The sequence below is a fragment of the Malus domestica genome, chromosome 02, assembly GCF_042453785.1.
Source record: "Malus domestica chromosome 02, GDT2T_hap1".
Lineage (NCBI taxonomy): Eukaryota > Viridiplantae > Streptophyta > Magnoliopsida > Rosales > Rosaceae > Malus > Malus domestica.
In genome coordinates, this window is record NC_091662.1 from 18,491,392 (window position 1) to 18,561,539 (window position 70,148).

At 38.5% G+C, this 70,148-nt stretch overlaps 6 protein-coding genes and 1 long non-coding RNA gene across 21 annotated transcripts; 3 read left to right on the forward strand and 4 right to left on the reverse strand.

Moving 5' to 3' along the window:
• The first annotated feature begins 4,470 nt into the window (after positions 1-4,470).
• On the forward strand, positions 4,471-9,067 carry LOC114821048 (uncharacterized). Of its 3 annotated transcripts, none has more exons than XM_029092815.2 (9): positions 4,471-4,618; positions 4,978-5,055; positions 5,715-5,779; positions 6,872-7,152; positions 7,384-7,622; positions 7,750-7,965; positions 8,080-8,178; positions 8,260-8,340; positions 8,442-9,067. In XM_029092815.2, the coding sequence occupies exons 4-6, from the start codon at positions 6,879-6,881 to the stop codon at positions 7,819-7,821; spliced, it is 585 nt and encodes a 194-aa protein (XP_028948648.1). In that variant the 5' UTR covers positions 4,471-4,618; positions 4,978-5,055; positions 5,715-5,779; positions 6,872-6,878; the 3' UTR covers positions 7,822-7,965; positions 8,080-8,178; positions 8,260-8,340; positions 8,442-9,067. The 3 variants fall into 3 exon arrangements, with proteins under 3 accessions (XP_028948648.1, XP_070672708.1, XP_070672710.1); XM_070816607.1 differs by having other exon boundaries at positions 4,499-4,618; positions 6,879-7,152; XM_070816609.1 differs by lacking the exons at positions 4,471-4,618; positions 4,978-5,055 and having other exon boundaries at positions 5,680-5,779.
• Positions 9,068-23,694: 14,627 nt separating this feature from the next.
• LOC103430372 (transcription factor TCP9) lies at positions 23,695-25,512 on the forward strand. The gene has a single exon (XM_008368508.4). It carries the CDS (start codon positions 23,949-23,951, stop codon positions 24,852-24,854), a length of 906 nt encoding a protein of 301 aa, XP_008366730.2. The 5' UTR covers positions 23,695-23,948; the 3' UTR covers positions 24,855-25,512.
• Positions 25,513-28,187: 2,675 nt separating this feature from the next.
• On the reverse strand, positions 28,188-28,799 carry LOC139191359 (uncharacterized). The gene is made up of 2 exons (XM_070812122.1): positions 28,602-28,799; positions 28,188-28,520 (listed from the first exon to the last, which is right to left on the reverse strand). The coding sequence occupies exons 1-2, from the start codon at positions 28,797-28,799 to the stop codon at positions 28,188-28,190; spliced, it is 531 nt and encodes a 176-aa protein (XP_070668223.1).
• Positions 28,800-29,345: 546 nt separating this feature from the next.
• On the reverse strand, positions 29,346-31,223 carry LOC103423428 (protein FATTY ACID EXPORT 1, chloroplastic-like). 3 transcript variants are annotated; one of them, XM_008361509.4, is made up of 3 exons: positions 31,058-31,198; positions 30,677-30,734; positions 29,346-30,112 (listed from the first exon to the last, which is right to left on the reverse strand). In XM_008361509.4, the coding sequence occupies exon 3, from the start codon at positions 30,100-30,102 to the stop codon at positions 29,467-29,469; it is 636 nt and encodes a 211-aa protein (XP_008359731.2). In that variant the 5' UTR covers positions 30,103-30,112; positions 30,677-30,734; positions 31,058-31,198; the 3' UTR covers positions 29,346-29,466. The 3 variants fall into 3 exon arrangements, with proteins under 3 accessions (XP_008359731.2, XP_028948686.1, XP_028948676.1); XM_029092853.2 differs by having other exon boundaries at positions 30,677-30,751; positions 31,058-31,196; XM_029092843.2 differs by lacking the exon at positions 30,677-30,734 and having other exon boundaries at positions 31,058-31,223.
• Positions 31,224-31,890: 667 nt separating this feature from the next.
• Positions 31,891-34,987, reverse strand: LOC103423429 (syntaxin-81-like). 11 transcript variants are annotated; one of them, XM_029092833.2, is made up of 9 exons: positions 34,854-34,981; positions 34,488-34,661; positions 34,234-34,358; positions 34,060-34,143; positions 33,865-33,969; positions 33,160-33,303; positions 32,612-32,854; positions 32,371-32,502; positions 31,891-32,228 (listed from the first exon to the last, which is right to left on the reverse strand). In XM_029092833.2, the coding sequence occupies exons 3-9, from the start codon at positions 34,309-34,311 to the stop codon at positions 32,085-32,087; spliced, it is 930 nt and encodes a 309-aa protein (XP_028948666.1). In that variant the 5' UTR covers positions 34,312-34,358; positions 34,488-34,661; positions 34,854-34,981; the 3' UTR covers positions 31,891-32,084. The 11 variants fall into 11 exon arrangements, with proteins under 11 accessions (XP_028948666.1, XP_070672758.1, XP_008359733.1 ...); XM_070816657.1 differs by having other exon boundaries at positions 34,060-34,130; positions 34,234-34,361; XM_008361511.4 differs by having other exon boundaries at positions 34,234-34,361.
• Positions 34,988-38,446: 3,459 nt separating this feature from the next.
• Positions 38,447-46,494, reverse strand: LOC103450248 (RING-box protein 1a-like). Its single transcript, XM_029099205.2, has 6 exons — positions 46,340-46,494; positions 39,468-39,635; positions 39,306-39,356; positions 39,158-39,217; positions 38,899-38,970; positions 38,447-38,792 (listed from the first exon to the last, which is right to left on the reverse strand). Exons 2-6 carry the CDS (start codon positions 39,595-39,597, stop codon positions 38,755-38,757), a joined length of 351 nt encoding a protein of 116 aa, XP_028955038.1. The 5' UTR covers positions 39,598-39,635; positions 46,340-46,494; the 3' UTR covers positions 38,447-38,754.
• Positions 46,495-47,162: 668 nt separating this feature from the next.
• Positions 47,163-48,892, forward strand: LOC139190461 (uncharacterized). The gene is made up of 3 exons (XR_011574694.1): positions 47,163-47,475; positions 48,217-48,299; positions 48,567-48,892. It is a non-coding gene; the product is annotated as an uncharacterized lncRNA (long non-coding RNA).
• Positions 48,893-70,148: the final 21,256 nt, after the last annotated feature.

The window sequence follows — 70,148 nt, forward strand, 5'->3', positions numbered from 1 at the left end:
TTATAATCCACTCTCTCTTCTTTCACCTCTATGAAAGATGTCAGCAATATGATAAATAAGATCAGTGTCAATTTTTGCGCAAGTAGGGAAGGGTCACGAAATGTGATTCCTCGTGGCAGTCAATCGCGTAAACGCTGCCCAAGATCCAAACAAGATTAGTGTAAACTTTTGTTTACGACAAGTAGGGTTAGGCATACGGATGGTGTAACTGTGAGCAATCTCCTTGATGAATAGAAACAAGTTTGATGAATGCATCTAATTACACTACTTTCAAGTACACTAACAATATTGTACTAATGAATCCTAGTTATTCAGTCTAAAATATTTCAATTGAAGTAGTTTGTCATACTAATTAATATTTAAGATAAAATTTATAAATAATTTTCTTCTAAAAATAAAGTATATAACACAAAATCTTCAAAAACAAAATAAAGTATTTATTTTGTAGTCATAAGCCCAAAAAAAAAAAAAAAAAAACTTGTGCGACGTAGGTACATGCGTCGCACAAAGATATTTTGCGCAACGCAGGTGTATCTACGTCGCGCAAAGCTATTTTGCGCGAAGCATGTACCTACGTCGCGCAAGTTTTTTTTTTTGGCTTATGAGTACAAAATAAATACTTTATTTTGTTTTTGAAGATTTTGTGTTTTATAATTTATGTTGAATGTATTCTGGTATATGAAATCTACTTGCAAATATTTGTTTTAAGTAAGATGTGTTAAGCTCGACTCTTGTTGATGACCAATTAGAACTTTTTCACGTCATCGAAATATTACTCTTTCAAGTAGCATCATCTCAAATCTCTTAGCCTCTCCTCTATTTCCTCCTTCAAGAGGTTCTTATTCCATGCCTTTGTTTGACCGGCCTTCACAAACCTCCTAACATTCTACTCCAAGCACTAAACAGTATTACTAATAACGAAAACTTGAATCGGATACACTACTAATTAAGGCAATCTCCAACTATGGAGGGCTACATAGGCCTCAAAAATATAATTTTTTAAGGAATAATAACAAACTAATTTTATAAATTTTCACACACAAAGTATATTCAACATAAAGTATATAACACAAAATCTTTAAATTTTCCGTCTTCAATCTTATTGGCTAAATCTTACTCTCTCTATATTTTTATCACGTACTTTTTAGTATGCCCAAGTACCTTTTCACCATGTCAATAACTAACAAGCTCAAAAAGAAATGCCTAACTGCTTGGGGGTGGCACTTTTTAGGCCTTCTAGGGGCTGATTCGAGCCCCGAATTGAAGGGAAATCTATGAGATTCATGTGGGATTTCTAATGACTAGCATGCATATACAATTCAAAATTTATATACGAAAGCAACGGAAGCATGTTATCAAATAATATCAAAGCTATAGTCATGCAAATCCCCTTCAAGGTTCATAGGTTTATATATGATGCATCAAAACATTTAAGTAAAGAACAAAGTGTAGGAATAGATCTATACCTCTTGATCTAGATTTTAGACCAAGGATGGACCACCTCCAAGCCTTTTGTTCCTTGAACTCCTTGAGCCTAGCCTCCCTCCTTGCCTCCTCCACTTTGTTAGTATGAGTGCTCCTTTGGTTCTCCTTTAGTCTCCAAAGTAGAAGACCTCTAAAGATCCACATCCACTAGTGTAGTGAGATGGATGGAGGAATGACCAAAAGGGTGAAAAGATGATTAGCTAAAATTACCCTTAAGGTGGCCGGCCTTTGGTGTTGAAGAGAGAGTAATTTTCTTTTTCTCTTTAGTTGTTTTGAACACACAAAAACCCTCTTTCAAATTATCTCTATAAAGTTCCTTATATAGACAAAAAGAAACCTAGTCAACAACTTGACTTTCACTCTCTCCCTTTCCCTTTAAGTGGCCGGCCTTTAGTGTTTGGTTTGGGCTTTGGGCTTTTATTATTTCAATCATCCTATGCTTGAATAAAAGCCCAATGGGCCCAATTAAACCCGAACGTTTCTTTAAGCCCAAAACGATCTTATATCGCTTTTATGATTTCATTAGACTTTCTAATTAATCACAACACTTAATTAATCCAATTAATTATTCCCATCATCCATTAGTGGTATCACTACAAGAGTGTATCGGTGTACAATCATTTTAGGTTCTAATTAGCAAGGCAGTGAGGTGATTGGCACCAATCCAATTGATTATATTTAATCCAATCACTTAGTGAATTAAAACTTACTTTTAATTCACCTTCTTCTTTGACTACTACATTTAATCATCTAGAAGAACTCACAAGTCATGAGTGACATCTAACCATATATCATGGCTACCCAAGCTAATGTAGAATTTGTTCGGAGAACCTATTCAGTTGGAATTACAATGTAATTCGATCCTTCTCTAAAACAATACTCTCAATCACATCATTAGGTATGGATATATTATGTCAAACCCCTAATGTGATTACTCCTTCTTATATGATTCAATTGAGTCGTATAGGAACGCTTTCCTTTATTACGCTCGATACTTCGGCCGAAGATTCCAGAATCATATCTTAGAGTATTCTTCCTCTCTTAACGAAGATTAGAGATTCCTTGTTGCGCATTCACTTGCCTTCATGACTAAGTGGCGTAACCCCAACTATGCCGTGGACACCCGCGAATGGGGTGACTTTGACATAATCAAAGATCAAGTACTTAACCACAAGACAACGACGATGCCTCAGGTCAAAGGACTACTTACATTATTCCAACCATAAGAGTTACTTGCTTGACATGTGAGTAGACCTCCATGCAAGTACTCTCGTTCGATTGTGTTCAGTGAACTCATTCCCTTAATGAGCACCTACATACTTGTCTTAGTGTCATTACACGAATGGGATGAGACTTTCCATCCTTCCAATTGAAGCGGACATAGTATGTACCGGTCTATGCATTGTCAGTTTCCCTCCGACAATCCTATGACCAGGAACCTTTTGGACATGATGATTATGTGAAGAAGGTCTATGTAGTCTAACATCATTAGATTACTTCTTCAATCGATCCATTGTCCATGGATTCACTATTTAGGACATATATCGTTCATTGAGATAGTCCTAATTAGTATCTTTGCCATTTGATGTATAAGAGTCATCTATACATCCATTCATTTGTCCTGAAAGGTTTCTTCCAAAGATTGACTTTCAGGACATATTTCCAACACGAATACGCCCATTTGTAAAAGCTCTTTGGTTGGAGATTATTTTGTTCAATTTCAAGGTTAATATTGACCAAATTCCCTTTGATCGGAGATGGTCTAATTAACATCCCAAACCTTGATATATGAATGTTTGTTTTTTGCAATTTTTGGCGTACATGATCTCGAAGCATATACAAACAACTTTGACGGTTAGATCGTTCAAACTAGTTTCGTACAATGCGTATCACATCAAAACATTAGATTCACTAACACTTGGAGTTTATTTATATTGTCATTAAGTATAACATAAGATATTGTGGTATCCACTTGTGTCAATATTTTAAATTGATGATCAAATTAGTTTATTGTATTCATATAGGATTAAGGAGTGTAGCTGTAAAAAATCATCAAAATCGGAGTTAAATTAACCATTAAATCGTACTTTTTCGTTTATAATCGTCGAAAATTTTTGTCCCGTTACTTGATCTCTGTATGTTTTTTTTTTGCGATTTTTGGCGTACATGATCTCGAAGCATATACAAACAACTTTGACGGTTAGATCGTTCAAACTAGTTTCGTACAATTCGTATCACATCAAAACATTAGATTCACTAACATTTGAAGTTTATTTATATTGTCATTAAGTATAACATAAGATAATGTGGTATCCACTTGTGTCAATATTTTAAATTGACGATTGAATTAGTTTATTGTATTCATATAGGATTAAGGAGTGTAGCTATAAAAAAATCATCAAAATCGGAGTTAAAATAACCGTTAAATCATGATTTTTCGTTTATAACCGTCGAAAAAGTTTTGTCCCGTTACTTGATCTCTGAATGTTTGTTTTTTGCGATTTTTGGCGTATGCGATCTCGAAGTACATACAAACAAGTTTGACGGTTCGATCGTTGATACTAGTTTCGTAGAATGCGTATCCTATCAAGTTCAATAATATATATATTTATTAAGTAACTTTAAATTTATTTATTTTGTTATAACACTTAAAAAATTGAATGATATATATATTTATTAAGTAACTTTAAATTTATTATTGTAGTTCGCATTAGGTTATTTTCAGAAATATATATTATTGTGTTTTACGTAAAAAAAATGAATTTCAAACGAGTGAAATCACATTTTCTATAATAAATGTTTTTTTAAAATATAACTTGCGCGACGCCTCCTACGTCACGCAAACATACTTTGCGCGACGCTTCAACAAATGCGTCACGCAAAGTATGTTTGCGCGACGTCATAATCTATACCTTCGTCGCGCAAAGTGTTAAAATTTTGGCGGTACAATTGTAAATATTAGGCGCTTTTTTTTTAAATTTTCCCAAATTATTTTTTTTATTGGACAAAACGTCGATCTCTTCCCTCTCGCCCATCTGCAAACAAATCTCTCTCTTCCCTCTCGATCACATCTTCTGGTTTCACATCGCACGGTTTCACATCTTCCGGTTTCACATCGCACGGCAGATAAAAGGTAAAGCCTTCCCCTCTGATCCCCGAATCTAGGGTTCTTCTAACCAGTCCAAAATTCACTCTCACTCCACAAAACCAAAAGCCTTCGAGCCCCCCACTTCCTCTTTAAACATAAAAATTGAAGCTTTATTTGCTTAATCTCAGTTTAGTTGGTAATTATTTGCTACATTTCGCTAATTGTATCTCGTTCTCTCTAATTTCTGTTGCTCAGCTCTTTTTCTTGTTTCAATATCAAATGCGCGTTCTGGTTCTTTGATTTTGGAGTGTATATGTTGATTATATGGATTTAGGTTTTTGTTTATATTTTTCACGATTTGGAATAATTTTATTTATATTGATGTATTTTGGTTGACTTTGTAGCTGCAATTGTTGTGCCCTGCTTGTTTGGTTGGCTGGAAAATGGTGTTTCTGGGTCTTTAGGTCCTGTTCTGGATGAAGGCAAGTTCCTAGTTATTATCTCCCCTGAGTACTCTACTAATCTTAATAATTCTACACGGAAATGCATGTCCCTTCATTACCTTATGTTGCTGTTGAAGACTGTTTATCTATTAGTTAGGCTATGAATAACCAAGTTGCATGCAGTAATCACCCTGTTTGTGTGATTAAGCTTTCCCTTAGTTCATTTTCCTGTTGAGAGCTTTACGGATCTTGCAATGTAACATTTCCCTCAAATTGCATGTTGATTTCTAATTTTCCATGGAATTTTGGGTTTTCTTTTTTATGTTTAATTTTCTGTAATTTTATTTGGCTCTGTTTGCGGTTGAGGGTAGTTGGAAGAAAATCATGTATTCTGCAATCCATTGCAAAATCTCAAGCACAGTTTCTGTTTTTTTAAACAATTATTCTCTGTAGTGTTTCGTGTGTGAGGACACATGCTTATTCTCAGTGGTATTCTAATTTGTTTAGTCGGCTATAGAATAAGTTCTTTTTTAATCAATTATCCTGAAATTAACTCTCCAACAAGTGATGTATGAAATGAATTGGTGTATTATTTTATATGGAATGACATGAAGACTGAATTGGAGTTATGTAATTTGTGATTTTTGTTGTTCGTCTTGCTGAGATTTTTGTTAATTTTGTACCACTCTGTGTCGCAGCGGTATCACCATTGCCACCCAACAGACCCAATTGGCTGTAGTTCAATTACTGTTCTTGGAGGGAGGTAAAGCTATTATCATTTTGTACAAAGTGTTGGTTTTTTTTATTTGGCTGATATATTTTGTGTTTTTTTATCTGTTGGTTTAGCCTATGTCGAATTCCGCTATGTCTTAACGTTCACGTATGCCTTATATGTGGTGATTTTTTCAGTGTGACTGTCTATAACATTACATGGTGTTCACACGCCATCGTTTTGTTATTGGTATTGTGTATTCGTTGTTGGATTTCATTCCGCTTTGATAGTGTTTAATAGATAACACTAAAATTCTGCCAATTATGTTGGTTCACCATAAGTTCTATGCTTTACAATAAACTGAACACTTGCAGTAAAAATGTTGATTATCTTACATAATTGCAGTGGATTCATGGGTATGCATCGTGTGTGTTCAATACAGAGAGTTTGTTTCTTTTTTGTTTTTGTTTGAGGCACAAAAAAGGCAATCTGTTTTGCCTTTTTTTTTCTTTTTTCTTTTCTCTTTCACTTTTTATTGGTTCAAATAATAAAGTTACGATTGAAAATACCTTATTTTGATTATTCTTCATCAAACTTAACCATGTCAACCCCTCTATTGCTTTTACAATATAAGGTACGTTAGTAGAAGGAGTTTTGCCCTCTTTTCTCATTTTTAAACACGTAAAAAGATAATGTCTGTGTGTTTTTTCTTTTTTTCATTAGCTTTGCACTGAATGGTGTTTTTTCTTTTTTTTTCCTTTGTTTTGCACTGAAAGGAAAAGAGTGGCTCAGTGATTTGGTTAGCGTTTGAACGCTTATAGGGATCAAATATAGAGTCAAGGGATTTCAATGCAGTGTTTTGGTGAAGAGTTATTATGATTAACTTCCTTTCTACAATTTTTGTCTTCTATTATTTTCTATTATGTAATTAAAATATCATGTCATGCTGAAAAAATGATGTCACTGTTGATGACCCGTAGCATCGCGCGGGCATTACTGCTAGTGTGTTTTTGTACATTTGGTTTTCCTGTGTCTTTACTTCATGGCACAAGAATATATTCACTTTTATTAGTCCAAGTGGTGATTCGGTTCAAATGCAAGAAAGGATTAGTTTCTAATGTTATATTTTTATGGTTCAAAAAGTGTATAGATGTCGCAGTTGATCACTCGTCGTCGGAGTGTGACCAATGCGTCTTCCGCATTATCAGCATCTACTGCTCCACCCGTGAGTGCTCCATTGATTCAAGAGCCTACACCCCTTGCTGAGGCTACTTCTACGGCGTCTCAGGTACCCGTCTCATCGACATCATCAGTGTCGGTTCAACCGCTCAGTGCACGACGGCCTCACCGGCGCCGCCGCGAGCCGGAGCCTTCTGATCACACTTCCTCGGCATCCAGAGTCGAGGGTGAGGCCTCTCGGCCAGGTACATTTTTTTCTAATTCTCACTACGTTGTATTTTTTTTTTCATTTTATAACTATTATTTTTATGATGGTAAAAATATGCTGGATTGTGAAAATGTGTTGCAAGTTGTGAATTACTGTTATTTTATTGTTTTAAGGTTTTGGGAAATGCTATACTATTATGGGAGGTTGTGTCGAAATTTTTGTACAAATTTAAGCTTAGGGTTTTCACCATTTAAGTATTTTTGGCCAGCTAAAAAAAACACCAGGGGGCCTAGTCGAATGCTGAAGCACAAACAGATCGTACGTCAGACCGGCTCCAAGATCAAGATTGTGTATGACCCGCGACATCGTGGAGCGTCTACCTCACAGCAGCATAGCTTCATCGTTAGTAGCTGTGGTGTTGTTATTCGAGACAATTGTCCTTTTCAGTGGCAGTCTTGGGCAGAAATTCCCGAGGACAAGAAGGAACTGGTGCGACACGAGTTGTCGGTTAGTATATTAATTTTTAGCCTTTATCATTTTTTTAATTTTGTTTACATATATTAAAAACCAAAATATATTATCTTTAATATTATTAAATTTCTTACTATTATTTTATTATTTTTCATATTCGTAGTTCATTTATGATCTTGATGACGCATCCCCCGAGGTCATGGCCTACTTAGAGGGGATCTTAGCAAGCCGGTAAAAAAGTTGGAAGAATAATTTTCACAATCATTTTTAGAAATGGGATAATCTAGAGATTGCTCGCTTACATGTTCCAAGCGAATTGAATGACCGGCCAAAGGATTGGGAGTGGCTCTGCAAGCATTTTACGGACCCAAACTTTGTGGTATGTGCATAATATTTTAATAATAATTTATTATTGTTTTAGTTATTTTTTAAAGCTTTTTTTATTAATTTATTTCAAATAGTCGTACTAACATGTATATTGTGTGTTTAACAGAAGAAATATGTTGTTGGCCAGATAGCTCGGGAGTCAAAGACACTTCTCCACCATTCTGGTTCGAAGCCCTTTTCGTATAGGCTTGAGGAACGACGTCAGGTAATACTATATTAACTTTGAAATTTTATACAATTTATTTATTATTATTAATAAAATTTTCTTAATGTTTTTTTTCTTCAGGAGGGTTCTAAGTTCCCAGAGATCGACATGTTCAAGGATGTTTACGTTCGACCTGGTAATGAAATCGTTGAGCAGTTTTATGTAAGTATATGTAATTATTATTATTCTTATATGTATGAATCGTTCAAATATTATTTATATTTTGTTATTAAACATTATATGTTTTTTCTTTATTATTACAGGATACTATGGTGGAAAAGAGCACTGTTGTTCTCCAAGAAGCAGCATCGCAGCTTCCCTCGGAGACTTCGATCGAAGACGTCATGGTACCAGAGGATGTAGGTTTTCAGATCATGACTGAAGTCCTGGATTAGAACCTTGGTCGTCGTCATGGTCAGGTTGTTCGGGGTATGGGGAAATCATGGGTTCATGAGACGGGTACCTCTTCTTCCAGATTGAACACATCATTGATGGATGAAGTGACAACCTTAAGGGGTAAGCTTGCGATCCAGGAAGAGCAGATGAGGGCCCAGGGCAAGCAGATGAAGGCCCAAGGCGAGCAGATGAAGGAGCAGATGAGAGCCCAGGACGAGCAGATGAAAGCGCAACTGAGGGTCCAGAGCGAGGAGGTGAGGACCTATGCTGAGACGGTGAGAGACCTTGTACGAGCCATACAGACGGCAGGCCTACAAGTCTCGCTACCAGCTCATCTTGATCCACCTTCGACCTCAGAGCCACCTCACCCTCCCGATACTCAGAAACTTGATGTTTTAAACCTAGTTCACTTGTAGTTTTTTCTTTTTTGTTTGGACATCTTGTATGTATACATTTTTATATATTTTATAATTAAATACTTTTACTTGGTTAATTAATTATTATTTACAATTTAATTACAATATTTATCAAAAAATTAGTTTTGACCAAAACATTAAAAAAAAAAAAAAAAGGTTTGCGCAACGTAGGTCGCGTCACGCAAGGCCATTTTGCTCGACGTAGGTCTTGATTCACGCAAGGCCACTTTGCACGACGCAGGTCCTACGTTGTGCAAAGTGGCTTTGCGCGACGCAGGACCTACGTCGTGCAAAGTGGCCTTGCGCGACGCAGGTTATACCTTCGCCGAGCAAACTCTAGCGTCACTGACTTGGCGCGACGAATGTACGTCAAGCAAACCCTTGGGCAACGATTGTGGACTTTGCACGACGAAGGTACCTAAGCATGTTGAGGTTGATAGACACTTTATCAAATAAAAGCTGGAAAAGAAGATTGTGTCAATACCGTTCATGAACTCAGAGGAACAACTTGCGGATATCCTTACTCATGTCGTGTGTAGTAAGAGGTTCGATGACTTATCAAGTTGGGCATGTGTAACATCTATACTCCAACTTGAGGGGGAGTATTGGTGTGTGTCTATATTTTAGGAGAAAGGGAATGTAAATATTTTGTAATTATTAGAGTCATGTTTTAGGAAGGATATTGTGTCCTTTACTTTTGTTTCCTTTTGCAACAAGGATTGTATGTACTTTTATTCAAGATTATGGAATACATAAAAGTTAAGCCGTAAAATTCTATTATGAAGAGGGCAATTTTCACTTACCTTCAATTAAGAGGAATTTGTAAAACGTGGTGATGGATGAAGTGGTGGTGGCGGCTGTGTGGGTTTTGGATGAGCAACAGAGATATGGGTTTTTGGATTCGAACTGCAGCAAGAAGGAAAATGTGTAGGGATGTGTTGATTCGGACTGGAGCAAGAACGAAGTGGTGGAGGAGGAAAGCTGCGAGTGCACCACGCGTAAAATGGGCCTTTTAGTCTTTTAACTATACAACCATAAAATAAACGAAGAAAAGAACGTTTGAAGAGGGGCAATTCTGCCAATTCACTGTGCTTAGGAACAATGAACCTCCTTTACTGGGTTTTAGTATATATAGAATTTGTATCAGTATACTAAACAAAATTAAACTTGTGTACTTCTGCATAATTCCTAACTAAAAATTAAAAATGAAATGATTATGGTGAGCTTGTTGATAATTTTAATTTTCTTTTTAAATGCATCTTGTGTTTAACGATACTTTTATAATAAAGTAAAAAAGACAATTCATAGTAAAAATTTCAAATGCCATTTCCCGTTACTATGTTGTGGGAATAAAAAGTTCCCGCTACTTATAGAACATGTTTACCACTATTATAGCATTCCAATCTTGTAGTATAATGCTTTGTATAAATTTGATAATATGTGACATTGCATTATCGAACCAGAACATCACGTGACAGTATATCATCTAGTAAACTAATAAGATAAATAAATGAACTCCCATCTAAAAAGTAAATAGGGACCACTTGCTCAAAATGGGTCTCCCTCAACCATTCGAGAAATTTTTTGATTCAGAGGCCGGACCAGTTGACCATACGGCTCCCACACACAAAAACATCTCCACTCCATGAGCTCCTTGATTTTTCCGCACAACCCCGACCCCATTGTACCCCACCCTCCCTCGCACGAAACGAAAGGCCCACCATCAACGGTGTCCGCACCCAAAACCTTCACCAGCCATATGCCATTGTGGTCCACCCAAAAGTGGTGTGGGCCGTCACCAAAGATTAGAAAAGAAATAGTTGGACCCACCAACTCTATCTAGAGAGACCGAACCCGAGCGGTACTTCGCTGGTCCTTGTCCATAAGTGCTTGTGCAGTAGGCCCACCGTGTTAGAAAACTAGACGCGTATGCGGTAAGGTCCCAACTTTAATCCTTCGTATCCCGGGAGAGGATTCTCTCCGAATCTTCATGCATTTATTTTAATCGTTTATCATATATTATATGGTTAATTTTTATTAAATACTATTTGTATTTAATTTTAAATAAACGATTTAAAATAATTTATGATCGTACGATAACTGATGAACGATAAAATGAACTGATCTCTGAAACCCTCACAAAAAGAATCTAAATAGAATCATATTCCTCATATCCCACCCATATATTCCTCATATCCCACCCATAAAAAGGCAAAGCGCCCCCGGGGACCCAAACCAATGGACAAAATTTTTGTTTCCAAATTTGGTTACGAGCCCTCCACCACAATGGTATAGATGAGTATTGCACTTACACTACCATGTGGGTTTGAACCTCATTGATTCCCAAATCTAACAAATCTATCATTTGACAAAAAAAAAAATGATCTCTCAACAGTTAGTTTTGTCAATTACTTAGTCAAATTGAGGATTATTTTTGTCCATTTATGTTTGGGCCACACACCTAAGATGTAAGAATGAGGTTGTAGCACATTAACTTGCCACTTGAAATTGGTAACCCATTAATAAACCGCAGTTGTCACTACTAATTTCAACTCTCTTATCTTATGTATCCATTATTATTTTCACATTTTTGTCTAGTATGGGGCAATTGGAGAACGAGAGATGATTAATATGTGTACTTGATAAATTAGAGGCCTATACACTCCTATTTGTAGGTACAATTCCCCTAATATATGGTCCAAAACAGTTATCAAAACTCCATTTTAAATGGTCTTGTGGTATTTTTCTTCACTTGTAAGAGAGAGGTCTAAGGTTCAATTGTCACCAAAAGACGACTTTGAATCACATTATTACTAGCTCATTATGAGGCTTAGCCTACTCCCTTTGAGGCCATTAGGGGAAGGAAACATTGGCTAAATTAAGATTATTTGAGCAACATACATTGAGCATTTAACAATTAAAGAGCGAAAGCTTGTACATTTGCTCTCCTTTTCTTCGTTGGATCTTTGGCTTCTTGAATTTGGATGATGGAATAGGAATCTCCAAGTTCACAAGAGAGGGAATCTCTAATTTCTCCACACCAAGGAGAGATGTGAAGAGAAGATGAGTGGCCTTGGATGAAGATTGATGCTAGTGAATCTCCTCATAGGGGGGCGACTTTGTAGAGAGAAAATTAGGAGAAATGTTTCCTAATTCCTCCTAACAAAACCTAAGTGAGGCTTAGGTTATAACTCCTTTTTTATAGTCCCTCGAACTTGAATGACTTGGAAAAACCTAACCCTCTCTCTATAGCCAGCCTTGTAGTTTCATTGGGCCTTTGGGGGTCCTTTAAGTTTTAAGATGTCATACAATTTATGTGATATTTGGTCCCAGAGTTTATTATCTATTTATTTTTTGTTTTAAGAAAAGTGTTTAGAGGAGCGTTTTGGTTATTTTATATTTCATTTTGGTGTTTTGACGTGAGTTTAGAGTAGATGAATAGACATTGATTTCATAAGAGTATAGGCATAAATGGCGTCTAAAACAGAGTTAGAACAAATAAGTTAGAAGCGTTTTAACTTGGAGGGCATTTTGGTCCTTTTCCAAATGCTATGAATAGCAAGGAGGCCCATAATCTCATAAAAATCCAACTTTCTGAAATTGGAAAGTTTCAACCCAGACGAGACCCGGTTAAAGTGTCGGGTCAACCCCAACTGTTCATGACCCAATAGTTTGACTGTACGTAAATTCTCCATCCGATCACCATTATGGGTGATATTGGTGTCCGCTGAAAGCTATCAACGATCCTTTTGTTCTTCTTACTTAGTTGTAGACAATAAAATTTAGCTCGAAAGTCCCTAATACTCTAAAACCTAGATTTCAAGATGGTCATTTCTGGCAACAATCTTGGTGGAGCACCACCTGAGTTTTGTATCCCTTCCTCGATTCCAAGAGTAAAATCGGACTAAAATCACTGACATCGGACCTCCAACGATGACACATTTGGGCACCATGACTTGAAAAAACACACGCCGGATCTGAAATTATGTTCACATTTAGTTTTTCTAATTTATGTTAACATGAAATGCATCGCTCTAAATTGAGAGAGCTGGGTCCATGCATTACTGAATTATTGCCCTCCTGTCCCAAGCAACAACTTTATTGGCATCGCTTGTTAAATGGCGGAGAAAATTCTCATTCAGCCATCTAACGGCATATTCTTTTCAATGTTTTGACTTGTCCAATTTGATATTATTTTAATTTTAGATAGATGAGTAAGGTTGATGATGTCACGATGCATGTAAGAGGTGATGAAGTAATTAGAGTGGATGCAAAAGTTGACAAGAAAGAAAAGCTTGAAAAATACTTCTTAGTTTTTTTTAAAGGACAAAACTTGTGTTTTCATTTCCCTAGTCCCTTTCAATTATATTGGACATATAATGTTATTGTTTTCAAGATCATCGATTTGTACTATACATTAAAATGATCATTGATATCTATTTTCATCAAATTTTTCTAAAAATGATGTCAAGAAAAGCAAACGGTTATTGTGTTAAAGTTTGTACGGTTAATTAGATTGAAATACAATCACAGTTGCAAGCACTAGGTATTCTTTAGCATTATGATGCGAATCAAATATATAGAGGATGAAACATAATACTCTGGTGTATTTAGCTATGCCAATAGTTGCACACAAGGGACTTTGAATCTATACCAATCCCGGTCAATTACTATTCTAACCCTTTAAACTTGAGAAAGACGAACTTAGGCATCATCATAGAGTTTGAGTAGGAAACCCTCATCAGAACCGTCCCAATTTGGTTGTTCTTAATGCATATTACTTCCAAAGAATATACTCCCAATCTCCCTCATGAATTTTCACTTAACTTTTTATCCTAAACTTTTCAATTGGAAAATCAAGAACTTAAACTAATTTTTTTTGCCAAACTCCCTTATCTTTAGTTTTCTATAGATTCAATCCAAATTAACGTTGAGAGATTATATTCACGTACTCCAAATTACTTCTACTTTTTTTATTTTTTAATATTTTCTACACACCACTAACACTTGATAGAAAAATATTAAAAAATTAAAATAGTGTGGGAGAAGTAACTTGGGGTGTATGAATATAATTTCCTATTAACATTAACTTTTATCACGTGCATATCATGTGACTCTCCTTTGAGAACAAAAAGGTCACTTCACTAGACCTTCAGTTAACGACCCATCCCGAATTTCACAAATTTCGGAACGAGGGTAAATTGGTAATTTCACGTGTGGGAGATATTTTTCATGTTCGTCTTTTTTGGGCTTTCCAGTGGGGCCCACCCCTTTGTTTTGGTCTCCTGGCCTTCTATCCTTATTCCCTCTCCCCGTCACTCTTTGTCTCTCATCTTCACTATCTCTCTCTTTCTTTCTCTCACTCTCAACTCCCTGTAACTCTCCATTTCTTCAAACTCACACACGACACCACCTCCATCATCACTAGCCTTGCCAGTCTGGCGAACCCCATCACCCTCAGGAACTCCCCGTCATGACCCCAGACCACCAAGGCTCATTCTCCTCTCTCCCTCTCACGATACAATGGCACTGTCACTGTTCAAAATGTTCTCCGGCAAACTCTCACCTATACCGACATAGGTAAGCTTCGAAAACACTCTAAACCTTCTCATTTTGTCCTTGTAGTTTGTTTTTTATTGTGCTTGTGTGTTGTGGACGTCGAAGCATCGCAGAAATAGCTCGAGGAGACTTCCCCCTATTCCAACGAGAACCCGAGCCTTCCAGACCATTTTTTGATCAACTTCGGCCACGACTGGCCATGGGATAGGTATAATATTCTTCCTTGTTCCTTAGGCTTCAATTTGGTATATTGAATGACTAGTTTTAGTTAAGATTTGGGGATGAATTGAGCTTTCCAAACTCCAGCTTTCTTCTTCGTGGAAAATGGTCGACCCGACCTGCAACCAAAACACTGTTTTGACCCGACCCGGATCCGAATGGAATATTCTTTGAAATATTTTGTTAGGAATCCTAGAATATTCCATTAGGGAAATTACCTGGAATATTTGACTTTTACGAAATTTTTCTGGGACCTCTTCTAGACTAATTTCGACGTCTTGATTCCAAAACCGCACTCCATTTTCCAAAATTCAATCGTTTTAGTAGAGTTTTACTAATTGGTTCTTTTATGTGCTTAGATGCGTTTGTTAGTGACGACCCCGTCTTCTCTAGTTTGAGCGGCTCTTCGGTGATGGAGTATTTGTGAGTGGACCCCTTCTAAAATGCATAATTTTATTGCTAGAAATGCATACATGAAAATCATGATTTTACAACGACGTTTTATTAAACGTTTATGAGTTATCAGATTTACGCTTTATAAAATCTCCTGCTTTATCGGATTTACATTTACTGAAATATGTATGAATATGGTTTTATGATATGATATTTGAGCTATTGAGCTTTGATGAGATATATTTTGGAAAGATTATGTTCATGATTTTCTGTGCTTACTTAGTAGATATTCATATATATGTGCCTTCAGGTGGGCGATGTAGTGCCTTGAGGCGGAAGATATATGTGCCTTCGGGCGAACAATGTAGTGCCTTCGGGCAGAAGATATATGTGCCTTCGGGCAGACGATGTAGTGCCTTCGGGCAGAAGATATATGTGCCTTCAAGCGGGCAATGTAGTGCCTTCGGGTGGAAGATATATAAATGCCTTCAGGTAGGCAATGTAGTGCCTTTGGGCTATTGTGATACCATTACTAAGCACACTATATACGATATATGTTTTAATCCAAGGTTTTATGGCATGGTATGGTTTCAGAAAAACCTATTGTTTATTATTCTATATGAGTTTCTAAAACTGGGGGTTAATACGTTTGAAGAGTAGTTGATTTTAGTATTACTTATATATAAATTTGGTCCACTCATGCTATGTCTTGCGCCCCCTTCATGACTTAGAATTGAGTCGTACAATCTCAGTGTCAGGGCACTCCCGCATTGGTATCTTCAAGTCCTCTCAGTATAGGACCCATTCCTTTGTTCGTACCTTTTCATAATATTCCTTCTACAATATTCTTGATTAGTTGTATGCTATGAACATGTTCCCACATTTGCATATTCATTATAGTTAAGTTTACGTGTTTTGTCTTACATTCGTTCTTTCTTCATATTTTTACATGCATGTTAATATGGCTTCGTCACCCTCAGATGTTGGCCAGCACGTGATTACCCTGGTGTTTAGAGGATATCAGGGTTGGGTGTGTCATTCAGACACAAAAGCTATAGAATCACATATATTTGCATAGGCTAACATTATAGAAATCTAGGGTTTTCAATTATTTTAAAGAACAAAGCGACATAACTATCCTCACATGTTGTGCATATACTTCCATTTAACAGAAATTGGATGGAATGAGTGAAAAACTAATAGCAGGGCGAAATTGGCCAAAAAAAATTAGCTTAAGTTCTTAATTTTACAATGAAAATTTTTAGGGAGAATAAAAAAGGTAAGTAAAAGTTTAGAGATGAAATCGGCAATTTACTCTACTTCCAAACAAATAAAAATTGAGTAACTTTTAGACCATCTCCAACCCTTGGATTAAAACCTAAAATTTTTAACTCAGAAACAGTTTTTCTCCTCCAACCCTTATGGGTTAAATTTTTAGTATGAGATTATTAAAGAATGAATTTTGGATTTTTTTTTCTTAAAGTTATTTAAAAAAAAATTATGGAGACGATCATAATTTAATTTTATAAACATTTTAACCTACAAATATTTAGATTCCGATAAATATTAAAAAAATCACTAAACCGACACCATAAAACTTGTGGAACACCACGAAAGAGTATGAAACACATAAAATAATTTTTTTAAATTACTTTAGCCATTGGATTTAAATTTGGACCATTATATATATATATTTTTTACCGTTGTATTTGATCAAATTAGATATTAGCCGTTGGATTCAATAAATTTATTAATATAAACAAAATACACATATATAATGGGCCATCCCTATTAACTCAGGGGAATCTTGGGCTAAATTTGTCTTATAAATGAGTTTTGGGTTTTAACTCATATTTACCCCAAATGTTAGAGCAAGTTGGAATAAATTTAAAACCTAAAATTTGAGTTTTATTCCAAGAGTTAGAATAGTTTTTAGGAGTGCATTTCTCATTGGGACCCATCAAACACCTTGACTCAACCCGACAGATAGGACAAGGATCCTTTACAGATCCTCATTGTGGGAATTCAAGGGATCAATCAATCGTGTCTGTTCATTGTATATCGTGCGGTCATTTTTTGTTAGGTACTGTTTATATTCAATTTTAAATTTCTCATTATATATAATGAACGAACATGATTAATTGATGTCTTAGATCCTCACAAAGAGGATCCTATTCTGAACTAGGGCTGGGCAAACGGGTACAGGAACCGCGGGTCGGGGCGGGTAATGGCGGTTCGGGGCGGGTACGGGCCGGTTTCTACTTTTAAAAAAAAGAAACGGGGCGGGCCGGGGCGGGTCTTTGTGAATTTCAGTCCGGGCCGGTTCCTGGGTATAGGAACCGCGGGTACCCGGACCGGCCCGTTTGTAATTAAAATGAATGGACCAGATTGATGAATAAGATACCATATCTAATCTGAACCGTTGTTTTAGTTTTACCCTAAGTTCTATCTCTCTCTCATCCTGATTCCCTCCCGAGTCCCGACTCTCTCACTCTCTCACTCTCTCAAACTTTCAGACCTTCCCTCGACTCCGATCCCCTCACCAACCTTCCTTCCCTCGACTCCGATCCCCTCACCAACCGTCGTTTCTCCTCGGCGAATACAACGGGACCACCCTTGCCATCGACAACATCCCAGAGAACCCAGGCCATCACCCTTGCCGTCGATTCTCTCCTCTTCGACAGCAACCCCCGCCGTCGTGACTCCATCACCCCATCACCGTCGTGACCGCCAGAGAACCCAGGCCATCATCCCTCTAAAATTTAGGTAATTTTGAATTAGGGTTTTGTTGTTAATTTGAATTTTGGGTGTAGGGATTTTAGGGTTTTTAAATTGGAATTTGGGATTTTAGGGTTTTCGAACTAGGTTACTACTAGAGTTAATTTTCCATTTGCATGTTGATAAGATTTGTAAGAGGCTGTGTTTAACTTTAACCCTCTATTTCGGAAAACATGGTTGCATTTTATAGCTGTGCCTGTGCATTTATTCAGGTATAACTGTGCCAAACAATGTAAAGTTTCTGATTTGAGAGGCATGAAGTATAACTAGGTATAACTAGGTTTAAAGTTTCTGATTTAACTCATATTTGACTAGGTTTATGTTTTAGTCTCTTGGATTTTTTAGGAAGCTCTTTCCTGTTTGAAATTTGAATTGATTATTTACTTTGTTCACTCGGTTCAGGTGGTTTTTAACAAGAAGAAGTAGTTTAAGATGTGCACTGCTTAAACTCCTGCTGATTCTGTAAGTATAAAAATTTCATCTTTTTACACTTGAGTTTGGTACCATTTTACTTTTTTGCTTGCACCCTTTTAGATTTTTCTTTTAGGCATCACTTTCCCTTGGATTATTTCATTGTTAATGATAACTGTGGAATGCTATCTCTGTGTTTCAGATTGCACCAAGATCGTGTCAGCTGCAGAGCTAACTTGGTTTAGCTGCTGATTTGGTAAATATATCTATATATATGTAGTCTTCAAGCTGTCCTTACCTGGAAGTAGATTAAAGACAAGGGCTTTTCTTAATTTGGGAAGTAGTTATTGGACTTTGGCTTAAATCAGTTTCTGCTTCTGGGTTACTGAATTTAACCTTAGAAGGTGTCAAATTTTTCTACTTTACTGTTAGAGATGTAGAGAAGTTGAAGAATCACTAGAAGAGAATGATACATGAAAACAAGGGAACTTGCTTGCTTTGATTATTTGCTTCTGGGAGTGTAGTTTAATCTTCATATGGAAATGGGTGTCTCTAACTATCTGGGTTTTTTATTTCTTATAGTGCTGATTGTTGCTCAGTGAGTGTGTATCTGGTTTGATTCTTCTATCCGAGGTATCAAATTTTTTTTTTTTCAAACAATTTGTGCAGTTTGCAAATCTGTGCGGATTGTGTACAATTTTTGTAATATGAGGCATCAAATTTCATGTAAAGTTTTGTGATTTACAGTTCAGTTGAGAAGGCGCATTTGAGGCATGCTTCTGCAAAGGCGGTTCTTCGTCTCTCCAAGCACTGGAATCATAAGATACCTGTTGATATCTTCTACTTAACCTTGAAGACTTCGGAGGTGGAGTTTTTCCTCAAAATATTTTCTGTATTGCTTGCTGTATTTTTGTTTTTGTTCTGTTTTTCGTAGTACAAGTACTTGATTGTCATATTCATACAACTAGATGTCTTTTGTTTGTCTTTATTAATCTGTTTATTATTTTTGGTCTTGTAGATTGCAAACTGCACAATCTGCGCAGATTGCAAACTGCACAATCTGCGCAGATTGCAAACTGCACAATCTGCGCAGATTGCAAACTGCACAATCTGCACAGATTTGCACAGATTGCAATCTGCACAGATTGCAACTGCACAGTCACACACTGCACAAATTAATAACATGATGATACTTCTCAGCCTTTTTGGTCTTTTGTTGGTCAACAATCTGTGTGTTGTGTGTTCACTCTGTTTAATTGTGATGCCTGCTTCTGTTTCCCATCCCAGAGAGTAATTATTTCAAAATATCTTTATTTGATTAATGAATATAGTTCCATTATTTGATTTGCACAGATTGCAATTCTGCACAGATTGCAAACTGCACAGATTGCAAACTGCACCGATTGCAATCTGCACCGATTGCAAACTGCACAATCTGCACAGATTGCAAACTGCACTGATTGCAATCTGCACCGATTGCAAACTGCACAATCTGCACAGATTGCAAACTGCACAGATTGCAATCTGCACAATCTGCACAGATTGCAAACTGCACAATCTGCACAGATTTGCACAGATTGCAATCTGCACAGATTGCAACTGCACAGTCACACACTGCACAAATTAATAACATGATGATACTTCTCAGCCTTTTTGGTCTTTTGTTGGTCAACAATCTGTGTGTTGTGCTGCCTGCTTCTGTTTGATTAATGAATATAGTTCCATTATTTGATTTTTACAGATTTTTACATAATGTCTCAATCTCAAAGTCAAAGTGCCCCTAGCAGTACTAATGTAGCATCATCTACGGCTACATCACCATGTCCTCCACAACCAACACAAGCACAACCCGTACAACCATCAATGCCTCCCCCAAACCCCTCGTCCTCTAGAAAAAGAAAAGCACCACCTATTCCAAAGACAAAACAACCAACTATAATAGCTTCACTAGGGAGATCTTCTTCTGAGAGATCTTGGGTTTGGGATCATTTCACTAAGTGTACCGTCTCGGAAATGCAAGAAGTAGAAAAGGATGGAAAGAAAGAGAAGGTGGAGGTACAAGTATTGAAGGCTAAGTGTAACCATTGTAGCTCCTTTTTTGCATGTGATACTAGTGGGGGTGGAACTAGTACTTACATTAAACATATCAATAAACATTGCAAGTCATATCAACCAACTGATGAGTTGCAAAAGGTTCTAGGCAGTTCTGGACCTTCTGGGGATGGGAATGTCAAAAACATGCTTGTTGCTAAAGGGTGGAGCCAAGAAGAAAGTGAGGAAGGTATTATTGAGTTTATTGTGCTCGAGGAGGTACCTTTTAGTATTGTGGAGAGTGAAGGGTTTAGGCGGATGATGTGCAAAGTCCAGCCTAGATTGCATGTTCCATCTCGGAGAACTATGATGAGGGGGTTATTCAATATGTATGATAGCATGAAAAATCAGTTAAAAAAGGAGATACACAATCATAGAGTGAGCTTGACTACTGATACATGGACAAGTGTGCAAAATTTGAACTACATGGTGCTAACTGCTCATTTTGTGGATGATGATTGGAATATGCACAAAAGGATTCTAAACTTTTGTTTGATTCCAAGTCATGAAGGCAAAGAAATAGGGAAGATGATTGAGCAATGTTTGGTTGAGTGGGGGATTGAAAAGGTAATGTGTATCTCAGTTGACAATGCATCGGCTAATAAGGTGGCAATTGAGTATGTTGTTCGTAAAATGCAAAAATGGCCTAATAGTAAAATGATTATGAATGGCAAGTTTATGCATGTGAGGTGCTTAGCTCATATTATCAACTTGGTAGTGAAACATGGGTTGAAAAGATTAGATACAACTGTGGATGCTCTTAGAAATGCCGTGCGGTTTGTGAGATCAAGTCCTCGAAGGTTGAGTTATTTCAAGAAATGTGTGGAGAATGAGAAGTTGGATAGTAGGGGTCTAGTTGTTATGGATGTGCCTACTAGGTGGAATAGCACATACATGATGCTAGAATCTTGCTTGAAGTTTAAAAAAGCATTTGAAAGAATGACCGAAGATGATGAAGCCAATATATACACCACCTATTTCAGTGAAAAGGTGTTTAATGATGAAGGAGAAGAAGTGGCGGGTAAAGGGAGGGTTGGACCACCTAAGGAGGAAGATTGGGATAGTGCAGAAGTGTTTGTGGAATTTTTGAAGGCCTTCTATCTTATAACTTTGAAAGTTAGTGCAAGTAATTATCCGACATCTAATACAGCTGTTCATGATGTCATTGTTGTGGAAAATGAGATTGAAAAGCTTTTTTTGCCTGAATATATGCAAACTGGAAGAACTGTAGAGTTGGTGCTACGTGATATGGCATTCAACATGAGAGCCAAATATCGAAAGTATTTTGGTTCAATTGAGTCCCTTAATCAAATATTTGTAGTTGCCCTTGTCTTAGACCCAAGGTTCAAATTGAGGCACTACATGCACCTGTGTAGAAAGCAATTACAACTTTCTGAAGAAGAGATTGAACAGAAAAGTAATCTAGTGAAGACATTGTTGAAGGCGATGTGTGATGAATATGCTTACCAAGCTTTCGGTTCACAAACACAACAAAAGGGTAGAGAAGATTTAGTTCTTGACACTTCTTCTTCAAGGGTAAAAGAATCATCTTCTAGTGTGCCAACAGAAAATCCAATGATATTTAGTCAAATCATGGATGATTGGGAGAAAGAACTAGAAGACACCGAGGATATTGCGCTTGCACATGAGGTGGATAGATATCTCCTTGACAGTGTAGAGAAAGCACAACATGGTTCACAATTTGACGTTTTGAAATGGTGGAAGTTGAAAGGGAGGAGCACATATCCCACACTTGCTTTGATAGCGAAAGATGTCTTGCCAATTCAAGTGTCAACAGTTGCCAGTGAGAGTGCATTTAGTGGAGGAAAGAGATTAATTCACCCTTGTAGATCATGTCTCCTTCCTCAAACAGTGGAGTCATTGATGTGCCTCCGAAACTGGATAAAAAGTGAACCAATTGGCATTGAGTATGAAGCAAGTTGTGCGGAGCTTGAATTTTATCAAGAGTGTGAAGAAGGTAATTATTTTGTTTTTTATAGTTTGGTTTATAAAATTAATTGGTTTACAATTAACGTTTGTTCTTTGTTGTAGAATATAAAAGAAAAAGAGCAAATACTATATCTACAAGTTCAACCATCTCACCAAGTGATCCTGAAATTCAAGCTCCACAAACAACTCGAACGAATAAAGGAAAAGGAATTTCGGTAATATTTTCAACTCAAATGAATAAACTTTAAATTTCAATGAGCATAATATGATGTTGGACTTTAAAAATGACATGTTTATATTGTATTTTTGCTTACAGATTCAATAAGGATTGTTGTCGGAACTTGGGCGTTGGAATTTGAAATTTATTGCGGATGTGTGCAATCTGTGCAATCTGTGTGCACTGCAATCTGTGAAATCTGTGTCTGTGCAAACTGCAATCTGTATTCTGTGCTATTTTTTTCAAACTGCAATCTGTGCTATTTTTTTTTCAATCTGTGCAATCTGTGCACTGCAAAATGCAAACTGCAATCTGTGCAGTTTTTTCAAACTGCAATTTGTGGAATCTGTCAGTTTTTTCAAACTGCAATTTGTGGAATCTGTGAAATTTGTGGAATCTGTGAAATCTGTGGAAATCTGTGAAATTTGTGGAATTTGTCTGTGTGCAGCAATCTGCAGTTTGTCTGTGTGCAGCAAAAACTGCAATCTGTGCAGTTTGTATGTGTTTGTATGTGTGCAGCAAAAACTGCAATCTGTGCAGTTTGTATGTGTGCAACAATCTGTGCAGTTTGTATGTGTGCAGCAAAAACTGCAATCTGTGCAGTTTGTATGTGTTTGTATGTGTGCAGCAAAAACTGCAATCTGTGCAGTTCGTATGTGTGCAGCAAAAACTGCAATCTGCAGTTTGTCTGTGTGCAGCAAAAACTGCAATTTGTGCAGTTTGTATGTGTGCAGCAAAAACTGCAATCTGTGTGCAGCAAACATGTTTAAACAGGAAGAAAACAAAAAAAAAAAAAAAAAAAAAAAAAAAAAATAAGGACCCGTGTACCCGGACCGAACCGGCCCGTTTCAATCGGGCCGGGTAAGGTCCGGTTCCTATTTTCAGAATTGTAGTGCCCGGCCCGGCCCGCCCCGTCTCCTTTAATTCCGGGTCCGGTCCGGTCCCTTCAAAAATGGGCCCGGCCCGGCCCGTGCCCAGCCCTATTCTGAACAGATAAACCCTACTAAATGGTCCCACCACTTCTCATCACAAGTGTGGCTCCCACATATCGGTGCTGGAAAGGAGAAGAAACCGTAGATTATTTCTCAAATATTTTCTTTCATATTTATTTGTAATCAAATTACTCTAATCAAATCCACTAATATAAATACCGGAGAATATCCCCCAAACCTGTTGGTTTAAGCACATTGAGAAAACGCTTCGTCTTCAAGCTTTTCCCTCCACTCTCTGTCCTGCCCCACAGTTTTTCTTTCTGCAACTTCAAATCTCTGATTCTACCTGCTGGGATACGCCGAGTTTGCTTCTTCTCAACTGGGTTCCCTTGATTTTTTTGTGCAAACATGGACATGATTCAAGAAGAACAGCAACATGAACGAGACCGAGACCAGGACGAAGAAGCCTCAGCAGCCGATCTCGGAATTGACGGCGGAGAAGAATCCGACCCAGAAGACCCCGCTGACCCCTCTCGGGCTCTCGCGCTGCCGCCGAAGCAGGAGCAAGACGTACCAATGACGGTGGCGGTGCACGCGCCCAGGAGAGCGTCGACCAAGGACCGACACACGAAGGTTGAGGGCCGGGGACGGAGGATCCGAATGCCTGCCACGTGCGCGGCTCGGATCTTCCAGCTGACCCGGGAGCTCGGGCACAAGTCCGATGGGGACACAATACAGTGGCTTCTGGAGCACGCCGAGCCGGCTATCATCGCCGCCACAGGCACCGGAACGGTGCCGGCGATTGCTATATCCGTGAACGGGTCGCTTAAAATCCCCACTGACGTGAGACCCGGGGACGACCCTCCCGACCAGAAGAAACGCAAGCGCAACTCCAACAGCGAGTACGTGGACTTAAACGACGGCGTCTCAGTGTCGGCGGGTTTAGCCCCTTTAACAACGGAAGGACGACGACAACCACCAGCACCACAACCACCGACAACAGCTGTACAAGCGGTGGCGCCTCAAGGCATGGTCCCCATGTGGGCCATACCGTCAAACACCGTCGTTCCGGGAGCTTTCTTCATGGTCCCCTCGATGACCCAACCTCACATATTTACGTTTCCAACCACTCTCCCCGCCGCTCCTTTCATCAACATCTCGGCCAGACCCATATCCTCCTTCGTTGGTCCCAGTTCGGCGGCTCCGGCCACCGCAACGAGCAGTGGCGGCGGCACTCAGACGCTGAGGGACTTCTCGCTGGAAATTTTCGACAAAAAGGAGCTACAATTCATGTCTGGCTCTTCAAATCACTGACGGCGGAGCAAAACCCAGAAACCCATCGTCCGCGGTTTCGGATTTTGGCGGCGGAGGGCGCTGGGTTTTGCCTTTGGGTGGGAAAGGGGAAGCACGTGGTCACGTGAGGGGAGGGTTTTAAGGCGAGGCATGTGTGAAGTGGGGTTGGATTAGGCGGAGGTGGGGACCACAATTGTGGACCGTGGAACGGGGTAGGAGATGGGTGAGAGTAAGGGTTTGTAATTGTATGGTGTAATCTGCGGGGGTCCTACTCCATCTCACTGTCCATGTGATGGTGGGAGCGGGGCCCAAGTTCAAAAGCACCATTACCAAGGCGGCCTTCGCGTGGAGTGGTCCCAGCGGGAGGGTTGGATGGGTCCGTGGGGTAAGTTGACACGTGTCTGATGGGTAGGTGCCCGGTTGTTGTGGGGGTCCGCTTGGTGTTTTTACCTATTTCCTTTGTTATTTTATTTATTGTAATAAAATAATGGTTTAGGGTTTGTGGTTGTGGATGTGGTTGTGGTCGTGCACAAATGGAAAGGTGACGGTGATGAGGGGATGAAGATGGGCGCATTAGATGCAAAAACCCCAACTTGGTGAAGAGAAATGTAAATGTAGCGTACGGCATTATTCAGTGTTTGACCTAATTTTAACTTTCCCACTTGTGTGTTTTCTTTTATGTTTTTGTGCATATTTTTCTCAATCCTTGACCATCATTCAAACTTTTTAAAATTTGGCTTTATTTAAGGACATTCTTAGCAGCGTTTAAATCTTTCTCGATTCTAACTTCGTAGGGCGTTAGCACGTGTACTCTAAGAGGAAGTGGCGGCGTTGAGCGATCGAAATTAAGGGGGTGTATTCAAGTAAGGGTTTGAAGGATTTTAAAAGAGTTTACAAATCAATGTGTTCAATCAAGAGTTCATTTTTTTTTTTTTTTTGACAATTCAATCAAGAGTTCAATTGAATATATGAAAATCCATGGGTACTCAATCACGATTTTAAAAGAGTTTATAAGAGTTTATAAATTGCATAGCAATACGAGTGCATTCATTTCAAATTTTAAAGTATTTCATAAAACTCTATGTGAATTCAATTAGGATATGATATTCAAGTATTTTAAAGATGAAGGATTTTAATGGATTTAGAGTGATTTTATAGTGTTTTTTAGGTTTTAGGAAATCAAGCGTCTCCCCCTAAGATTTCTAATGATTTTACCTAAAATTCACAAGGAGTGTATGAAACTCCATTAAACACTATGGATTTATAAGTCTTTTATGTTGCAGTCATAATAGTTTAAGAATATGATTATGTAAATCCTATTTATTTTGAAATATCCTTATGGGATTTTACCATATATTTTCTTTAGATATTATTCTATTAGATTTGTAATACTATTGGGGTAAAGAAATAAATAATTCATAATATGATAAATAAATGCGCAATGAGGTGAGAAAACACACTTGAAAAGTCACTCAATTCTCTCTATGCTTGCCATACCCTCTCTCTATACTTATTCAGTCAAATAGGCCTACAACATTTACAATATTTTAAAAACTTAAAGCTATAGAAATTTTCAGTTGTTAGTTAAAAAAGTAAAAGCAAAAACTAAGTGTTATCAAATGGTTCTTGGTAAAAATTAAAATTAGCCAGTTAAAAATGTAAAGTTTGGTTCCGAAGGGAAGAAGTTTGATTCTATTAACTAAGATTCTAAAAGATGTTAAGCGCTAATCGAGTAAGTGTTTAGTGCCTACGCATCTAGGCAAGGGTTTAAGCTAGAGTCTAGGCGAATTTTTTTAAAATTTTTAACATAACGAATATCGTTATTTTGCTAAAAAAACAGTACCATCTTGCCAACAAAATTTAAAAAAGTCAATAGGAACAAAGACTCCTAACAAGCAACACCAAAGACTCTATTGGGGTCTTAGGCCATCTCCAACCGAAGGGTCCAGAGGGCCAAAAGGCTGAAAATAGCCCGAAAACTGTCTCCAATTGAGGGCTAGGCCAGAGGGCTTTGGAATCTGGGAGGGCCCCACGAAATCGGCGAGGGTTGGAGGGCTGGCTGCATGCAGCCAGCTAGCTAGCCAGGGGCTGGCCATTTTTTTTTTAATGTTTTGTTATTTCTGTCGGTTATAGCCGACAAAAATAATATATTACTATATTATTAGTGTCGGTTATAACCGACACTAATAGCAATGTTAATATAATAGCAGTTTGAACAGTGTCGGTTAAAACCGACACTAATTTGAATTCCAACGGCTAGCCAGTCACTAGCTGTTGTATTCAAATTTTTTTTTTGTTTTTATGAATTTAAACCTTTTTTTTTCTATAACTTCCTATAACTTATATTTTACAAATTTTGGTTCATATTTGTTTTCGTATAACTTCTATTTTACAAAATTTGTTTCATATTTTTTTAAAATTCTTTTTTTTTTCTATAACTTCTATTTCACAAAATTTGTTTCATATTTTTTTTAAATTTTATTTTTTTTCCTATAACTTCCTAAGCCATTATATAACATTAAATTAAATTAAGTAACATGAAACAATATTAAACAATATGAAACAACATTAAATAACATTAACCAACATAAAATTTATACAACATGAAACTTAAACAACATTTTAAAAAACATTTAAAAACGTAAAACGTAAATGCTTACTCCATTCTTCTTTGGGCCCAAAGATGTGTAACAAGATCTTGTTGTAGGTACTTGTTTGTGGCACGAGAACGTATCATTCTATAGCGCCTCATGTACTTATCTATAGAGATACTACTAGTTCTTAGATTGAAAGGCAAATTAGGCTCATCATATATTTTTGTACGAGCCATTCTTGACCTATTTGGATCTTCTTGGTCGTCATTGGACTCTCCATCAATATACTCATCTCGCTCATCCTCCACTATCATATTGTGTAATATGATACAAGACATCATGATGGAGTCCAAATTTTCTCGACTCCACCCTCTTGCCGGTTTGCTGATTATCTTCCACCGTGCTTATAGAATACCAAAAACTCTCTTAACATCTTTCCGATATGCTTCTTGGTGTAAGGTAAACAACTTTTTAGCGTCATTCCTAGGGTTTGGAATTGCTTGGACAAGTGTCGCCCACTTTGGGTAGATGTCATCTGCCAAGTAATACCTCATATTGTATTGAGGCCATTGATGTAGTAGTCAAGTTGAAGTGCTTTACCTTCCATCAAGTTATTGAATAGGGGTAAACGCCCAAGAACTGTAATGTCATTTTGGGATCCAGGGACTCCAACGAAAGCATGCTAGATCCATGTGTCATATGAGGCAATCGCCTCTAACACAACAGTTGGCTTTCTCGACCTTCTGCTAAAGCCTCATTGTCATCCAGTGGGACAGTTCTTCCAATCCCAATGCATGTAGTCTAATGACCCTGTCATGCCTGGAAACCCACAGTCTTCAGCTTTGTGAATGAGCCGATTCAGATCTTCTTGATTTGGCTTGCGGAGGTACTCGTCTTTGTAAACCTGAACAATTGTGTCACAAAATTCTTCAAGAGTATCAAGGCATGTAGACTCAGACATACCATGGGTTTCATCCATCGAATTAGCTGGGGAGCCAGAAGCCATCATTCGGAGAGCAACAGTAACCATCTGATGAGGTGAGAAATTAGGGCGGCCTGCTCTGTCCCGCTTCTGTCGAAAGTACGGATTGACCTATTGGACATCACAAAGTAAACGCTCGAAGACATGACGCCTCATCCGGAAGCGATGTCTGAAATCCTCTTCTGTGTACACTGAGTTGGGGTCGAAGTAGTTGTTTATCAGATTGACATGCGTTATCGCTCTGTTTCGTGGTTTGTAAGAGCGACCAGCAATAGAGCCACCCCATTGAGGTTGTTCCTCAGTTGGTTGACACACCATGGCTGCTGCTCTGTTTTGTTTGTTGCGCCTTACTTGAACTTCTTCATCAGACTCCTCATCTTCTCGTCTCATTTGCGCCCATTTTGCTTCTCTTTTGGAATTGGATGAAGACCCCCAGTTGGAATCTGAAGAGGATCCAAAGTTGGAATTCATTGCAAACTTGAATTAAAAGAGATTGAATTGAAATAGATTGAATTCAAAGTTGTGTGAATTATATCCCAAATTGTGTGAATTATATCCCAATATCCACCCTATTTATAGCCAAAAAAAATTCAAATCCAACGGTTAGCTGACGTTACTTAGCCGTTGGATTTGAATTTAAGTTGTAGTTTTTAAATAATAAATTATGTTTGGCCCTCGGTTGGAGACGGTTTTTTGTAACAGGGCTAAAACGAGCCCTCTGGCCCTCGGTTGGAGACGGAGACAAATATGACCATGTACTATTTATTAAAATATTAATATCTTGGAAGATCTTGAAGATGGCTAAAACGGGTCCTCTAGCCAGCTATCGGTTGGAGATGACCTTAAATCCCAGCAGCCACTACAAAATTAATTCTGGAAGCAGATTTAACATTCCAAGCCTCCGCCATGCTATTTTATCAGCCCCAACATAAACAGTACTTGAAATTTGACACTCTTATTCATCAGAAAACACCTCTAGTTCGTATAGACAATACAAAAGTCCGTCATACAAAGTTTATAACCTTAATTCCTAATTAGGCCTTTCGGGTAGTTTCTATCACGACGCAGCGCTTGCAGATGGCTTCAACTTCTTCGGTGGTGGATTTCCTCCAGAGAGGACGACATATGAATAGAAGCATAACATTGCAGCACTAATGGCAGCATAAAAGCCTGTTGGAAATACTTTCTTCGTCAAGGCGTACGTCTGTAAGTTCTTCCACAGGAGGGCTACCGCCAAAGCTGCTTGTCCTAGAATGAACGGTAAACTGGACTTTCCCTGCCTCCATATCTTTAAGCTAATGGTGCTAAGGGCTAGCAAAGCTCCACCAAACAGGACGCCAGTGCTCAATGTGGCAGGATTTCTGGAAAAGATAAATCCAATAAGTCCACCACCTAGAACAATCCCCCCAAATGGAATCCCAAAACAGAAATCATGAATCTTGGCCGCTCTTTTTGGTTGAGCAACATGTTCGTCATCTAAAATGGGATCCGACTTTGCTTTTGGTGCATCGCTTGTGTAACTCAAACTATTCTTGGCCTTGGAACCCCCTTCAATGCTCATGACAGTAAGCGACAAAGACTTGGGACGAGCAGTGGTTGGGCAAAGGAGTGAACGTCTTGAGAGGCGGAGCTGACGATTCATGGCAGAGAAGCTTGAAAGCTGCGAAGTTGTCACTGCTGCCATTGTGCTCATGTTGTTTGATCTGTAATACAAAATTAAAGTTAATGAAGTCTCCTGCATAATTAATATAATATTTAAAGACATCATAAGGATTTCATCCAGAACTGTTATTTTTTTCTGTGGCTGCATCTAAATTTATGAAATTAGTTTTATCTAATGGATATGAATCACATATGTGAGGATGCATCATGTATGAAAGAGTTAAATTACATTCATTTAACCACCAGAATATTCAAACCGAAAGCTATAATCCTAACCCCTTTCCCTTTTAAAGCGAGTTAAAAGAAAAACCGAAGCGGTCATCGTTACTCAGTATCACACACTCATACTATCATCAAGTGGATTTTTTTGAACTGTGGGTAGAGGGATTCGAACTCGGGTGTTTGGGAGGGGGGAGCACATCTGCTCCAACCAATATGGTTACGCCCACGTCTGCGTGGATTTTTTTATTTTTTTGAACAAATTTTATTATCTACACCAAAAGGGTAGAGGAGTAGGCTAAACCACATAATATGCTAGCAATAATGTGGTTCAAATTTTCCTTTGAAAGAATCGAACCTCTCACATACAAAGTGAAGAAGAATACCTATAGACGTAGTCCTGAGTGGCTCATCTGCGTGAATTTTAATGTCGAGCAAAAACCTCTGAAAGGGCATGAAACCTAGCTTATATCAAATAGAAATCTACCTTGTATTAAACTGGCTAGGATTTGAATCACAAATGAAGAAATTCTTTCAACAAGTTATCTCAAAAAGCCACTGGATTACGAAATAATTTATCCTAGCCTCTAACAGAAAGGATTCAATCGTAACAACAATTATAATAATCCCAGAAATGAAATTAAACCTCCCGATCTCTAAATCCCACGCACCGAATCACTAGTAATTTGCACATCAAAATCCATGGCTTAATCCCCAAATTCTAGAGCATGAAAAATGTCAAATTTATACGGAAATTGAAGCTGTACCTGCAGATCGGCAGCAGCAAACGGAATACAACGGCAGCTACCTCTGAGAGTGAGGGAGAGAGAAAGAATTGAGAGATCAGATGAGTAAGGGAACTGCGGAGGATCTGGAATTGTTGCCGACTTGAATAAAGAACGACAGTTGGAGTGGGCCTGTGAGCGAGGGCCGATGCTGTTATATTGGGACACCAAAATTTGTTTCTTTGTCTGCCTAATTACAAATATACCCTTCATTGTTTTTTGTTTGTTTGTTTGCTTGCTTGTTTTTTTGTTGTTGTAAAGGCTAAAAGCATGCCCTGCCCGCTCAACCAAACGCCCTATGGCGCGCATTGGCTGCCCAATCGAACGCTCTGAGGTGAGCCTTGATTGCCCAGGTCGCACCCCGATCAAGTCTAGGCGATTCTTTCACCGGTTTTCATAAAACAGAGGCGATTTTCTTCCCATCCTGCCTCCAAAGCCACCTAGATATGCCTTGGGACGAGTTTTTTAAAACACTAATTTTTTTTATCATTTTCAATAGAAAAATGACTTTTGCACACTCATTCTCTTTTCATACACCCATTTCTACGTGTCTTTGATGTATTCATTCCAAAAAGCTAGAAATAAACAGAGTTCTTTAGTTATGTGGAAATCGCATCCTTTTTTCTTTTCCAAGATAGTGTTTTCAAGTGTATTATTATTAGCATGTAAAAAATTATGGTCTTATAGTTTGATTGGTTAAAGCTTGTTATTCGATTAGTTAAGAGCATTCAACATTAAATGCCATTTGGCTCTCTTACAATATATTAAGGATGAGTCACAAACACGTACAAAATACAGGAGACACGATTCCGATATATCAGTCACAAATACGTATATATTCGAGGAAATCACATATACACTAAAAACAAAATCTGGGAGAGGAAGATTTACAATCGTATCATTAAACTGGGAAGGGATTAAGAGGAACAAGTAAACATCACTCAACTCAACTTTTCAGTTCTTCCCGATTTCCTGTGTGAAAGTTTAACGAATATAATGTATACGATGTTTAACTATACCAATCAAGAAAGAGAATCGAAAACGTAAGTACAAATAGGAAAAGAAAAAGAAAGGTCCTGCTGCTGCTATTCCGCTGGATTGCTTTGGAGATCTCTTTGTTGCCGAGCTCTACGTTCTTTGTTGCTTCAACTGCCTGTTGAATAGAAGATAATTATCAGCAGCTGTTGGAACATTTATTTATCCGTTTATAAAAGAATACTGACAATTCAAAGCAAATAGTGGGACAAAACAACCACCGACGACTATGGACCAACATATATCTTATATCCACCTACCTGATCGTACAGTTGCTCTATTTGGTGGGCTTGTTGCAAAACATGTGTGGACATAAGGTGATTCAGCGCAGACATTTCCACCATCTTAGTTTCAGTTTCCTGAACCGCATCTAGAAGGCTAGTCAGCTCTACCTGCATTGCGTACCAAGAGCAGCACTAAGCAACTTTATGCAATAGAGGGTTTCTAAATACTGGAATAGCAAAGTCTAAAGAATAGACAGACGGCTAAGTATTAGAATACCTGAAGGGCACGTGTTTCATCATCCAAGAGTTGTTGTTGCACTGTTAGAGGTTCGGGTTGAAATTCATTAGGTTCCCTGAGCTCCAAATTGTTAGAGTTAGAGGTGTCTGTGGATGCTGAAGTCTTAATCCGCTTAGGTTTTCTTCTTGGTGTTGCTTTGTTAATGGAATCTTGGAAGCGTATGGCCCTTAGCTGATCAAACCGTGACGTGACTGAATGGAGTCTCTCACTTAAAATCAAAACCTGCAGTTTCAGAATATGCATTGGATAATTACATAAGCAAACATGCCATTCATTCCTTGCAAATATGTTTACACTGACGAATATGGAATCCTAATTAACTCGATTGAACATTAACAATCACCCAATAATCTGGTAATATAATTTAGCTCAAGAAAGAACTACTAAAAAAGTTACACGACTTCCCATATCAAACACGACCAGGGAGGACAAATTCATGGTTTCTCCTTTGAGAGTGCAAAGGCTTATCGGGGCATAAAAATAAATATCACTAAGTATCCTTAGTATAAACTGAGAAAGAATCATACCACACCATGTTTGTGTGCTATGGTATCAGCGTTGGAGTAGTCAGTCCTAATTCCAAGCCAGCCCTTTGAGTTTGCCTCGTCATCATTAATGCTATTTTTTAGAACATCGATTTGTTCTTGGCATGCTTTAATAAAAGCACCAACCTGCACATCATGACAAATTGAAAAAAGTAAGCACACTGCAAAATCATACAGCTTCATTCAAGAGTCAAGACACAACAAGAAGAAAAGTACAAAATATCAAGAATCAAAAGTAGATCACAAGCAATTTACGAGATATTGTTCTTACACAAATGTCAAATGAATACTGAATGCATTGGATTTATGCATGCAAATCGAAACAAGCTCAACATTACGGAATCTACAACTCATTCTTACATATAGAAATATCCACATTAAACACACGTTCAAATCAAATTGAATAGCATATCTGAAATCAAAGTTTGGTAACATCAACTTCTCAGTAACTCTGTAAAGTAGGAATGCATAATCTAACACTTTTACGTCTGAAAAAGGACAATTCTGAAGAGTTGTCCAGTATATCATTTTGTCAGCACAAACAACAGTAATAATTGTAAGATGAGAATTTTAGAGTTCCCTCATCCAAAGACAACCCAATAAAGCTGTGGGAGCCTGAAATCTCGCAGCGACATAACTTAGTTTAAAAAAAAACAATAAGCAAAGATTTGTCAATTGATAACTTACTTCATGCTCAATGCTATCCCTCTCCTGTTCAGTGGTGCGATGCAGATCCACATAATCCTTTCGATGTTTCAACATAAACTGTTCCAGAGCTCCTATGCTTTCAAGCTAACCCAATTAATCAAAGGAAACGGATTAAAACGCAATCAGATAAAAGATCATGGAAAAGAACAGGCAGAGTGGCAAATGTGTAAATACCGTCTTGAGGGCAGCTCTGGTGAAAGGCGACCGCTGCCGGGGTGCATGGATGATGAATTTTGCCATAATCGCTGCCAATTTGGACTGTAAATTTTCAGATGAACGTCTTTAATTCGCAAGAAAAATCATATATTTGTACAAAAATAGAGAGATAAATAGAATTAATCTACGAACCTCGTTGTAACCCATTGATATAGCAGAGTGGCGCACCGCATCTTTGAAATCTTCCATCCTATCCCTGACTTTGGACATTCTTTACGATCCAAACCCTAACCCTTAATTTCACCAATTCCCAGTTTCTTCTTCAGGATAGAAAGAAAATTTCAACCAAAATACGAAAATATAAGAAATTAGAGCAATTTATAGCTTAATTTCAACGGGAAATCCAAAGAATTTGGAGAAATGCTAGAATTTGGGAATGGAGAAACCCTAATTGAACTGAAATTGTAGTTTCTGTGAAGTCGTCGCTGCTGCCATTGTGCCTATACAACTACTCAGGTATAAACCCTGTAGGTTGATCTCCTCCCTCTCCAAGTGATCGTTTATCTTTCCTTGTCAAATTCCTTTCCTTTACTCTAATTTACCAATTGATAGGAATTATCCTATCACATTCATAACAACAATTCTAAGAATCCCAGAAATTGAAATCAAAGCTGCCAATCTATAAATACCAGGAACCAAATCACCAGAAATTTGCAATAATTACAATAATTCAATAATATTTCCATGGTTTGATACCCAAATAATTCCAGAAATCTTGATAAAAAAAAGGGGGGAAATACAACCGCAGTTACCTGAAGAGAGAGAGAGAGCTGAGAGATGAGTGAGAGAACTGTGGAGGATCTGGAGTTGGTGTAGCAGCCTTACCCCTCACAGATCAAAGCTGAGAGTTTTGAGAAGATGGTTCTACTTGGATCCCAAGTCCTCTTTATTTATTACTAGAATTACAATTCTATCCTTCATTGTCTTTTTTATTTTTTTTTTATAATTTATAATTTTCTTTTTCTGTTTTTGGGAGATAATTTGTGCTTCTGCAAGTGAAGGAATAATAGAATTGATTAGACGTTTTTTACTTATAAATACAAACACAGGTGGGCACTGCCAAGGTCGCCTTGCTTCTAAAGCCTGTAACTGAACTAAATAATATTATAGCGTGTTTACTAACTCGTAATCAGAATGAGAATAAAAAATCCGATTCCGATTACGGATTATACATGTGTTTACTAAAATTGGAAGGAATCAAAAGTGCGTGGGGCCCACACAAAAAATAGAATCCAATTCCAAGATTTGGTTGATTTGAATTCCCAACATGAAGAAGATATTTGGATTCCGGATTGCCCAAGCAATCAGAATGATAATTTTTTTCCCTTTATGCCGTCACTTGCTTTCATTATTTCCAAGACTATTCTAGACTCACATTATGCACAACTCTATACATATGCCGAAGAGAAGAAACTACAACTTGAGCGAGAAAATTTAGATACTAAAGTAAATACTTAAATTTATATAAAAAAAAAGGGTAAATTACAAAAAACTACCTCAACTATTGGTGTCACGACATTTTCATACCTCATCTTTTAAAATTGACAATGGCATACCTCATCTTACGAATTTGTGACAATGGCATACCTCCGTTAGTTTTTTTGTTAATTTCTTTGTTAAGTGCTGACGTGGCCCGACACGTGTCCCACTCACTAATCCAACTGGATTAAAAAATAATTAAATATTCAAAAATCAAAAATAAAAAAAATAAAAAATGGCCTAAAGGGATGTTGGGACCCCTCTCTCTTCTCCCTCTCTGCGCACCCTTATCCCCTCACCCTTTCTTCCCCTTCCCGTCTTCCCCCAACCCCAACTGCCCTAACATCTCCCCCTCCCACCACTGCCATTTGCTGCACCAGCTCCTACAACACCTGCTGCTGCACCCAAACCCACCACCCCTACCCGCCACCGCCACCAGCCACAGACCACTTCTCCAAGCTCTCGCTATGGAGCTGTGCCTCAGTGCAGCTCCAACGCCTCACTCGACCAGGTCCACCCCCCCTAAAAAAAAACCCAACCCCCTGCAACCTAGAAAGAAGAAGGAGGAGGAAGAAGAAGAAGAGGAGGAAGGAAAAAAAAACGTTGCAACCCAGAAATAAGAAGGAGGAGGAAGAAGAAGAAAAGGAAGAAAAAAAAACGCTGCAACCCAGAAAGAAGGAGGAGGAAGAAGAAGAAGAGGAAGAAGAAGGAGGAGGAAGAAGAAGAAGAGGAAGAAGAAAAAGAAAAAGAAAAAAAAAATGTTGCAATCCAGAAAGAAGAAGAGGAAGAAGAAAAAGAAAAAGAAAAAAAAAACACTGCAACCCAGAAAGAAGAAGGAGAAGGAAGAAGAAGAAGAGGAAGAAGAAAAAGAAAAGGACAAAAAAAAAAAAAACGCTGCAACCCAGAAAGAAGGAGAAGGAAGAAGAAGAAGAAGAGGAAGAAAAAAACGCCCAGAAAGAAGAAGAAAAAAAAATGGCTGCAACCCAGAAAGAAGGAGGAAGAGAGGGGAGAGAGAGAGAGAGAGAGAAGGGTTGGTGTTGCTGCGGGTGGAAGGGAAGGCTGGATCCTTAGGCCATTTTTTATTTATTTTTCAGTTTTTTAGTTTTTAATTTTTTTAATTTTTTGAATATTTAATTATTAAAAATATATTTAATTATTTTTAAATCCAGTTGGATTAGTGAATAGGACACGTGTCGGGCCACGTCAGCATTTAATAGAAAAATTAACAAAAGAACTGACCGAGGTCTGACATTGTCACAAATTCGTAAGATAAGGTATGGCATTGTCAATTTTAAAAGATGAGGTATGAAAGTGTCGTGAAATCAATAGTTGATGTAGTTTTTTGTAATTTACCCAAAAAAATAAACAAAAGCATTTTAGTGTCTATGAAATAAAAAAGCAATTTAATTTTTTCTTACTATTATATACTATATCAAATTTTACTAAAAAAAGTATATAAAATATTTGATTTGGGACAAGGGCATTTTAGTAATCATATTGGTTTATATTTCGATTCTACTGAATTAGTAAACAACTTTATGAAATTCTATTCTAATTCCAAACAATTTTAGTAAACAACTTCTACAAGAATTTGATTCTGATTCCGCCTCATTTCATTTTCTCCTCAATCCAATTCCTCATCAATTAAATTTCTCTCAATTTGATTACGGATTAGTAAACGCGTCCTTAAGGTTTAATTGGATTAATAGTCCTTGTAGTGGTAAACTACTTGGAAGATAATTCTGTGCTAAAAAAATTAGAATTTAACCTCATGTGGTGAAGTCTGTTAAGATTTCAGCCCAAAATTGAAATTTTGGTCAACTTTCCTTTAATTGTTAGCACATGAGGCTTACACGTGAGACTAAAAAGATAAAGTTAGCCTCACTTGTAAGCCCCACCTGCTAACAATTAAAGGAGGGTTTTGTTTTAATCTAATATGTGTGACCCACGCGCTAATAATTAACGGAAAGTTGACCGAATTTTCAATTTTGGGTCTAAATCTTGAAAAACTTTACCACAGGGGCTTAAAGCCTAATCTTTTTACCGCAAAGGCTACCTTCCAAGTACCTTATCATCACGGGAACTAGTAATCAGTTTAGTTGGAATTTGATTCGGTCCATGCTCGGTTTGTGGGAGGGAGAGATGAAGAAAAATACATGAAAGTAAATGTTTTGAATTTTCTGTTTATAATTTTCATTGGGGTATCATTTCACGTCTTATATATCCCGTTTATATTCCTTCTATTGGAGCAATATTAGAAAATATGAAAAATAACAATATAATTCCAATGATAATAATCATAAAGAAAATCACAATATCAATAGTATACAAGATTAATATAAACAACTAGGGAGAAAGTTAGAAATACTGACAAACTTGGAGATTGAGGCTTTCATAAATGCAATGTCCTAAAGACAGAATTTCACCCCTACTCTTGTGCTTGTAGTTCGGTAGGCGTCCGTCTCCCAAGATTCAACAATCTATAATCTGAAGTCAAAACACTTTAATCTTCAGGCTCTGACGAACTTTATATATTCCGTACTCTCAAGACACGACTCGGATTTTTACTAAGACATTAAATAAAAACTCTTCTCTTCGATCCCTTAGATATGTGGGATGTTTGAGTTTATATAGAACTCAAACCACCCCTTTTTGAACATTATGACCGTTGCCTAAAGTTCCAATAAACAGACACAACTTTTGAATTTGAATTCAACTATGACACATAACTTTTATTTTTCATTAGTATAAAAATTAAATATTATAATATATAATTTCCAACACCTTCTCCTGCCACCCTTCCTCCAACTTTCTTATATCATCCTTTCTCCTTCTTCATAAATACCAAAAATAAAAAACGAAATGATATCGAACAAGCCTTGAAAATGAAGCAAACATGCATAAGATACAATAATTATCCCAACAGACGTATACTGAGAAATGAGATGTAGCTTAATACTTAATGCTAATAGGATACAAGCATGATAGTCTTAATTCTTAATGCTTAATGGGTAATAACAAGGGAAGGCAGTTTCAAATTTGATTGTAGGAAATCACAATCAGACTAATCCAGAATCAGACACCCTTGTCGACGTCGCCACAGCAGTTAGTTTGGGGAAGAAGCAGCACTTGAGCAATTGCCGGGAAGATCCAATACTCGGCCACATGACGCTTCTAATGACCATATTTCTGAAATTCCCACTCGCTATTATCTGCATTTGCAAAACAAGCACAAGCAAAAGTTAGGGGAAAAGACCAATATTAATCGTTCCAGAAAGACGGAAGCCCCAGGGAAAGAACGATTAAGGCATAATCTACCTAACGGACACACTTGGCGTGTCTTGAGCCATCGGCTTATGCAGTGGAAGTGAAATGCATGGTTGCAAACCCCTACAAAGATATATAACAACCAGCAATTCAGACAATGAAAACCACACAAGGATTAGGAAGGATAAGGATCATTACCGGCAGCACATGTAGTCAGTATATAAAACTTCAAAAGTAAGTGCTCTAAAGTAGAACAAAATCTTAAACATTAAAACTTCAAAAGTATTAGCATTTGAAAGCTCGAGCATACCCCAAGCAACTGTACATTCTTCACTCGTCGCGCTTGCCTGGTTTGCTTGGCACTCAATGCCTAATCACCACCAAACATTTAAAACATAGTATTAACACATCAACGAGAGAATGAAACGAAAATAAAAAACGAAAAGAAAACAACTCACAGAGATCCATGATATGGTTCCTGCAAATGGCACAGTTATCAACAACAATATCTGCATACAAAGAGCAAAACAGCATCAGTACACAATTCAAATACCAAATATATTCAGATGCTAAACCTAAGAGAAATCAGAGGAACCGGAACTACGGTTTAGGGTGGTTACCCCAGGCCCATAGAGCGACAGCATTCCACTTCTTGATCTCAAACCGCTTGGGCTTCTTGGTCGAAGAACCTGCACTGCTCGAACCCTCACCTACCGGAACCATCGGGACATCAGAATCCAATGTGGCCATTGCTTTGCTTCGAAAGTGGCGCCTTAGAACAATAATGCCTACAGTGTAACACAACGGAAGGAAAAATCTTTTTCAATATTTCATATAAAAGTTGGTTGGATAGACTACGTAGGCTTATAACATTTGAAACAAGTCACTCATTTCGATTATCTTTTCGGGTTTTCCTTGCTTTAACACAGCATTGTACGGGTTCTCCTTGCTTTATCAATGAGATATTCAGAATTTACAAATAATCAAAATGTCAAATATGATTTGTTATGGAAGTTCTGATTTGTTAATGCAAACAGCTTCATTGAAGCAAAAAGACAGTACAAGGAATGCCTAATTACTCGGAATTCATACACCATCCATGACTAGGGATGGATAACGGTTATGGCGGGCGGGTAACCACGGTTATTTATCCATAACCATTTATGCTCGTACCCGCATAACCGTTTACCCGTTGAGTAATTGCCTAAACGGTTATACCCATACCCATAATCATTTATAAACGGTTAACCATACCCATAACCACGTACTCATTTAACCGTAACCGTTTAGTACCCGTTTATCCATTTACCCTTTTTTAGTTCCGTTTATCCTTTCTTTTTTACCATTTACTCATTTTTCATCCGTCTACATGTTTTTTTTAACAACTTGAAAATTAAAAAAGAAAAATTTGTCATAATTTTCTTGTTATGACAATCAAACACCGTTATAGGTACATTCATCGTACATTTCCGCATTTTAATTTTTTTTAAGTCCTTATACCATGGCATAAATGCAGCGATTGATGCTATCTTATAACGGTCTAGACTCTAGAGAAGCATAAAGGTTTCATGTTAGTGGTTTCCTATATTGTGGTCATAGCAAGCTTAAGCAGTAAACATTTTCATGTCATTTATCTCAGACATCCATGACAAAATAATCAATATCTTCCTCCAACGCATGTCCCAAGCAGTTTTTTTCTGCATTATGCAGGACCATATCTTCAACCCTAAAAGTAGAAGGTTGATGTTGGAAGAATAATGCAAGCTTTTGTCTAGTTTTGATGGATAACAGCTCAGCTTTCGGCAGCTTTCGGCTAGTCTTAGTGCTAGTGTTAGCTGTTTGTTTTAGTCATGGTGCATCTCTTATTTAATGTTTACTTTAGGCATAGTTAAGTGATAATATTCCCTCATCATTGTAAAGCTAGTTAGTGGCTTAGGTTAGAGAGAGTGGAGGTCATCATTATGCTTGCTTAGCTGCCATTGTCCTCTACCTTTTGTCCTCCATTTTCTTTCCCGTTTCTTCTTCTCTATATGTTTGATCTTGTAACTATTTTATATATGAAATATACATAAAAAATTCAATATGGTATCCGAGCAGGAACTCTAAATTCTTGACTCTAGTAATCGTTTCCACTAAGTTTCTTTTGCTCTAAGCCAAGATGGCTGAAGAACTCTCTGAAACTGAAAGCTCGATGGATGCTCTAGCATTTTCTGACGTTGAGGTCAATCCTAATCAACGTCTCAATTATGTTTTGTTGAATGAATTCAACTACCTTCCCTGGAGTCGTGCAGTATCTCTTGCACTTGGAGGAAGATCAAAGCTTGGCTATGTAAATGGTGCTATTGAAGCTCCAGTAGTCACTTCTTCTACATACGAGTCATGGCTGTGCAAAGATCAGTTGGTCATGTCTTGGTTGCTCAATTCAATGGAGCGAAAGATTGCTGAAAATTTCAGTTATTCCGAGTCATCCATGCATCTCTGGAAGCAAGTAAAAGAGATGTATGGAAATCAAAATAATGCTGCCCGTGTCTTCTAGCTTAAGAAGAATCTGGCAAGTCTACAACAAGGAAGCAAAGCATTTGTTCAACACCTTGGTAGTCTTACAAACATGTGGAATGAGCTCGATGTTTATCATCCTCATACCATTGATGACACTGTGTTGATCAAGAGAGCAGAAGAAGACAAGATTTTTCAACTCTTGGCAAGCTTAGGTCCAGAGTTCGAAGACCTCAAAAGTCACATCTTAATGAATGCTGAACTCCCTTCCTTCACTGGTGTGTGTGCCATAATCCAAAGGGAAGAAGTAAAGAGGAAGGCCATGAATCAAGAGACTAAAGACAGCGTTTCTGAGACTAGGGCTTATGTCTCTAGCAACAAACGTCCTGAAGGCAAAGTTTACAAGGGAAAGAGACTAGATTTAAAGTGCAGCTACTGTGATTCTCTTGGCCATATAAAAGACAGATGTTGGATTCTTCATCCGGAATTGAAGCCTAAGTTCTTGAAGGAGACAAAAGGTCCAGAGATAAAGGGTACACAAAAATATCTGAACAACAATAGCTACAAGGCCAACCATGCAGCTACCTTGTCAACAGAAGGAATGGTGAATTTCACTACCAATCCTACTGCATTAATCAATGATTTTGCAGCATATCTCCACAGCAAACAGGTGCTTAACAATAGAGATGAAGCTCCCGTAGCTGAAGAGAAGAATCACACAGCTTTACTTGGAAAATTTGCTGGTTTTCTGGCTAAACATGACCATGTTTCACATAAAGATATCCCAGGTATTTTCAGTGCCTTCTCTACTGCCCTAAATGCTAGTAATGAACATGATTATTGGATCATTGACTCAGGAGCCACAGATCACATGACAAATAAAATCAAAGGAAAACTAATGAAAAGGGCTTGAAAACTTTGAGTTTTAATGATAAGGACAAAATAAAGGGTAAAGTGAATAGTACCAGGATTGACTTTTTAGTGTAAAAATGTGGTTTTTCGTTAAAGTGAACAGTACCGAGTGCTTTTCGTTAAAGTTCCCTAAAATCAATAACTTACATGATTTTACAAAAATGACAAATTTTTCTCAAGTGTCAGTAGCTAATGGGAAGGGTGCCACAGTTGTAGGAAAAGGAAAAATCAACTTATTCTCAAAACACATAGAGTCAGCAGCCCTTTACATGCCTTCTTTTCCTTTTCAACTTCTATCAGTAGGAGCTATCACAAATTCTCTAAACTGTCTAGTCATTTTCTCCCTTCACAATGTCATTTTTTCAGGATATCATCACCAAGAGAACGATTGGTGAAGGTTTCTTGTTGAATGGGCTTTACTACTTGGCTAAAGACACTAAGAATCCCAAGCTTTTTCAAGTCAGTTCAAGTGTTTTTCAAAACCAACAACTTTGGCATCAACGTTTGGCACATCCTTCTGATAAAGTAATGTCTTTTTTTGTTTCCAAAAATATGTAAGGACAAGTTAAAGTGTGATGTTTGTCACTTGTCTAAGTTTTCTAGGTTGCCTTTTGATTCTTCCACTTCTAAAGCTAGCCATCCTTTCGAAATCATTCATTCAGACATTTGAGGTCCAATACTAGAGTCCTTTGATGGATATAAATACTTTGTAACCTTTGTTGATGATTTTACAAGGATGACTTGGTTGTATCTTTTGAAATTTAAGAGTGAACTTTCAAATGTTTTTCAAGATTTTCACAAACTGGTTGGTACTCAATTTGCATCAAAAATTCATATATTAAGATCCGACAATGGCACTGAATACATGTCCCATAACATGTCTCAATATCTTAGTATTCATGGCATACTGCACCAAACAACATGTGTTGGCACACCCCAAAAAAATGGGATTGTTGAGAGAAAGAATAGAGACCTTCTTGAGAAGATAAGATCAATCATGTTTCATATGAATGTGCCAAAGAAATTTTGGTTACAAGGAGTACTTACAGCTGCCTACCTAATCAATAGATTGCCTAGTAAAGTACTCAGTTTCAAGTCTTCATATGACGTGTTGAAGGACAGACAAAATGATCTCTCACACTTGAGAGTTTTTGGGTCCACTTGCTTTGTTCACAACCAATCTCTCCACCGTGATAAACTGGATCCTCGAGCAACCAAATGTGTTTTCTTTGGTTACTCATCTACCCAAAAGGGCTACAAGTGTTACAATCCAATCACAAAGAAAATAATGGTTTCAAGGGATGTGAGATTTGATGAAAACATGCCCTACTTCTCCAAGAAACTAAGTGATGCAGATCAGGGGGAGTTTTTGAGTGACATGTTTCCATTACCTAGTGTTCCTCTCTATCAAGAAAGTCCCATTTCACGTAACCCACCAACTCTATTGCATGAGCTACCTTCATCTCAAACCACAGATATTGAACCTCAAGTTCCAATTCGTCGAAACCCTTCTAGGGTTCGACAGCCTCCACTTCGACTACATGATTATGTCACCTACACTTCTAGGTATCCTCTTACAAACTTTGTTTCCTATAAGCAGTTTTCCCCTTCTCATACTTCTTTTCTTAGTACCTTGGACAATACTCATGAACCATAAACATTTCAAGAAGCAAATGAACTTGAAATTTGGCAAAAAGCTATGAGGGATGAACTGCAAGCTTTTCATGACAACCGAACCTGGAGTGTGGTTAAACTTCCCGAAGGGAAGAAATCAGTTGGCAGCCGTTGGTTGTACAAGACTAAGTTCAACTCATATGGGACGATTGAAAAGCACAAAGCTCGTTTGGTGGCTCGTGGATTTACTCAGACTTATGGCTTGGATTACAAGGAAACATTTGCTCCCGTAGCCAAAATGAACACTGTAAGGGTTATATTATCAGTTGTCGTAAATAAGTCTTGGCCTCTTTATCAAATGGATGTGAAGAATGCTTTTTTGCATGGGGAATTAGAGGAGGAAGTGTACATGAAACTACCACCCGGACATCCTCAATCAAATGACCCTGACATGGTTTGTAAACTGCACAAATCCATTTATGGATTGAAACAGTCTCCACGTGCATGGTATGCAAAACTGAGCTCCATTCTTGAAGAGTTTGGCTTTCAAAGAAGTAGTGTTGATTCCTCACTATTTGTTCGTGATGGCTTAGTTGGAAAAGTAATCGTTTTAATCTACGTTGATGATCTTATAGTGACAGGTGACAATGCTGAAGAAATTCAGTCTCTCAAGCTCGCTCTTCAAAACAAATTTGCAATCAAAGATTTGGGACATCTTAAATATTTCCTAGGTATTGAGCTTGCAAATTCACAGGAAGGCCTCTTTCTCAATCAAAGGAAATACATTCTTGATCTTTTGAAGGACTCTGGCTTAATAGATAGTAAACCTACACGTACTCCTTTGGATAGCAAGCTACAACTTAGTACTCACAGTGAAGCTCTCTCTGATATTACTAAGTATCAAAGACTTGTAGGAAAGCTTATTTATCTCACAATCACACGTCCTGATATCTCTTATGCCGTGAGTATTGTGAGTCAATTTATGCATGCTCCTACATTAGCTCATATGCAAATTGTGAAGAGAATTCTTCGTTATCTAAAAGGGTCGATTGGTCGAGGACTCCTTATGACAAAAAATGATAGCACTGCCATCATGGGATGTACAAATGCTGATTGGGTTGGGAATTCTCTTGATCGTAAGTCAAAACAGGTTTTTGCACCTTTGTAGGTGGCAATTTGGTAACATGGTGCAGCAAGAAGCAAACTGTCGTAGCTCGATCCAGTGCAGAGGCCGCGTATCGAGCTATGGCCTCCATTGCGTGTGAACTTATTTGGCTGAAAAGCCTTCTGTTGGATCTAGGCTTTCCCAGCAATGAACCTATGTCTATGTTCTGTGACAATCAAGCTGCCATGCACGTTGCTTCCAATCCAGTCTTCCACGAGAGAACGAAGCATATGAATTGGATTGTCATTATGTTCGAGCACAGGTTCAATCTAAAATCATAACCACCTACTATACTCGCAGCATGATCAATTGGTTGACATTTTTACCAAATCTGTCCCTATGGTTCCGTTTCTATGCATTCTGTCCAAGCTTGGCTCAAGGGATCCCTTAATTCAGCTTGAGGGGGAGTGTTGGAAGAATAATGCAAGCTTTTGTCTAGTTTTGATGGATAACAGCTCAGCTTTCGGCTAGTCTTAGTGCTAGTGTTAGCTGTTTGTTTTAGTCATGGTGCATCTCTTATTTAATGTTTACTTTAGGCATAGTTAAGTGATAATATTCCCTCATCATTGTAAAGCTAGTTAGTGGCTTAAGTTAGAGAGAGTAGAGGTCATTATTATGCTTGCTTAGCTGCCATTGTCCTCTATCTTTTGTCCTCCATTTTATTTCCTGTTTCTTCTTCTATATATGTTTGATCTTGTAACTGTTTTATATATGAAATATACATAAAACATTCAATAGTCGACAACAAAGTTGATAAAATATTGACAGCAATTACATATATAAAATAAACAGGTAAATGGTTACTCGTTTATAATCGCGGTTACTACCCATAACCACTCATTTTAAATTTCACGGGTAAACGGTTATACCCATAACCGTTTATTTTTCTAAATGATTACCCATAACTGTAACCGTGAAATTTAAATGGACGGGTAACCACAGTTACCTATAACCGATGGGTATTTGCCCATCCCTATCCATGACAAATATCAAAGTAAACCAAAAGGACCAAATAATCAACCAGACAATTGGAAATTAAAAACCCATTAAGCACCAGATTAATATATTTTACACAGAAAAAAAAAAAAGAAAGTTCAGCAAGAAAGCAAAATGGGGTTCCATTCTAGAGTGCAAGATATAAATTAATACCAATATAAACGTAAAAATAAAATAAGAACTAAAATACCAAGAATTGGGCGCAATAAGTAAGCAAAGAAATGTCCCAACAAGAGGGATGATCGTGATTATCGGAAGAGAACGAAACTGATAGAGAAAACTGACGAACGAAAAGAGAAAACTACTGACCTGAGAGAGAGAAGATGTTGAGCGCGATCGGAAGCAAAACGGATGACGGGTGGGCAGGTCGTGGGAAATTATAGACGGCGGAACAGGGAGGTAGAGTCGGAGAGGGAGAGCTAGCGTACGATAGAACGTAAAAAGAGTAGTCGGACACAAATGTGAGAGAGAGAGGCGGTGAGGACGTGGTTTAAAAATAAAATAAAATAAAATAAAATAAAATAAAATAAAATAAAATAAATAAATAATTAGAGATGGTTTGAGAAAAAAAATGTAAAATTTGATATGTACAAAATTATATTACTATTTATGATTTTATTTTGTGATAAAATATCAAATTATTTTTTTATCCTATTTTAGTCGATAAAGAGAATTTTGTTAATATACAGTTTAAATGTTGAAAGAATTGACAGTTAAATAATTATTAGAGTAAATTACACAAAACTACCTCAATTATTGGTCGAACCACAATCTCATACCTTATATTTTAAACATTGCAATGTCATATCTCAACTTATGAATTCGTTGCAATGTTAGACCTCCGTTAAATTTTCCGTCAATTTGGCTGTTAAATAATGACGTTAAGGGTGGGCAAATGGGTCATGGACCCAAGGGTAGGGGCGGGTCCAAGCAGTTCGGGACGGGTCCAATTTTTTAAAATCTGAAACGGGGTGGGGAGGGGCGGTTCCACGTTAATTGTGGGGCGGGGCGGGTCCTAACTGCTGAGGAAACGGGTCCTTAACTCGAACCGTTTCCACCGTTCAAAAATATGAGATTTAATCTAGTCTGTTGATCACATCTTTGCATTAAAACGTACAACAATGTTTATCTCTCCGATTCTCTCAGACCTCGCACTCACTCCCTGAATATCCTCTCATATCTCATTTTAGGCCTCAATAAGGCGCCATCTCCGTCCATCGACTCTCCCCACTTTCTTGTTCTCCTTCCTACCCCTACTGGACTCAACTCCTTGAGACTCATGGTGAGTGATCGACCTCGACTGTGTCGACATCACAGCAACTAGCCACCATCACCATCGTGGCATCGTTTCTTGACTCTCCTCCGGTCCTTCCAATCGTGAGTTCTGGCCACCACCACACCATCCTCGCCGTTGAGAACACCACCATCATCCTGCAAATCCCTGGGTAATTTATGAATTAGGGTTTCTGAATTTAGGGTTTTTGCATAAGCTTTTCAATTGATTTAGGAATTATGTGGGTTTCTGATTTGGGAATTTAGGTTTTTTGGGGTTGTGATTGCATAAGCTTTTCGATTCATTATATGGACTGCTATGATTTGATTGCTTATTGAACCTTTTCGATTGGTTTTGAATTTTAAGGATCTGTTTATAGATTGTAGATTTTAAGTTGTTGGTATTTAAATTTGTTACAATTTTTTGAAGATATTGACTTTTGAACTAAAATTGGTAATTGAAGCTGCAATCTTGATGCTTGTAAGTCAAAGATGAGTTTGTAGATTGAATTTCTATATGATGCTCTTTAGAGATGAGTTTACATTCAAAGCTTTATAGAAGATGTATCTTCAACCATCCTTGGAAGAGAAAAAGCTATTGTGGTTAATCTAGAGCAGATTCGATGTATTATTACGGCCGATGAGGTTCTGCTTTTGAATTCCCTTGATAACTATGTATTGGAGTAGGTGTTGTATAATATGATTCTTTAGTTGGATATAATGCAGAAGTCCAAAAGCATTTTTCACTTTTGTGTGCAAATTTCTAAAAATGGAGTTTATTTATTCCAAGAATAACTTAAGTGTTCTAAAATTTAATAAATTATGAAAGTTCAAGATTGTTGCATTTGGTGGGGTATCTGGTTGAATATAGTTTTAAACAATACTGATCAATTTCTACCTTTTTTTTTTACTAGGTTGACCTTTTGAAGAGTAAGCTTAACTTTGATGAAGCTTTCAATTACAAGGAAGAGCATGACTTGAACGCAACTCTGAAATGGTCAGTGCATATTTGCATAAATAATGAGCTTGAATTTTGCTCTGAAGCCGAAGAATGCATATTTTAACAACTTTAATGTCCTGCAAAGAGTATATATAACTTTTGAGCTTCATCTGTGCGGTATACATCTTTGTCAATTTATCACATGAATTTGAAAGAATCAGTAATGTGCGCAAAGCTTTATCTATATCTGCAACTTTCTGCAAAGCTTTATTTTGGAGATACACAGTTTGAGCAAGGTGACTCATCACAACCTGCTTCTTTCAGGTACTTTCCGAAAGGCAGTGACATATACTTTGAGAATGTTGAAGGGAAATTTCTTGACGCAGTCCTCCTTAACATGAGAATCCACGGCTGATGAGCTTCAGAGAAGATTGACAACAAATGGAGTAGGTGATGTTTGGCAGTCTGATTATTTGCCCTTTGAGTTTAGGGTTTTAGAAGTTGCTCTGGAGGTTGCATGTACATTTCTCGATTCTCTAGTGTGTAAGGGAACACAAGAATTTAGGATCTCTATCACTGTTCATTGCTAGATGAGGGCGATGAGTGTTATTAATATATGTGTGTCTATATAAGAATATATAAGAATAGATGTGCAGTGCATCCTCAATTTTCAAAAACAGCTCCTGTGTGCATAAGCTTGTGAAACAGGTCTTGTAATTTTCTAAAACATGTCTGTGTTGCTGCAATGCAGTTTATAAATTACAAAAAAAAAAAAAGGAGATGGACCCGTGAACCCGTCCCCGAATCGGCCCGTTTGAAATAGGCTGGGTTAGGTCCGGTTCCTAAACTCAAATTCCCTTTACCCGGCCCATCCTGCCCCGTTACTATTTAAAACGGGTAAGGTCCGGTTCCTCCAAAATTGGGCCCAGCCCAGCCCGTGCCCACCCCTAAATGATGTGGCAGGAACAAGGCCCGCTCTTTTGCCAATTAGAATAAAAAATTAATTAATTATTAATTTTATTTAATAATTAAAATTAGTTGAAAAACTAAATTAATTATTTAATTTTTATTTAATAATTAAAACTAATTAATAAAAATCTCTCTCTCTTTCCCCACATCGCCGGTCATCTCCTCCCCTCACTCCCACATCCTTCTTCACCCCCTCTTCCTCATTCACTCCCTCTTCTTTATACCATTATTCCATCACTCCCTACCCTCCCTCATCTCCTCCACGTATTCTCTTCAGCTAATTCCCCATCCTCACCTCACTCCTTTCCCGGGCCACCACTCACAGATCGGACAAACCTAAACACCTTGGTCAACGGCTTTGTTTCGCGGCATGGAATGAACTGTTTCTGGAATCTAAGTCACTGTTTCTGGAATTTAAGTCACGGTTTTTGGATTTGGGTTCTTTTCTTTCTAGATACAGTGTTTGTTTGTGCACAGAAAAAACAAACAATGTATCTGATTTTTTTTTCCAGAAATAGTGTTATGTTTTGGGTTCTCCAGAAACAGTTTTAAGTTTTGGTTCATTTTTTTTCCTATTTACAGACGCCTGACATGTACGTACATCACTGGGAACGTAGGTCCTTATTTGCTCTGATTGGAATAAAATACTAACACTATAAATTGTTCGTGGTGCAGATAATAGGATGAGGATGAAGCCGATGACGAGGAAGAGGAGGATAAGGGCACGAAAAAGGTAGACAATTTTTTGGATGATTTTTTTATTAAACTTTGAGCTATTTTGGTTAAATAACATTTTAGGATGATTTTTGGTTAAATATTTGTTGGCCCAAGCCCTTTTCATTAAAGCTCCCTTATAAACTAGTGAATTATACAAGTGAAAGAGGGAAACATAAGTAGATGTCAATTTAATATAAAATTAAATTTATCCCTTTTTGTTAATTTTTTAAAGAACCAAACAGAATGATGCAAAAAAAAAAGAAAAAGACAAAAAAAAAAAAAAAAAAAACAAAGGAGATGACGGCGTGCGTTTGAACTTTGCCCGTGACTAATTTAACAATCACTTACTAAAGTTATCGCTCAACTCAAAAAAAAAAAAAAACAAAAAAAACATGGAATGATGCAACTTTTTGAAGTTTGTCATTTTTTGTTGTTATGGTTTATACTTATGGTTTCTTTTGAGTACTAAAATAAAAATATTTGAAAATAATCAATATTGGACATATATTGAAGAACTTATTAAAATAAATTCAATGGTATAATTTTCATGCATGTTAAAGTAATATAAAATATTGATTTAAAACACACAATTAAAATTATGCGTAATTTAATTTTGTAAAAAGTATGAATTTCACTTATTAAATTACCATTAGTGTAGTAGTAGTTATAATTATCAGCATCATGTTGTTTGATTCTTATATAAGTATCTCTCAATTAAATTACTGTATGGGCGTGTATATAACACAACCCGACCTAAGTTAAGGCGTGCTGGCCGTTATGTGAGGGTGATGTAGCCATGTGTACAGTGCGGAAACAATAAGGATAATAAATATGTGAACAAATAAAAACCGAAAGCTACTAATGTGCATTAATAAACAGGAAGTGCTAGGAGTGAGATACAAGTGTAAATACTCCTAATCAAAGCATAGAAAGTCTAGGTGCAGTCCAGTAGAACAAGTACTAGTTATACAGTATCAGAAGATATCCTACGAATATTTTATTATGTCAGAACCGCCGAGATCCTCAATGCCACCAATCGCAAGTCTACCTAAAACCTGGAGGGGCGCAAAACAGAAAAGGTGAGTGGGCAAAAACAAATGTTTTTCAAAACTATTTCATCATTAAAATGCTCTAACCCCTCGCCGTAAAACATGTATAAATTTTCCCATAAATAGAATATAAATATATACATCTATTTATATATATATATATATATATATTATATTCAAATCATGCTTCACATATTCATAATCATAAGTATGTCATGCCAAATATAAAACAGAATAAGTAACTCAGGTTGTTGATGCACAAAACCGGATGGTCTTGGTACAACATAAATCCGACCGTGAATCTGCATAAAATGTAAATGACACAAGAGTTATCGTGGTTCACCCCAAGGTTTGGGCTACGTCCACACTGATTGTATTATATTTCTCTGTTGAAGAGGGAGAGAGAGCTTAGGGGATGTGAGGAGGCTTTTTCTTTGTGAGGGTGATGAGGCCCTTTTATAGAATAAGGGCTCCTCCCCTAATTACATATTTGCCCCTTCCTTTATTATATAATTACATTTAAGTCCCTCGAGTATTTATACGAGGTCTAAATACGAAGGCCCTAAATATGGTATAAACAGTAGTCCCCCAAGTCTTCAGTCAAGAGAGTCTTTTGGCTGGAGACTTGAAATTCAGTCCATGTGTGGGCCGAAGTAACTAAATGTCATCTTGAATTGGTACTTGATATGAGGCGATGCTCAAAGTGAAATGATGCTCAACTATAAGTAGCACATGTTGCGAGGTTGCTCGGCTTGTGGCTTATGTTGCCTTGTTTGGCTCGGCTTGTGGCGTTTGAAGGTGAGGGAGTCCCTTTTATAGAATAAGGGCTCACTCCTCAATACATAAGTGATGGGTTATGAGTGATGCTCGCGGCGAGGCGGTTGCTCAGCTGGCGGCGTTGCTCTCTAATGAAGGTGAGGGAGTCCCTTTTATAGAATAAGGGCTCGCTCCTCAATACATAAGTGATGGGTTAGGGGTGATGCTCACGGCGAGGCGGTTGCTCAGCTGGCGGCGTTGCTCTCTAATGAAGGTGAGGGAGTCCCTTTTATAGAATAAGGGATCGCTCCTTAATACATAAATAATGGGCTAGAGTCCTCTAAGTATTTTTCATGAGGCCCAGTTGAGGCCCAATATATGGTACATAATGTAGTCCCCCAAGTCTTCGGTCAATAGAGTCTGTTGGCTGGAGACTTCAAATTGAATCCATGTATGGGCCGAAGTGGCGGTTGTTCGGAGGCGGTATTTGTATACCCTGCACTGAAGCTTTGTAGGTGAAGCTTTGCAAGTGAAGCTTTGAAGCTAGAGCTTTTGTAAATGAAACTTTTGAAGCTGATTGACATGAGTGATGCTCATGGATGTTGTCATAAGTGATGCTCATGAATGTTAACATGAGTTATGCTCATGAATGTTGACATGAATGATGGTCATGAATGTTTATGCATGATTGTCATGAGTGATGCTCATGAATGTTTATGTATGAATGACATGAGTAGTGCTCATGTATAATTTGGAGTACTAGGCGTACTTTTGATCACCTAGTTGGTGGCATGAAGGAGAGTATGGGTTGTACATTTCATCACCTGGTTGGTGGCATGAATGGCTAGTTGCCAAATGATATTAGAGTACGGGTTGTACATTTCATCACCTAGTTGGTGGCATGAATGAAAGTATGGGTTGTACATTTCATCACCTGGGTGGTGGCATGAATGGTTAGTTGCCAAATGATATTAGAGTACGGGTTGTACATTTTATCACCTAGTTGGTGGCATGAATGGCTAGTTGCCAAATGATATTAGAGTACGGGTTGTACATTTCATCACCTAGTTGGTGGTAATAGCGGCGGGTTGCCGAATAATTTTGGAGTACTGGGCGTACTTTTGATCACCTGGTTGGTGGTAGTAGCGGCAGGGTGCCGAATAATTTTTGTAGTACTGGATGTAATTTTAGTCACCGGGTTGGTGCTATTTTGGGCTTATGGGCCTTTGCCCTCCACGCAACATTCCAGTCCATTTATTTTGGGCTTTGCCCTTTTTTTTTTTTTTTTTTTTTTTTTTTACCCTCTAATGGGGTTTATACATATTACCCTTTGATGGGGTTTATACAGATGTTTCCGAAAGATACGAAAAATAGATTACATCATTCAAAAATAAGGAAAGTAAACCACATCACTCTGGTGGGGTGTTTATTCCTTGCTTTTGCAGTACGGGTCCTTTCTTTTGCTTGTGTTTTTCTACAGCATTCTCTCTGTTTCTGTCTTTGCGTTGCCAGAGATTTGGCTTCCACTTGGTGACGCTGTTCCTTTCTGCTTTGGAAAGTAGACAACTCCTGTTTGTAAAAGCAAGAAGATACCGTTTGTAAAAGCATATTTTCCTTTTGCTTTTTTCTTTCACTTTGTTTCCCACTACTTTTCTCTTTTGCTTTTTGTGCTGTCATCTGCTGCTGGGGATCTGAAAGTGTTATGCAGTGGGCATCTTCTCAATGGGAGTGACAAAGCATCATCGTCGCCTTGTTGTGCCATCATCGTCACAGCAGTGCTTTACAGTAATGGCTCTAGCTAAAGCATCAAGGTCTTCAAGCAGTTTCCCAATTCTGACCTCATTCCAAGGATCCCTGTACTGCTCCCGCAATATATAAAAACTTGACCCGGACCTCTCCAGCCTGCGGTGGAGCCACCTGTACGTCTTCGATCACTAACGGCTTATCGGGTTCCCAGGCCATCGCTGCTTTGTTGGTGACGACTTGACCTTGGGTAACCATGGATTTGAATCTACTTGTCGAGCTCCTGCCATTTATTGAGAATCTGGGTGCAGCCTGACAAGGCTTCGGTCCTCATGAAACCCATAGCATTGGCAAACCGGCTGTACGAAGCAATACCATTGTTGGATGTGAGGATGACACATGCATACCATTATTAGCGGTGAGGATGATCTTCCATGGTTTGTTCACCATTTTCTGAGGTTTGTGAAGCTCACTCACTGTGTGTTGATCGTGGTGCGTACGGGATTCGGCAAGGTCGCCTACTATTTTCTTCACGGAGGCGGATGAGGCCATGGCTGCCTTAGAAAAACCACTGGCCCAGGTGGAGGCCCGTTTTGAGCTTTATCAGCACATTTGTTTTCTCTTTCTCTAAAAGCTGTGTAGGTGATTTCCGACACGGGAAGGAAGGAAGGAAGGGCTGTAGTGTGCGTTCAAGGAGAGTCCAAGAGAAGTAGAGAGAGAACTGCGGTGGGCTCACGGTATCCGAATGTCACCACTTTGCTGCTGCCTTTCCGTTGCTATCGGCCGAGACGAGTGTGCACATTGCTATCTGGGCTCATGGATGGGACTCTCGCTGGGCAGAGAGGAACAAGGAGCAGCCGTCTAGACCTTGGGAGAGTCGACAGCAGCAGGGAGCGGATAACGTCTCTCTTGCTGCTCTCATGATCTAGGGCTGAGCCGCAAGTGGGAACTGCCGTGCCATGCTCGGGTCACTGCTGCTGGGACCCGGTTCTCCTCCACTCGGGCCGGCTTGCTTCTTTAAATCTGACGGGGGTAGGTGGCATGGATGGCGTTGGTGGCAGCTGCTTGGCGGGACTCGACTTCCCAGCCATGGATGCAGATGACGTGTCGCCCGTCGGTCAACGGCTCAGCTCTGGTGGCTTTCAGCTCATCTCGATTGCTCTGCTGCAGCAACAGATCTCCGTCTCTTTCGTCAACAAGTATCAATTTTTGTCAACAGATCTCCCTCCTCGCCGCCGGTCCAGCGCTGTTGCTCTCCACACCGTTCGAGGACGACAAGTCCTCCATTTCTGTGCTGGATATGCAGGCGGAATAATCCGACGACGAGGACGACTTGGCGTCGCCGTCGCAGTCACCGAAAAAAATTCAGGCGAGCAGGAGGAGCAGAGATAGTGGAGATCGCGGGTTCCTGCAACAGAATCTGAGAAGATGGCAGACTTGACGGAGATCTTGATGGAGATGGCAGACTCCGGCGGAGAAGACTTTGGGGCAGCTGCTTCTATGCGCTGGGACTGGTTCCCTCCTGCTCTCAACACTTCAAGACCGGTGAGCTTCCCGAGCTCCAAAGAGATCGACCCGATTAACAGAGAGCTTGAGCTGAGGTCGACGACTGGCCGCAATGAATCGCGGGTTCCGACGATGGGAAAGAAGCGGACTCGGTTTGTTTTGGGTCAACGAAGCGGACGCTTGGATTCGTCGGAGCACCTCGTTGTGGATCTCCAGCTTCTGCCTGAATCTGCATGGCTGTGCCTGCGATGACAGCACCATTTGGCTACCGCGGCTCTCCACGTTCTCGTCGACAGCTATTGAAGAGCTCGGAAAAAGCCTGCTACTTCCCTTAATCTTTCTCCATGAGCTTTTGGACATGTGTGAAGGTTAAGGGAGAAATGGAGGTGTTTTTCCAAGAGCTTTTGGATGTTGTTTTTTTTTGTAATTTGGATGTTGCTTTTACAAGAACAGAGAGGGATGGAAGAGCACAGGTGTTGGAATTTGGATCTTTTCTGTTTATAGGTTTTTGCAGATTTTGCAGATTCACAGTGGTGAAATTTGATGAAAAAATGAAAGAAAACCGACATAGTTTTTTGTATCGATTCCCACAGACGGCGCCAAATGTTGATGCACAAAACCGGATGGTCTTGGTACAACGTAAATCCGACCGTGAATCTGCATAAAATGCAAATGACACAAGAGTTATCGTGGTTCACCCCAAGGTTTGGGCTACGTCCACACTGATTGTATTATATTTCTCTGTTGAAGAGGGAGAGAGAGCTTAGGGGATGTGAGGAGGCTTTTTCTTTGTGAGGGTGAGGAGGCCCTTGTATAGAATAAGGGCTCATCCCCTAATTACATATTTGCCCCTTCCTTTATTACATAATTACATTTAAGTCCCTCGAGTATTTATACGAGGTCTAAATACGAAGGCCCTAAATATGGTATAAACACAGGTAAAAATAGATTCATGGGAAATAATATATTAGCCGGAACCCCTGTAGAAGTCTGTACGGCTGAATTCATAGCTCATTAGTCAATCTAGCCGGAGTCACTGCAAATGACCTATACGGTACTACACTGCGCACGAGTCGGAACCACTATAATGGTCTGTACAACAAGACTGGGTGTAATATTGTTATGCTCAGTGCTACACTCTCATGATAGCTATGCGATAAATCACTAGTCACCTACGAGTCGGAACCACCTATAATGGTCTATACGACAAGACTGTGCATATAAATTGGATCCAATGTGAGCATATGGTGCGGGAGGTGACATTATAAATAGGCCAGTACCTTATCTTTGGCTAAATCACAATCACCTAGGGTGCAGGTTTATGAGCTCTATGCTTCTCAAACAATCACAATCGTTATTCACATTCACAATTCATAAACTCACCTGGGCTTACCTGAGCATCCACAACACCACAATAATATATTATGCATCATATATTATTTCATATTCTGAATATAAATTTATATGCATGACATTTCAAAGCATACTTTCATTTAAACGTATTTTCTGGGAAAATATCAAGTATATAAATATATACTGAAAACCAAAAGTCCATTCACTGGTATGTCGAAGGGTCGTAGCCCCCGAGCCGCCCTTGACTGTGCTCGTCTTTGGGATAAGTCTCCCCTATATGCGAAACAACTATAAAAACGTTAATTTAAAGCACATAATCAATACTAGCTAATAACTTCTCATACATTGCTCAAATGGGATGTTTGAATATACCAACGTGATCTACACAACCTCACGAACATCCACATATTTTAAAAATAATTTTTGGAGCCTTCATGCGCTGTCACGCGCCGGCAAGGGCACGACCCTACGCGCGACCACATGCAGGGACCCTATCGGAATCCCTTAACCCCGTTAGGAATATTCCGTTAAATAGTAACGGAATCCGTTAAACTAATCAACGCCGTTAGGAATATTTCGTCAAAGTCGACGGAATATTCTGTCATCCCCTACCTTCGAACTCTGGCGACTGTCGCCGTCGCCGGAAATTGGAAAACTTTAAAACCTTCATTTCTCATCCATTTCTCAACCAATTTGCATGAAACTTAAACCAATTTAAAGCTTAATACGAATAGAACACAACCATACCTTTCAAAAGCCTTAAAACCCACAGAAACTCGTCAAAAATTCCCTCGACACTTTAACTAAACCTGCAACTCGTCGAAACTTAACTTTCCGACGTCCAAATCACTTCATTTTTCTTCCTCGAGCTTCGTGAGGATGTTTTAAAGCTTCCTACAAGCTTCAAATAACTTGAAACATCCATAATTACGACCATATGAACAGTACTCAAATAGGGGGTGATGGTGTCTCGAGTTTTTGAGGGTTTCATGATTTAAAAATGGCATATATGAACTCAGGGACTTGCAAGGAGTTCAAATCTTACCTTCTTGACGTCGATCCGTGCGTGAAATGTGAGTTTGGCGTTCGTCCGTACAAAGTTGACAGAAAAAGAAGAAAATCGAGAGGGAGGAGAAAGAGAGAGTGCACGGGAAAAAGAGAGAGAAGGAGTTGGAGTGTGTGTGTGGTCCAAAATTCTCCACTCCAACCAACCAAAACAACAAAACAACTTAATTCCAATTAGTTCCACATACTTAGGAAAATAACTTGGATTTAAACCTAAGTCATGTACGCACACCACTACCCACGTTTAAGGGTAAAACCATCTTTTCACACCATCGATAAAATTATCCCAGAACGGGCTGTGACAATCTACCCACCTTATAAAATTTCATCCTCGAAATTTATACAACCATACAATCCACTAATAATCATAAAATAGGCGTGGATACATCTATCTCTTCCGGTCCTCTGTCTCCCAAGTAGCTTCTTCTACTGAATGATTTCTCCACAAAATCTTCACCAAATGCATAGTTTTATTTCTCAGAACCTTGTCTTTCCAATCTAAGATAGTCACTGGGTCCTCATCATAAATCAAATCTGGATTAATTTCCAAAGGTTGAGGAGGAATCACATGTGAATGATCTGCAACATAATGACGAAGCATCGAAACATGAAACACATTATGCATTTTTGACAACTCTGGAGGTAACTCAAGCTTGTAAGCAACCTCACCGACTCACTCGGTGATCATATATGGTTCAATATACCGAGGACTCAGCTTGCCTTTCTTTCCAAACCGCACAACACCTTTCCATGGTGGTAGCTTCAGAAATACCCAATCACCTACATTATATCTCCGGTCAGTGGCATGCTTGTTTGCTAAGTTTTTTTGTCGATCCTGGGCCGCTTTCAGGTTAGACTTAATTACCTGAATATTCTGGGTAGTTTCATCCACAATCTCCGGGCCCACCAAAACTCCTTCACCAACTTCTGACCAGTATAATGTCGTCCGACACGACTTACCATAGAGCACCTCAAAAGGTGCCATACCAATACTCGAATGGTAACTGTTGTTGTAGGTGAATTCCATCAAATCCAAACAATCATGCTAACCATCGCTAAACTGCAGCACTGAAGATCTTAGCATATCTTCTAATGTTTGAATAGTCCTCTCAGATTGTCCGTCTGTCTGAGGGTGATATGCCGTAATATAAAGTAATCTTGTACCAAAAGCTTCCTGGAATGCTATCCAGAACTTAGAAGTAAATCAAGGATCCCGATCCAAGATAATATCAACTGGAACACCATGGTACTTCACAATCTTCGATATGAATAACTTAGCTAATCGGCTTAATGGGTATTTTTCCCTCACTGGAATAAAGTGTGCTAACTTAATAAGCTGATCAACTATCAATTAAATGTCGTCATAACCATTATGTACGAGGAAGCTTGTACATAAAATTCAGGGCAATATTTTCCCATTTCCACTGTGGAATGGGAAATGGTTGCATCAACCCAAACGGTTTCTTCCTTTCAGCTTTAACCTGTTGGCAAATGGCACACCTACTCACATATTCTATAATTTCTCTTTTCATACTCGGCCAATAATAAAATAGTCGAATGGTATGATACATCTTGGTACCTCCTGGATGTATTTCATATGCTGAAATATACGCCTCATCAAGGATTACTTTTTTTAGCTTTGCATTATTCAGCACATACATTCTGCTCTCCTGCATAAGCATACCATTAGTTTCTCGAATTCTGAAATCTTTCTTCTTTCCTTGATTCCTTGCTTGAATTATTTCCTGGGTCTTTTCATCGTTCATCTGGGCCTTGAGCACACGATGAATTAAGATTGGCCTAACTTGAAAATTAGCAAGTAAGGCTTCCTCTCTATCTTCCACTCCTAACTCCACTCCAGTGGACCTCAAATCCGTAAGAAGAGGAACATTACAATCATAGATGGCATTAAGTTTAGCTAGAGTCTTCCTACTAAGTGCATCTACCACTACATTTGCACGAACCATGGTGATACTCAATCGTGTAATCGTAATCACTAAGTAACTCAATCCACCTCCGCTGCCGAAGATTTAGATCTCTCTAAGTAAAAATATACTGAAAACTCTTATGATATGTGAAGATCTAACATTTCTCACCATAAAGATAATGTCTCCAAATCTTTAAAGCAAAGATGATAGATGCTAACTCTAGATTATGAGTAGGGTAATTTTTCTCATAGGGTTTCAACTGTCTCGAAGCATAAGCAATCACCTTACCATGTTGCATCAATACACAACCTAGACCATTCAAAGAAGCATTAATGTAGACCTCAAAATAACCACTATCATCCGGGAGTGCTAAAACAGGTTCATGAGTGAGATAATACTTCAACTGCTGAAAACTTTGCTCATAATTATCATCCCACTCAAACTTAACATCCTTCCTGGTCAACCTCGTCAATGGTAAAGCAATCATTGAAAAATCCTTAACAAAACCGTTTATAATAGCCTGCAAGGCCAAGAAAACTCTGTACCTCAGTGACGGTTCTAGGTTGTTCCCAATTCTCCACCGCTGCCACTTTTTGAGAATCCACTCGAATACCTTGAGTTGATATAACATGTCTCAAAAATGCCACTTGATCTAACCAGAATTGGCATTTGTTAAACTTAGCAGATAACTGGTGTTCCCTTAAACTTTTCAACACCAATTTAAGATGTCTATCATGCTCTGCTCTAGTCTTAAAATATACCAGAATATCGTCAATAAAGACAATGACAAACCTGTCCAAATATGGTTAGAATACTCGATTCATTAAATCCATAAAAGTTGCTGGTGCATTAGTTAACCCGAATGACATCACAAGAAACTCATAATGACCATATCGAGTCATGAATGCGGTCTTAGGGACATCTTCACTTCTAATCTTCAACTGATAGTAACCAGACCTCAAGTCAATCTTAGAGAACACACAGGCACCTCAGAGTTGATCAAACAAATCATCTATACGAGGTAACTGATAACGGTTCTTAATTGTTACCTGATTCAATTGCCTGTAATCAATGCACAGCCTCAAGGTTTTGTCTTTCTTCCTCAAAAATAAAACTGGAGCTCCCCAGGGTGAAGTACTAGGTTGAATAAAACATTTATCCACTAATTCTTGCAACTGAACTTTCAATTCCCTTAATTCAATAGGAGCCATTCTATAAGGAGTCAAAGATATAGGATCTGTACCTGGAAGTAGATCAATAACGGATTCCATATCTCTGTCTGGTGGCAATCCAGGTAAATCATCAGGGAACATATCCGGAAAATGCCTGACCACACGTACATCCTCCACAGTACTAGGAGCATTATCATTCAATACCACATGAGCCAAATATCCTTGACAACATTTCGACAACAATCTTTTAGCTTTCATGGCAGAAATAACACCATGCCTCACCCCGTTCAGCTCTCCTACAAATGTAACTTCAGGTAATCCAAGATGATGAAATGTGACTATCTTTCCATAACAATCTATCTTGGCACGATTGTAGTGTAACCAATCAATGCCCAAAATCATATCAAAATCAATAATGTCTAACGGAATAAGGTTAGCTGGCATAACAACATCCTCCACCATCATTGGACATCCTGGATATACTCGATCAGCATAACATCTCTCCCCTCTAGGCATAAAACCCTCTAAATCATATCCTAGAAGCGTAGGATGAGGTTGCGTCACTTGAGCAAATGTATGAGAAACAACAGAATGCGTAGCACCACAATTAATCAATAATCTAGCAAAATGACCAAGAATATTTAACGTACCCATGATTAAATCAGGATTGTTTTGAGCATCTTGCAATGTCATGTTATGGATACGTCCCTGATTCTACTGTCGTCCACCACGACCTCTGCTAGCATGACTACCTCGTCCTTGTCTTGGCTGACCAGATTGCCTCAAAGATCCTGCACTACTAGCAGCAATCTCTACCTGCTGGGGCTATCCCCCTTGGTACCACTGGGATCCACCTGCTGAATGTGGCTGATATGGCATATAACATCCCTGATAATGAGGGTAACCACCCTCATAATAAGGGTCTTGTGAGTACTGGTACTGCCCTGAAGTATAAGGAGCGGCGTCGCCCTGATAATGATAAGCACCACCACAACCAGTCTGGCCATAACCACTAGATCTTAAAGCTTGCTGGGTCGGTGCAGGTGGTGGTAAGAAAGGCTGTTAGGGCCTCTACTGATTCTGAGGGCAATGTGCAGCCCTATGCCTCATCTGTCCATAAGTATAGCATGCACTGTTGTCCAAAATGCCTATTATTACACCTACGACATAAAGGAGTACCTGAACCACCTGAACTACCAAAATCCCTCTGCCTCTGAAGTCTCGGGACTCCAGAAAATCTACCATTTCTCCTCTGCACATTAGAGCTCGAACCTCCTCTAGAAGAGCTGGAACTAACACCACTTCTCTTAAAATTTCGGGTCTTACGAGGTCCTTGAGATGTTTGACCTTTACCTTTATCATCTCGCCTCTAGTTCACATTTTTTTCTTCTTCATCCTCACTTTCACTGGGCATGTTCTCTGAGTCCTCAATTCGCAGTAAGACCTCATAAAACTCCTGGTAAGTGGCATAGGGAGTCGATGTTGCTATAGAACGCCATTTCTTCTTAGTACTTAACCTGAAATGATGGGGCATCTCAACCGGATTAGCAGCAACCTTCGGATCATATTGAGAAAAATCAGTGAACCTCCTGTAATACTCATTCGTTGACATCTTTCCTTGTTTCAGATGTGTAAACTCTTGTTTCTTACGATCAATGTACTGAGGGGAATATACCTTTTTTGAAACAACTGTTTAAACACTTCCTAATCGGCTACAACCGCTAGTGGCATCTGATATGACTCCTGTCTCCACTAGAATGTAGGCTCCGGACCCAAAAACCAGGTAGTCATCTCGACCCACCTGTCAGGAGGAAGATTCCCCTAACTCTGCATCACAAGGAAAGTCTTATCGACATGATTAAGCCACTTCTCCGCTACCTCATGTCCTTCATTTCCCATGAAATGATTCAACTTTAGATTATACACAGTCTTAAGAGGTGTCATTTGAGAAGGACAGAGCGAAGACTGAATGGCATTAGTTATAGCTTCTCCTAATTGAGCAATATCAGGGAAACTAGGCCCAGCTGAGTGATGTGGCTCTCTATGAGGCGACATAGTTCTGACAGAAGACATCACAAAGATTAGATCATTCAAGATATATAGGACTGCTAAACCTAGGCTCTAATACCAAACTGACACACCCCGACCAAAGTCAAGGCGTGCTGGCCGTCACGTGAGGGTGATGTAGCCATGTGCACAGTGCGAAAACGATAAGGATAATAAATATGTGAACAAATAAAAACCGAAAGCTACTAATGTGCACTAACAAACAAGAAGTAGTATGAGTGAGATACAAGTGTAAATACTTCTAATCAGAGCATAGAAAGTCTAGGTGGAGTCCAGTAGGACAAGTACTAGTTATACAGTACCAGAAGATATCTTACGAATATTTTATTCTCCCAGAACCGCCGAGATCCTCATGCCACCAACCGCAAGTTTACCCAAAACCTGGAAAGGCGCAAAAAAAAAAAAAGGTGAGTAGGCAAAAACAAATGTTTTTCAAAATCATTTCATCATTAAAATGCTCTAACTCCTCGCCGTAAAACATGTATAAATTTTCCCAGAAATAGAATATAAATATATACATCTATATATATATATATATTCAAATTATGCTTCACATATTCATAATCATAAGTATGCCATGCCAAATATAAAACAGAATAAGTAACTTAGGTAAAAATAGATTCATGGGAAATAATATATTAGTCAGAACCCCTGCAGAAGTCTGTACGGCTGAATTCATAGCTCATTAGTCAATCTAGCCGGAGTCACTGCAAATGACCTATACGGCACTACACTGCACACGAGTCGGAACCACTGTAATGATCTATACGACATGACTGGGTGTAATATTGTTATGCTCAGTGCTACACTCTCATGATAGCTATGCGATAAATCACTAGTCACCTATGAGTCGGAACTACATATAATGGTCTGTACGACAAGACTGTGCACCTAAATTGGATATAATGTGAGCATATTGTGTGGGAGGTGACATTATAAACAGGCATGTACCTTATCTTTGGCTAAATCACAATCACCCGGGGTGCAGGTTTATGAGCTTTATGCTTCTCAAATAATCACAACTGTTATTCACATTCACAATTTATAAACTCACCTGGGCTTACCTGAGCATCCACAGCACCACAATTATATATTATACATCATATACTATTTCATATTCTGAATATAAATTTATATGCATGGCATTTCAAAGCATACTTTCATTTAAACGCATTTTCTGGGAAAATATTGAGTATATAAATATATACCGAAAACCAAAAGCCCACTCATTGGTATGTCGAAGCGTCGTAGCCCCTGAGTTGCCCTTAACTGTGCTCGCCCTCAGGATAAGTCTCCCTTATATGCGAAACAACTATAAAAACGTTAATTTAAAGCACATAACCAATACTAGCTAATAACTTCTCATACATTGCTCAAATGGGATGTTTGAATATACCAACGTGATCTACATAACCTCACGAACATCCCCATATTTTTAAAATAATTATTGGAGCCTTCACGCCCCGCCAGGAATCGGCAAAGGCATAGCCCTACACGTAGGGACCCTAACGGAATCCCTTAAACCCGTTAGGAATATTCCTTTAAATAGTAACAGAATCCATTAAACTAACCAACACCGTTAGGAATATTCCGTCATCCCCTACCTTCGAACTCCGGTGACCGTCGCCGTTGCCGGAAACTGGAAAACTTTAAAACCTTCATTTCTCGTTCATTTCTCAACCAATTTGCATGAAACTTAAACCAACTTAAAGCTTAATATGAATAGAACACAACCATACCTTTCAAAAGCCCTAAAACCCACGGAACTCGCCGAAAAATACCTCGATACTCCGGCCAAACCTGCAACTCGTTGAAACTTAACTTTTCGACGTCCAAATCACTTCAGTTTTCTTCTCCGAGCTTCGTGAGGATGTTTTAAAGCTTCCTACAAGCTTCAAATCACCTGAAGCATCCATAATTACGACCATGTGAACAATACTCAATTCGGGGGTTATGGTTTCTCGAGTTTTTGAGGGTTTCACGATTTAAAAATGGCATATATGAACTCAGGGACTTGCAAGGAGTTCGAATCTTCTTGATGTCAATCCGTGTGTGAAATGTGAGTTTGGCGTTCATCTGTACAAAGTTGACGGAAACAGAAGAAAATCAAGGGGGATGAGAGTGAGAGAGTGCACAGGAAAGATAGAGAGAGGGAGTTGGAGTGTGTGTGTGGTCCAAAATTGTCCACTCCAACCAACCAAAACAACAAAACAAATTAATTCCAATCCACATACTTAGGAAAATAACTTGGATTTAAACCTAAGTCATGTACGCACACCACTACCCACGTATAAGGGTAAAACCGTCCTTTCACACCATCGATAAAATTATCCCAGGACGGGCTGTGACAGTATACGTATCCATAATTGGAATGAAAATGTGGAATTGAATTCCAATTACGGATTGCTCCGGTGTTTATTAAATATTGAGGAATCAAAAAAGCAGTGGGACCCACACAAATTTTGGAATTCAATTGCTTGTATTGGTGGAATTGGATTCCTTAGATGTAGGTGGTAATCCAATTCCTGATTGCTTGGGCAATCAGAATGACACTTTTGTTTCCTTTATGCCCTCACTTACTTTTTTTATTTCCAAGACTATCTTTTATAAACCCATTAACCCTAGTTTAATTATGTACAACTCCTTACTTTTTTTATTTCCATGCTTATTCACATTATGCACAACTCCATGCATATGCCGAAGGCAAGAAAATACAACTTGAGCGAGAAAATTTAAATATTAAAGTAAATACTTAAATTTATAAAAAAAAATAAACAAAATCATTTTAGTGTGTCTATAAAATAAAAAAGCAATTTAATTTTTTTTTCTTACTATTATATATTATATCAAATTTTATTAAAAAAAGTAAATAAAATATTTGATTTGGGACAAGGGCATTTTAGTAATCATACTGGTTTATATTCCGATTTTGCTGAATTAGTAAACAGCTTTATGGAATTAGTGTCATTTCTATTATGATCCAGAACATTTAAGTAAACAGCTTTAACAGGAATCCGATTTTGACTTCTCCTCATTCCAACTCCTCCTCAATTCAATTCCTCTTATTTTCATTACGGTTATATAGATGCGCCATAAAGCTTTACTATAAATTCACTTAACGGGTAATATAAACTGGTAACATGATTTATACATGATAGGTGAATAGGATGTAAGAAATGATGTAGAAATGAAATACGTTTATAGAAAAACAAATTAAATATTCTCTTAATTAAAAAATTGCACTTGAATATATATATATATAGGCTCTTTAAGAGAATAAAAATTAGGGCAGTTGTAGGACCCACCCCCACATCGAATTGCAGCAATCCGAATTGTCTATTTGTAAGTCTCGATTCGTGATCATCCTTGCAAAAACTCAATTCAATTCGAAACTATTTGCCTATTTAATTATCACGATAAAATTTCAATATTTTCTTAGAACAAAATGTTTGTCAATTTCTTTGAACACAATTAGATAGGGGTGGGCATGGGCCGGGCCAAAATTTGGAACGATCAGACTAGACCTGTTTTAAAATACACTGGGGTGGGCTGAGCCGGGCAGAAGGATTATGAGATTTAGAACCGAGCCTAACTCGACCTGTTTGAAACGGGTTGGGTCGGGACTGGTTCACGGGTTCAATTCGATAGACGTCTCTGTTTCTTCTGCAAATCCATTACAAATCCACCTTTTTTCTTCCTCCAATTCTGAATGACCACCTCTTTTGCAACAATAAAAATTCATCAAAATCCACCTTTTCTCTTCCCAATTCCGAATGACCGCCATAACCTTCGACAAAAAAAAAACCCTGAAAACCCAAAATCCAAATCCATATCATAAACCCAAAATCGGTAAATCTGTGTCGGCTAGGCTTAATTTTCAAATCAGTAGCTTCTGGAAGTTTGGTGATGATGAAGGATGAACGGCAAATAGAGCTGGATTTGAGAGAGAGGATAGGATGAGTTAGGGAGAGTGAGAGTGGTTTCGTCTAGGAGGAGAAAAGTGGGTGGGAGGGAGTCTCGAGGGCGGCTCAATCGTGGTGGTCATGACAGCGTCGATGGTCTCGTGACTTCTGTGAGAGTGGTTTCGTCGAGGAAAAGAAGAATGGGTGGAAGGGAGTCTCGAGGTGAATGGGACAACAATGAGACTGGAGTCTTTTGGACAGTCCAATTAAATACCATTTAATCCTAAGGCTGGGTTGGGTCTCGAGGCAAGACTGTCTGGGATGAGAACCAGTGACGTGTGGCATTGAAAATGAATATTAATGTTTGACCAAAAGGTAAATTAATGGTGGGACCAAAACGTGTGGTCTTGATTTCTCATAATCCTTTAGAGTAGGGAGAACTTTTTTACATAGAAATGGGCATTTGGGGCCCCGTTGTTCTAAATATTAGGACCTGACCCGCCCTTTACATACCATCGTCCCCGCCCCGCCCCGTTTAGTTTTAAAAAAAATTGGAATCGCCTCGTACCCGCCCTGTAATACCTTGAAAAATTAAAATATAAATTAGTTATATTTATGGTTATGTGGGGTTGAGGGGGGGGGGGAGGGGAAGGGAAGATCGAGTTATGGTTATGAAACTCGAATGAGGAAAATGTGAAATCCCGCTTCCAGATTTTATTATTATTTATGTCGTATAATTTTTCTTTAAGTGGGAAATGACGAAAATGTCCCATTTTTGGTAAACGTAGGACTTATTTTATCCTCATATATTTTATCATATTTCTTGATATTTTTGGATAGAACTTGATCTCAAGAGCGTGTAGGCGCAAACTGTTCGTGAAACGGAGTTATAACGAATAAGTTATGAATGAGCAAAGTTAAGGACATTTTGGTAATTTTAACCTTCTTTAGAAGGCTCCAGATTTTCTGGAGCCATGTGATATGCCACGCGTGTGGCTAGGATGAAAGGAAAATATTAGAAAAGAGAGAGATGGACGGCTGGGATGAAGAGAGAAGAGAAGGAGAGGAAGGAGGAATGGGACTGGCCAATCAGGAAATGAGGAAATGAGGGGAGATGAGGGAGAAGAAAAAGTAGGAACCAGACCCCTTTTTGACCCACAACCCGACCCAATGGATTCCATGGCCTTCGACACCATTTCCAATGATTTTCTGACAAATTGAAGCCACTCACCACCTAGAAGATATTCCACAATCCTCCCCCTTCCAATTTCAACCAAAAATCAAAAGTATTGGCCTCAGTTTCGTGGGAAAAAGCACTGGTAGGTATGGTGGTAACCCGGCGATGATTCGCCATTTTCTGCAACCCTCCCCATCGATCTTCACCATCAAAATACCTGCCTTGAGCTCAGGAACAATTCCCAATCATTGGTTGGAGCGTCGGAGTCAATTTGAGGACGAATCAAGGAACACCCAATTCTAGGGTTCCGGCGGATCAAGGTTGATTTCAGGCTTTTCTAAACCGAATTGGACTTCGGCCTAGGTATGAAAGTTCTTTCCCTTGGCTTGCTCTACATTTTTGTGAAATTTGGTAATTTTGGAAATAGTTGAATTATTCGGCGACTCGGGGAGGCCGGTTGCCGTGTGTGGCAGCGCATGGCGGCGGTGCATGGGCTGAGACCTCACTTGTCCTTCCTAGACTAATTTGAATACCCTGATTTCCATATGTGATGTTCAATTGAAGAAATCTTGTCGTATGACTATAGTTTTGATAAGGACCGCCATTTGGACATTATATGAATTGATGACCCAACTATTGGATCGTCACCATACTTTAATACGTAATAGTACATAATATTTGAGGACAATAGGAACTTATGGATTAGGAATCTGATGTACGAATCTTCCTGAATTGGATTTCTAAGTTTGTAACATCAAACGTTTTCCGCCACTTGAATTTACGATTGGCGGAGATCCAGCTGTTGGATCGTAATGAAACTTTATTATGTTATTCTAGCGGCATATTGTGGATGTTAAGAAGTTACGGATCATAAATATGATAGGCAGATCTTCCGATTTAGATTTCTAGGGTTGTGAACCCTATCCTCGGTCTTGATTGACGATTGACTTTTTATAGTCAACTAAACTGAGTTTCTAGTGTGCCGTTTATCTTAGAGTGTTGTTGACATTTCATGAAGCTTAGTGGGCTCATTGCGACGACGGGTGTCTTGTTTTACGTATGAGTGACTATAATATAGGTGATTTATATTGAATTGTTATTTTATTTTATTGTCATTGATCTACGTTTGTGAATTGTGAACTACGATTGGCTTGATCCCTCCAAAGGGTACATAGGCAGTCTTTAGATGCAGCCATAAAATAAATGAGATTAAATTTTAGTGGAAAATCGTCAAATTGAGAAATGTTAGAATGGTTATTAACATAAAGGGTAACTATGACATTTTTGGCCTACCACTAAAGGTAAATTACGAAATAAATTGGCGGGACGTGTAACGCCCCAAACCTGCATTACCCGCCCGACCTGTGGTTCCTATACCTGTTTGCCCACCCCTACAATTAGATGCCTCAAATATTTCCGATTTGGCTAATATTTTGCAAAGATGATCGACAGTTGCAACTTGAAAAATAGACATTCGGATCGTTAAAGTTCGATATAATATATGTTAGGGTGCAACTTGGGTTGAGCCAATCCGAACTCGCCCATGTCCAACCAGACTTTAAACCCGAACAAGTGGGTCTTTTTTCTTTTTTTTTTTAGTTATAACCCGTCCAAACCCAACCCAATTTCAACCCGTTCATTGATTGAATTGAGTTGGGTTGATCATTTGCCCGTCCATCCCCAACCTAACCTAACTCGACTAAGCAAACCCAATTTAACTAGATTGTAACCCATATCAATTAATGCTCATACTACACCCAAGTGAGCCAAGTCTAAAAACGAACGCCCTTTCTAATATTTTTTTAATAAATTACTTAAGCTTTTAGGGAATAGAGGCTTTGATTAGTCAGCCCATATTCGTAGTCTTTAAATACTAAAGCTTTATAGTAGATTGATTTATGAAATTAAAGTTAGCTAGCTTTGATGCTACTTGGCTTAATTTGTTTTTTTTTTTTTGAAATTCTTGGAAACTAAGTTGTTATAAGATTAAACTTGAAAAAGTTGGATAACTCGAACCCAACCCAATTAAACCCGAGTCCAAATGAACCCGAATAAAACCCAACCCAAACCCGAGCCAAATTGTAAAAGTTGGGTTAGGATGGGTTGACCTTCCAACCCGCCCGAGTTGCACCCCTAATATATGTGTCCCACAACTAAACACTATTTTTATAAAAAAGAAATAGAGATCTCTTCCTTAAAGACCTCGTACATATATAATGGGTAAGTAACGACAGTTGGCATTTGGAGTAGGGGTGGGCAAAGGGGTATAGGAATCGCAGGTCGGGGCGGGTAATCAATGTTCAGGGATGGTAGGGGGCTGGTTCCTAATTTTTAAAAAGAGAAACGGGGCGGGGAGAGGCGGGGATGGGCTTTGAAATTTTAGGGGCGGGCCGGGTCCAGAAGTATAAAAAAAAATGGGTACTTGGACCGACCTGTTTGTAACATTTTCCCATTCCTCTCCTATTTTCTCACACCTTCTCGAAAAGCTCTCCTCTCTTCAGT

What these genes read in the sequence shown, in the direction of transcription:
- LOC114821048 (XM_029092815.2), top strand. Translation starts at nt 6,879, where the DNA reads ATGTCGCAGTTGATCACTCGTCGTCGGAGTGTGACCAATGCGTCTTCC. An exon ending in GGGTGAGGCCTCTCGGCCAG is followed by an intron (nt 7,153 to 7,383) that starts GTACATTTTTTT and finishes ATTTTTGGCCAG; the next exon opens with CTAAAAAAAACACCAGGGGG. An exon ending in TGGTGCGACACGAGTTGTCG is followed by an intron (nt 7,623 to 7,749) that starts GTTAGTATATTA and finishes TCATATTCGTAG; the next exon opens with TTCATTTATGATCTTGATGA.
- LOC103430372 (XM_008368508.4), top strand. Translation starts at nt 23,949, where the DNA reads ATGGACATGATTCAAGAAGAACAGCAACATGAACGAGACCGAGACCAG.
- LOC139191359 (XM_070812122.1), bottom strand. Translation starts at nt 28,799, where the DNA reads ATGAGACGAGAAGATGAGGAGTCTGATGAAGAAGTTCAAGTAAGGCGC. An exon ending in ACTACTTCGACCCCAACTCA is followed by an intron (nt 28,521 to 28,601) that starts GTGTACACAGAA and finishes GATGTCCAATAG; the next exon opens with GTCAATCCGTACTTTCGACA.
- LOC103423428 (XM_029092843.2), bottom strand. Translation starts at nt 30,102, where the DNA reads ATGAGCACAATGGCAGCAGTGACAACTTCGCAGCTTTCAAGCTTCTCT.
- LOC103423429 (XM_008361515.4), bottom strand. Translation starts at nt 34,311, where the DNA reads ATGTCCAAAGTCAGGGATAGGATGGAAGATTTCAAAGATGCGGTGCGC. An exon ending in CCAGAGCTGCCCTCAAGACG is followed by an intron (nt 33,970 to 34,059) that starts GTATTTACACAT and finishes TAATTGGGTTAG; the next exon opens with CTTGAAAGCATAGGAGCTCT. An exon ending in TAGAGCAACTGTACGATCAG is followed by an intron (nt 32,229 to 32,370) that starts GTAGGTGGATAT and finishes TCTATTCAACAG; the next exon opens with GCAGTTGAAGCAACAAAGAA.
- LOC103450248 (XM_029099205.2), bottom strand. Translation starts at nt 39,597, where the DNA reads ATGGCCACATTGGATTCTGATGTCCCGATGGTTCCGGTAGGTGAGGGT. An exon ending in GAACCATATCATGGATCTCT is followed by an intron (nt 39,218 to 39,305) that starts GTGAGTTGTTTT and finishes GGTGGTGATTAG; the next exon opens with GCATTGAGTGCCAAGCAAAC. An exon ending in ACGCCAAGTGTGTCCGTTAG is followed by an intron (nt 38,793 to 38,898) that starts GTAGATTATGCC and finishes TTGCAAATGCAG; the next exon opens with ATAATAGCGAGTGGGAATTT.